The sequence below is a fragment of the Sparus aurata genome, chromosome 6, assembly GCF_900880675.1.
Source record: "Sparus aurata chromosome 6, fSpaAur1.1, whole genome shotgun sequence".
In the NCBI taxonomy this organism is placed as follows: Eukaryota; Metazoa; Chordata; class Actinopteri; order Spariformes; family Sparidae; genus Sparus; species Sparus aurata.
The window spans coordinates 34,371,525-34,443,613 of NC_044192.1; the positions used below are offsets into that span (position 1 = coordinate 34,371,525).

The 72,089-nt window shown below is 39.7% G+C and overlaps 1 protein-coding gene across 2 annotated transcripts; it reads left to right on the forward strand.

Annotated features, from left to right (window-relative positions):
• Positions 1 to 12,081: 12,081 nt before the first annotated feature.
• hdac11 (histone deacetylase 11) lies at positions 12,082 to 56,899 on the forward strand. Of its 2 annotated transcripts, XM_030421026.1 has the most exons (11): positions 12,085 to 12,339; positions 12,857 to 12,916; positions 13,035 to 13,186; positions 16,418 to 16,518; positions 18,031 to 18,147; positions 30,499 to 30,541; positions 34,256 to 34,332; positions 34,558 to 34,620; positions 49,244 to 49,340; positions 50,509 to 50,687; positions 52,917 to 56,899. In XM_030421026.1, the coding sequence occupies exons 2-11, from the start codon at positions 12,882 to 12,884 to the stop codon at positions 53,157 to 53,159; spliced, it is 1,107 nt and encodes a 368-aa protein (XP_030276886.1). In that variant the 5' UTR covers positions 12,085 to 12,339; positions 12,857 to 12,881; the 3' UTR covers positions 53,160 to 56,899. The 2 variants fall into 2 exon arrangements, with proteins under 2 accessions (XP_030276887.1, XP_030276886.1); XM_030421027.1 differs by lacking the exon at positions 13,035 to 13,186 and having other exon boundaries at positions 12,082 to 12,339.
• Positions 56,900 to 72,089: the final 15,190 nt, after the last annotated feature.

Sequence of the window (72,089 nt, forward strand, 5' to 3'; positions counted from 1 at the left end):
GTTCAACTAGGCAAGGCTGCCCAGTGTCTCCTCTGCTGTTCACCTTATCAATACCAACCCCCACAATTGCAGTGAGGACACATAGGAATATACTTGGCAGTAGAATTTCAAACACAGAACATGGTGACTTTAATTCAAAATTTGGTGAATTCTCTGGCTATAGAATTGACAGATCTTAGTCAGTATTATTATTTCTAAATTAAGATGAAAGGCTCATGTCCAAAAAAAACCATTTATGGCCACACAGGATGGATATTTGTAGCAGGGTGCTAAGAAAACCCCAAATCATATAGTGACATTGTTTCCTTATACTATGACCCTCAGGTGGACACAGTGACAGAGAGGTTTTTATATTCCTCATATATTAGGATGTTGAAAAAGCAAAGAATTAGTTTTGTAAAAAAACACTATCAGTATGGTATGCATTATTGTGTCAGTGAAACGATAACTGCATCAAAAATTACTCCAATTTTGGGAAATGGACAATTCAAATCTGTTAAATTTGGAGTTGGAGCTATTGAATTCCATGAACACATTTTTAGTTAAGTTATAAAACAATGACAGCCACATTCCTGCTATCAGTTATTGAGGAAATTATGCTAATGATTTGGATGGTAAGAAACCTAGATTTTATATATATATATATATATATATATATATATATATATATATATATATATATATATATATATATATATATACATACAGACTTATATATAAGTCTAAAATTGAATAAGGAAGGAACTTTGATTCATTGCTTATAGGAATGCCCTAAAATTAAAGTATTCTGGGAAAATGTAGTTAAATGTTTGTCATGGATGGTTAAAAGTAATATTTAATTCAAGCCAAAAATGTTTATACTTGGAATAGGGCTTTGTCAGAACAATGAAGCAAATGAAAATGATAGATAATGATAGTTGGGTACTGCATTCCAAAATCAATGTCCACGTGAAAATCACCAACGATAATTACTTCAAAACTTATTAGAGACGTAAACCAGCTGGTGGTGAACTGTCAGCCTTTATTGAGTACTGTGCCTCCTTCAGACAGTTACCAGCCTCCCTGGTTTCCCGACTGCCCTGGAGCTGCTGGGGGACAGCTAGGAGCTATACTAACCATCACCTCCAACACTGCAAATTCAGTACACTATCAATTTTACTTATGTGTGTGTGTGTGAGTGTAAATAATATGCTAAATTGCTGATTTAATCATAAACCAAACTAAACACATTAAGCACTTCAACAAAACCTCCCCTTCAAATAAGAGGCAGTGGTGCCATTTTTTTTTTTTTATTGTAATCTACTTTCATACACTCAAGTGTGTGACTGTTATGGTGACATGGGAGCAGCTGTCAGATCTGTGGTTTGATAGGAGAAGTTGGGTGCATGCTGTGACAACCCATTGATGTCCATACTGTAGGCCTACCAATCCCTACAATGGCCCCAAAGCATATTCTTTGTCAGGACCATAGTGCTGTGAGTGGCAGTGGTTGAGGCTCCCATAGGAGGCATGGTAGCTTGTCGCACACATAATTTAAACCCTAGGATTTTGACAATATGTGCAATTTTGTGAGTCTATGAAAGACATTTTCTTTAAATTAAGTCAAAACTCAAAGGCAGTTGATTGTACAGAACTATGCTAATAAGAACACTGGTGAGCCAAGAATGTGTGTACCATGTATTAAAAACTTAAACTATGATGAAAAACGTTCTCACACAAGGCTTTATATTTAGATTTTTGTTTTTTATTTTTAGATTCACTTACACTTAAAATATATTCATCATACTAAATGTACATACCATATTACAGCTGCATTAGTAGTTGTGGTCACAACTCTTTTCACAAAGATCAAAACACGTTGATGTCTGCTTTTGGCGAGGAGGGGGGTGGTGGGCTCTCTGCATCTGCCATGTGTTTGGCTTGCAAATGATATTTGAGGCTCGACGTACTTCAGTGGTAACTCATTTCATGTCAACAGTACGTGCAGATAACTTTTGTCCTATCGACCGAACTATCTGGCAGTGTTTTTAAAGTGAATTTGCCATTCATAAGTCCTTTCTCCATTTCCTTTCACTTTTGCTTTTGAGTCCACCATGTTTTTCCCGAATGCCAACCCTGCTTCTTCTTCTTCTGATTCCCCTTTTATTCTTCTGCCATCCTCTGGATCAAGACTACAGGTGCCACTGACGGCCAAAAATGAAACAATGCGCGTTCCTTTGTTTTTTTAATACCAAGTGTTAATCGCGCGTTAAAAAATTTAACAGCATTAAAAAATTTTACAGCGTTAAAAGGATGTCGCGTTAACGAGTTATTAACACGAGTGTCACTCCATCGTCGTTGTGTCTGACCTGTTGGGAGCTGGGGCTGATCATTTTGGCTAAAGGCAAAACTGCTATGTTGCTATTCTACTAGCATTCTCGTCCTACTAGTGATTCTTTATCCACATCCACAGAAAGTGTTAAGGTCATGCAGTTGTTACCATGGTTACATCTGCCTGTTTACTCTGATTAAAGACATCTACAGTGTAGAATACCTTGAAAACACCTAGATAGAAATATTTAAATACATTTTTTACATGTTTGTGATAAAGTGAATGAACCTGACCTGAACCCAGACATAATTTCAAACTGGATCAGACGGGACTCTTACACAATTTTTCCTCACACTCCACCTGCCATTTACAGACTGAAAATAGGGAGATTATTAAACGGGGCTCTGATCCACTGATGATCTGTATACTGCGTGTTGTTGGGTTTGGCACCTAAAAGCACTACAACAGAGGGCTGGCAGGATGGTAATGCTAACAAACACAAAGGCAGGTTTTAATGAGATCACTGCCTGGCTGTGGGAATCAGATGATGTTTAAATTAGGCTGAGCAGATGGAAAACTGAGAGGCATTGTTTAAGTGGAAAAAATTGTAGTCTGTCTCTCCTGAGTCCTCCAGCCAGCAGTCCAAAGAAATGGAGCGCCCACAGACTTACGGCTCCATTGCCAGTCAAAATAATGCAAGCAGTGCTATATGTATATCTGCTTTACAAAAGGCACAATAGCATCTTGTTCCAAATATCAAAACAAAGTATAGATCTAAATATAATACACACTGAGTAACCTTCAGTGTCTCTTCCTGATGTGTTTAATACTGTCCATTAAAATTCCCCCATACTTTAAACAACAAGTTGATGCTGAGGATGGTTTATGACTGGAAAGTAGTGGCAAGATTTGCCGGTTAGTGTTACTCTGTTACAGTAAGTCTACTTGGACTTCAGGTTTCAGGATTTGAGTTGACACTGACCGACTTTAGTCAACCCTGTATTATTTGAAATACATCTCTTTGAAGGATTTGTAGGCCAGAATTAGAAAACAAATACAAGAGGTTGAAGGTAGCATTGGTAAAAAAAAAAAGCTGAGTATTGTTGGGCCTCACCTTACACAAGGCCCGGTTAAGGAATGTTTAACAACAATAAAAGGGGGATTTAGGTTAAATTTGGCTATCAATAATAATTCATGATTATTTGGGATAATTATGAATTATGATAAATAATATGATCCAATTTGCATCAGATCACTTCAGGGCACCACCCTTGAAGAAGGGAAAAGATAGCAATTTTACTAAATCAGTCTCATAAAAATGTACTAAACTGTTTATAACTCTGGTTAATAATTAACTTAATAACTACAACCAAATTTACCATAACAGCTAGTAATGGTTGAAGGATTTTGGAGTTCTTGACAGTGTAGAGGCTGGCAACATTCACTCATGTACAATATTAAATAGACAGCAAGAAGGTTCAAGGTCTTTTATTTAACACAAAATGGAAACACACAATCTAACTAACATGTACTATATACAAGTGTGTGTGTGTGTGTGTGTGTGTGTGTGTGTGTGTGTGTGTGTGTGTGTGTGTGTGTGTGTGTGCGTGTAGGTGTGTGTGTGTGTGTGTGAGTGTGTGCGAGTGTGTGTGTGTGAGTGCCTGGCAGAACAAAGAAACGATGGCGGTAAATGATATCACATGTGGGTGTGATATGCTCTAGCCTCAAGGAATGTGTGTGTCTGTGAGTATGTATGTGGGTGTGACGTGGTGCCAGGTTATAGAGGATGGTTAGTTGCATGCAGAGACCCTGAGTCTGTGTGAAGCATAATTCGACTAATGTCGAATTAGCTGTCTAGGAAAGCAAACTACCAATAACTTGACTTGAGGTCACCATAACACCAAAACATTGAACAAACACATCAATTGAACACATTACATCAACCAGAGTTTAAAGTCCTGTGCTTAGCCGTGCTATGGTTTGCTATCTAAGCCCAGTTCAGCGTTACCAGTCTTTGAAGAGAAGGAGCTGGTGGTTGCAGGAGAAAGTTGGGTCTCCAATATTGAACAAGCTGCTCTTGCTGTGCAAGGTTTGATGAAAGTCGGCAGAGGAGGAAACTGGTCGCTCCTTTCCTTTGTAAGGATAGCAGCTCAGTGCTAACCTGCTTGGTGTTCCTCAGATCGGCAGGACCTTGTGTCGCTGCAGTGAGGAGAAGTTCTTTGGGCCTGCTGCCAATGCAGCTTGCAGCTCTCCACAGCTTATTGGGCCCAGAAGAAGGGACCTTGAAGGCAGGCAGCCCCATGGGGGGAGGTGGAGAAGAGCCCTTGAAGATCCGAAGTTGAAGGAGTAGAGGGCATTGAGTGAGAGAGAGAGAGAACAATGAAGGCGCTGGGGTTTTGACTACCTGATCAGCAGGGGGTCTGTCACCCTGACCAATAGTAGCTCAAACCTGAATTCTGCACCTAGGTGTGAAGAATGGGGAATTCTGGGACACTGAGTTCAGTTCAGAGTCCATTTTGGAATCCACAATGAATGACTTCATCTGTGGGTCCCAACAGTATCATTAAAGGAGCAATTTGTGAGGTATGACCAGAATTTAAGTTGGAAACATTCTAAAAATGAACATTATCAACAGAATTTGAAGAAACAGTGTTATCCGCTGCGCAGCACTGCATGATCTTGAACTCGCCTAATGTAGGCTGGTTGTTATAGCCAAAGATAGCTACAGCAAAGATAAAGTGAGCAGCAGTTGGGGGTTAAACTGCCTCCTATAGTTTTGGAGTTACCTTTGAATTCTTCATATTTCCTACAAATTACACCTTTCGGACTTTATGGCTTATTAGGAAAACCTTTTGATTTTTGATTTACCATGCAAATGGATGAGCTCAAAAGCATACAATAGCTTAAATGTTACCATGACTTATAACTGACCTTTCCTTATCTTTTCTGATATCTCTTTGTTTTGACACGTCATTATTGTACCACTGGCTGACAATAGGCTGATTTACTGGGAAAACCGGGTCTGATTTGGACAAACATCAGACATCAACATTCATCTAACATGTCTTGGAATGACCACGTTTATGGGGAAAAACCATGACAACCTAGAGTTGAGACCAGAAGGGAAAGATGCAGTCTGACAAGCTCCTCTGCACTTCTTTGAGAGCAGTTACCAACCCTAAACACTAGCCCTTTTTAGATAGAAAAGGCGGCACATTTGCTCCAAGGTAAGGACGGCAATGTGCTGGCCTGTCTTCCTAAAACGGAGGCATAATATTCCTCCTTTTCCAAAAGCCGCCTCTGAGGTAGGCAACATATGACATGACATGAAGCTCGAAGTTGGGCTGTGAACAATGGCAACGAATTTGTCTTCAAAATAAGAGCTTTATATTGCACCCCATTGGAGTTTAGAACTGGGTATTTAGCTGGGGGCTTTTAATTTGAAAGTAGATAAAATTATTTGGGACAAACAAAATATACAGTTGATGAGAAATTGCAAATGAACGACCACCAAACACAATATTAAGAAGATGTGAAGCACAGGTGAGGAACTCTTATCTACACCCCACCCCTAGCCTTGAATTCTTTTAACACTCAGCAGATATGACTTTATGGGCTTCTTTAATGATACAATGGTACTTTTCGAGACAAGATTAATCACCATCTGACATCAGATGGCACCAATTTAGCCTCTAATAAACTTAAGAACTGTTAAACCATATATATACACACATGAATGTTTTTTCTCTCATTGACCTTCATAAGATGATTTATAATTTCTTTATCTAATCCAGGGGTGCCCAATACCTCGATCACAATCTACCGGTAAATCACAAAGGTAGTGTGGGTCGATCGCGTGACATGGCAGGAAAATGAATGAGTGAATGAATCTCCGAAAAGCCAAGTTGGATCTATGCCACCTGATTGACGTACAGGATGGCCAGTCTGAGATCTCTTCTTGTATGTCACGAGTCAGGGGTCACCATGCATGCGCAAATGAGCTAGCTCCAAAACACAAGCGAGCTAAGTGACCTGGTTATTGGCCTTAATTGATATCAACAAGAAGGGATAGAAAAAAATAAGTTGGGAGGACTTTTTTTTTTACTATTTCTTTTTCAAAGTGCATTTGTCTGATTTGTCAAACTACCATCACTGTTCCGAAGTGGAATGTTGGAAGGCACTTTTGAACTGTAGGCCTACATAAAAAGTATGACACAGCCCAGTTGTGCATTTTTATTCAGATGGTGTTTACAGATATGACTGGAAAAGAGGAGCTATTAACATTACTGCCCATGAAAGAACGCACGCGGGGAGAGTTCATTTTTCAGTCATTCAAAAAACTTTATCAAGACAACCAGCTCCCGTTGTGTAAACTGTGTACAATATTGATGGCTGTTTGTCACCTGCATTACTGCTGTCAATTTTTTGTGCAATACCAAGGGTTACATTACTCTCTTAATATCATTTATGCATTGTGTTATATAAAGTATACTCAGAATATGTATTAATAAATAGATGTTTATTATTTTTATGTAGGTAGATCATTTTGACATGGTCATTTTAAAAGTAGCTCGCAAGATAAAAAAGTGTGGGCACCCCTGCTCTAATCCATCAACGTACCCGTTAGACCAAATCCAGTCCAACACTAAATTGCTTGATATCTCAAAGTTTACATGTATCCATTCCATTGTCACCTCGTTTATGTCTTTTGGGAACTAGTATGTCTGACAAGTGGAATAAACATCAAAGTAGGTATATACTGTAGATCTTGCTATGTTGGCAGCCAGGAAATGTATAACTTTAAAATGGAAAGAATCCGAACCCCTAGTAATAGTGCACTGGTGGAATGAACTTTCAAGCTACCTCACACTGGACAGTATATATTATAGGAGTAAAGGCAGATCCTCAGACTTTTTAAAAATCTGGCAATCTCATATAGAATTTGCCTTTATAAATGTTCTGGGTCAATATAAGGCATAGCAAAAAATGGTATGATCCGAATGTAATAATTTATGTTGTTGTTTTATTGTGGTAGTTTTGTTTATTGTGAGTGGGTCATTTCCCATTTTGTTTTAATTGTTTATTTTTGTTGTCAGTGTCTGTTGTGTTTTGAGGATATATGTTTGGGTATTATTTTGGTTCTTTGATTGTTGTATATAAAATCTATATCAAAAAAAAAAAAAAAAAAAGAAATCTGTCTAATGTTCTAACTCTGACAACCCCATAAAATGACACTAAGCATTTGTCTGACAAGACATTTGTGCTGTAACTTCAATGAGGCAAGCAATATCAAATGTCAGTATTCTCCTCCACCATCTTCTGAATTGCTGAAAATTGTGAATTTAGTTTTGTTGGGTTTAATATAATGCCACCTTTAGACTCAAAAACATCCATAGAGGATGCATTACATATGTATTACCTTATTCAAATTGAAATGAGTGACCATTTTAGAGGGTTCACACACAGGCCTCTGTTCGGGTAAATTCACAGTTGTTAATTATTATCATGTTAATTAAGTTATACAACTCCAATTTAAGTTACTTTTGGGTGCAATAACTTTTACATTGAATGTCAAGTCTGTGAAGAGCAAAAAAAAAGTGTATGTGTCCAAAAAATACTGAGTAGGCGTTACATGACAGGCTAAATCGTTTACATCTCTGGTACCCCAAACAAAGATAAAACCTTACAGTAATCTCACAAAATCTTATGTAATCATGCCAATGCAATCTAAACAAGTCCAATGGATTCATAGACCCAGAAAACATGGGGTTAGACACCAAGATTACATGGCTATAGGTCAAATAATGAAGGAGTTAGGATATTTTAAGGGCTTCCTGCCTATCTTGAATGCCATCTTGAAAATTACACCTTTCTAGTGGTCAAACTTTGGTAAACTTTTAGTATGTTATTAAGGACACCCAATACAAAAAACAGCTGAGAAACCTTTGTTAGAATTTTTTCAGGGTTAGGCGTTTTTTTTCCTCATATATGCAGCCGACTATGAGGAAGTTATACCTCATGTTAACACTACACTTCTAGACTTGATTCGTCAAATTAACAGGCTATGTGCCACAGTCCTTTAAAGTAGCTGTAATTAAACCTCGAAAAAGCGTCCACTCACTGGTTGCAGGCACTGCATTGCACGCACACCCGCTACACATCTCTCCGATCTGTTCACTAAGTAGTTAAAACACATCAAATGATCCTTAACGGTCTTAATAGCATGGTCAAGGGCACACACTTGTTTTGCTTTGTCTTGTAAACATATATTCACAAAAACATTTCTATCACTCAATATTTGATGAAATGCTGCATGATTATCTTGTCATCTCCCATTCATGATGAGTTTGACTGGCAAAACAGTCTTTTAGAGGGTCATGTGATCAGCATAAAAAATGTTATTATTTTTCATTGTGATTTTGCGGCCATGGGGCAAATGTTAAGACAGTGTGACAACTCACTTATGTGTGTAATCTTTCTAATTATGTATTTTCACCGTCTTATACTTGATTAGTTTTATAACAAACTTTGACCTGGATTTAATTGATAATAAACATATATGTAATTCTTGACACAATTCAAATGGGATCGGAAAGTTATTTGTCTCTTGCCCTTAACTGTACATTTTTTTTCTCAAATAAGGTCCCTTGGTGGTTCACCAGAAGGGGCGTTACTTTACCTATCTCTAGGAATATTGAACCTTGAGAAATGTAAATTTGCACTTTAAAGAAGAGTGGGTTGCAATATTGAAGTTTGGTACTTTATTGTGTGATTCTTGGCATTTTGTAGATATTTGTATATGTCCTTTTACTTATAATGTCAAATAAACTGAACTTAATAAAGCAATACTACACATGATTTAACATACAGTATCTCTACAATGCAAATCAAGCAACAGTTGTCTAAACGTAGCTGGTAGTGTGATATCACAGTGATTCGGTCTAAAGTCTTTTATGTGTTTTGTACTTAAGGTGTTGAAATTTACCTCTGCATCAAGAGATCCTGAAATCCCTCTTCCAACACAATAACAATGGCCCAAAACTGTCATGGCCATCTGTATTGTTCTGCTGATTCTGTGCTTTTGGCAATACACCACTTACAATGTTTTTTTAACTTCCTGCAGGATTGTCTTTAAAATCTTCTAATATCTTAAAATAATCTAAATGCTGAAAATATAAAGTTCATGATTCTAATTAATGTATTTTATTATTTTACAGATTATCATATAGGAACTCATGTCCCTTGAGTACTCAAAACTTGTTACTGTATCTTTTTGTTTTTCACTCTTGAAAGGATGTAATCAAATGTTTCCTATGAGTATAGAACATCACAGCAATAATCTATAAGCAGTATTCTTCACACAAAGTATAGGGAATGAACATGAACGGAACAGAAACCACAGGCCACAGTATGGTCACTGTGTATCACTGCATAACAGACAGGAAAAGATTTTCAGATTTCCTGCCCATGAGAGATCATGCCTCTCCTCACTTCAGACAGAGGCAGACCAGGCAGACTCATACTTACCATACAAAGGCCTCATCATCTATCTATAAATAAAAGGAATCTCTGCCTGTCTGTGTGTGTGTGTGTGTGTGTATGTGTCTGTTAGTCAAATATCTCTGCGGATCATGATCACACTGACCTGAGACTTTCAACATGGCTGCTGCGTGGTTCAGTGGTGTGCATCTAAGCATTTGCTTGGACTGCAATGATACCGTGAATAAATTATTTCATAAATGCTTTACAAATTCCGCTGAGCATTGTCCACCGGAACCACCACAGTCATGTGCGCACCAGAGCCAATCACTGCACACCGTGGCCACGTGCGCACCAGAGCCAATCACTGCAGAGCTCAAGCCCACGACATACCTGAAGAAACAAGCGGATTTACACCTGCAGCGGAGCGAGCTGGACTGGGATTTTGCCGGCGGTTCGGTCCTGTTCTGTTCTGTGCATCTAAACTGGCTGTTGTGGATTAATGAGATTAAACGAGTCCGGACCGAATCTGTTCGGGTCTGAGGAGATCTGGAGACGAGCGGACAACAAAGTGGAATCGGAATCTGTGGATGTTTCTGTGTAGCTAGCCGCTAGCTAGCCGCTAGCTGCTAGCGGCTAGCTACACGGCCCACCTCCCGAGGCAACGGACCGGCCGCATCGGCACGTCCAAAACCAGACCTAGAGTAAATAATGTCCGCCACGCTTTTTTCGCGAACATTGCCGTCACGTTTGCTTTGTGTCTGGTGCAGAAAGAAACGGGCTTTTGTCACGAAAGTGTCCAAGCAGCAAGTTTGGTTGTTGAGGAACAGAAAGTTGTGGGAGGGACCTAGGCGGATGATTGACAGGCAACGACGGTCGGACAGCGATATTGAGTGTTGAGAGATTTGTGACATTTAGCGTGTTTGGAGTGTGTAGTTAGTGTGTTATGTAGTGTTTGGTGTAGTGTGTTAAGTGTGTAGTGGAGTCGGTTTTTCGTTTAATGAGTCAGAACAATGAGATGATGCTGAATGTGGAGCAGGCAGTGCAGCTCTCAAGGAGCACAGGCAGACCTGAGCATTGCCTGCATTTAAATGTAAATAGTTACATATAACTTTGTACATTTTTTAAATGTATGCACAAATTTAGCAAGCAACAATTTATATTTGCATTATAAGTAAAAAAAAAAAAAATGGTTTGTTAAACATATTTGTGGTTTTCACAGTAAAAAAATCTAACTTTTTCTACTCGGATTTTATGGTTTTTTTTGTGACTTTAGGTCCATTGTGTTAATACAGTATGTCAAAATGGAAAAAGAACTGTACAGTCACACATGTGAGGTTGTGCTGAAAATAATGACACCAAGTAAATAGCTTTTAAGGTGAAATATAATGGCAAAATCAAAAATAGTCAAAAACAGCCAATTATACCCTGGAATATCGGATTTCACAACAAACCTAAATATCCCTGACGTCCCACCTTCAAACACAGCCTCATTTGGCCATCCATGAAAAAGCTGCTTAACCTCCCACTTTTTTTTATAGGAATACACTTTTCTTACGGGCACTGCACTAGTATCATCAATATGCAAGATCACTGAGAAATCCAATTCACAGAAATTATAGGTAACATTTACCCTTTCAGTGCCTTAGGTAACTTACAAATATTACTAGTGAGGTATCTGGATGGCAACACATTCTGATTTTTGAGTTTACTTAGGTTAGATTGAATGATGACTAATTGTTTCTCCTCATGCTAGTTAAGGAATGCTTATTTAATACCAATTAGCAGCTTAAGCTATTTGTACTTATTGTACTACAAATAGAACTATTTAAGAAGGCATGCATGGACTAGTAGAGCTCAAGTTAAACTTAACACAGTACTGCATACGGTTTGGTATATTAATAAACGTAACATTGGGTTAATGAAATGTATCTCTGACATACTTTAGTAACCAGTCGTACTTTAAAGTATTTACACGTTATCTGAGTCTTTTAGTAAATTGTTCCTTTGTACTTCGTTATGTATTTGGGAAAACAAATAAACTCAGTTCATATTTAGAAATTATACCCGTATTTGGAAAAGACAAGTGGCACTACCTTTCGCTCTCAGTATACAGGTGCCCCTTAGCGGAGTGAAACAAGTGTGATTAAATGACCTGAACAGAAGAAGACGCTAATACCGTATCTCTTGGTTTAACTCAGTATTTATTGCTGTTCAGATGAATGAACAAACGTAACATACTTGTACTCCATTACGTTTCATGCGGAAATACTGTACGTTTCTTTCACTTTAAATGTCGATGTGCAGCAGGAGCGTAGCAGTGCATACGGAGCTTGCGCACATTGTAAGTACAGTGCGTATTCTACGTAGAGGTGGAGCAGGGGGAGCAAGTATACTGTCAAAGAAAACTGTTAAGGCAATACGTTTTCCTTCTGTTAGCTAGCACTCCTCAATAACCCACGGTACCTCCAGTCAGGGCGGACACAGACTGTCAGTGACTGTCTCCAGCAGCTGTTCTGTGACCAGCGTCATTCCACATACTGTAGCAGGTGAGTCGCATCGGCTGTCGCTAGTTTTGTCCACAAAAAGAATTCCACATCGTTTCATACGGTAGCTGTGCTGGTGTTTTTGTCATACGCGCTAAAATGAGCGGGGCGGAATCATTTAAAGGCCACAAATTAATATTTTGAGCTAATGTGTTTCGGCGGACACATTTCCCTACGCCGTTGCGTCTTTGGAAAATATATACACAACACTGCGCATGCGCGAATCTCTTGCGCCATGTATTTCAGACAGCAGCGTGTTAAGATGAGTTTGTGGTCTGATTTTCTCATGTCTCAGTCAAATACTACTTATTCTTGCAGTTTACCATCCTCCATTCATACTTGTGCTATATTGACGTGGTTCAATTGTGATTTATTTACACACCAAGTTGCTAAATTATTTTTTTTATTTATTATTATTTTTAATCATAATTATTCATGTTCTGTGAGTGACTGTTAAAATTTACAAGCAGTTGCAAGTGAATGAATATCATTGTCTGTTGGTTTTCTTCACTCTTGTCAGATGAAAGAAGCAATGCCTGAAAAAAATGTCTCACAAAGGAGATAATGAAGGGAAAAAGAGGTGAGCGGCACAACCATGACAGTCCCATCAGTGCTTGTTAGGCCACTTGGGAAATCACTTCATGTAAATGTAATGCAGCAGTGTTGCATTGAAAAACTTTTTGACTTCCTTTGTTCAGCTCTCATCACACCGAATTGTATGCATCCTGCATTCCTGGAACATGTTTGCCCATTGTGTATCACCCAGACTACAACATCACCTTCATGGGCCTTGAAAAGCTCCATCCATTTGATGCAGGGAAGTGGGGGAAAGTCATTCACTTTTTGAAAGGTAAGCAATTGAGAAACAGAGTGGCAGACAGGGAGGACATCTCCTCAAGCCGATGTATACGGAATTGTTCAGAGAGACGACGAGAGGTAGAGAACAAAGAGGAATGAGTGGAGAGGTCAGGTGTAGTAGCAGGAGCGGAAAAAGACAGAGCAAAAGAGCACAGGTAATTAGAGAAAACTCCCTGCGGGACTGTGTGCAGGTAGAGTAGATGAGGCCAAGGAAAAACAGTCGCTAGCTAACTGGCTTGACTTCACACGACGTTGTTGTCAAGTTGCACCATTGGTTGTCTTCACTGAAGAATGTGCCGCACACAGCTTAATGTATTCACAAAAAAGTGGCAAGCCTCTGCTGACGGAGGAAAATTGTATCCTTGCAAGAATTGTATTCAAATTTGGATGATATTGCAGATTTAACCACTGTGTTAAAAAACTATACAAAGGAACTTGCATAATAGATTTTAATGAACCCTGCTTACAACATTCAAAGTCAGAGGCAATTTATTTAAGCATTAAATGTTACAACCTTTTTTAGTTTCAGTCCTCCGAGATCAAACAGTAAAGGTAGCAGCTAATGTTAGTCAAAAATATGGTAGATATAAGAGCCACAGTATAGTATTATAGGACTATTATGTGATGCTACAATTCTAAACTGTTCAAGGTGGAGCATGTGCAGTGTATGCTGACTTGTAACTGCATCTGGGAAAATTCAGGGATAACTTTGCCATTAAAGAGTTTGCATTTGGTAAAAAAAAAAAAAAAAAAAAAAAAAAGAAAAGGGTATACTTACCATGATTCCATTTATAAAAGCAATATATGTGGAAAACATCCAACGGGGCTTTTCATAGGCACTGTATGTCAAGTTTCTGAAATGAGTCAGTTTTAGTGTAGTTTAAATTCACCAAACTGACATCAAAGAACTAGCGGTGATGAAGGCAAAGTGCATTGCAAAGACAAGCTTGTATGTTTTGTGCCTGAGTGAGAGGAAAACTTTATAGCACCAGGTGGTGGTAGTCTATATTTGCCGTTAAAAATAGGGAAACAATAAGGACTGCAGATATACAAATCGTAGTTATTATAAAGCAGTGTTTTTTGGCTCCACTAATCGAGATATGTCAAATTAAAAAGTTGCAATGGCATGGGTGAAGAGGCGGTGGTGAAAAATAAAGGAAATCACACTAAATGGGCGAATTCATGGATACCACAGATATAAATATAGTTTTATAGGACTGTGATATTACCTTTAAATTCAGTGGTGGGCCTTAAGGTTGGAGAAGCGAGCTTGTGATTGGGGGGGTCACTGGTTCAAATCCCAGTGCGGAAACGAAAGGAAGCGCTTGTTCCCCCATCACCACCACTGTGGAGCTGCTCAGTAGCCAACAGGTCAGACTGTGGTGTGCTGGGCAGCTTTCAGGTGGGTAACTGTATGAATGTGATCAGAGCTTTCCTGTAAAAGTTAGCATTGTAGTGAACCGCCGATGAAAAAAAATAGGTTAGAAAATAATACACATATTTACTCTACGCATCTATCTATCTATCTATATATCTATATATCTATCTATCATGCTGCCCTGATTGCAGGCTTGATGTATGGTCAGTGCTTGCATGTGAATCATGGGAGGTGCTAGAGGTCAACTAGCTATGGTGATTTAGCTTTTTATGAGCTCTATTTACATTTATATGTGTTTATAGAGATTTGCATCGTCCAGGCACGCGGGAAGATGTTTTCAGTAGGAGGGGCTGCCAACTGAATGAATGAATGAGTGACGTCATTGTATTTTTTTCTGCTACTGTACCCTAGCGCATCGCACACTACTAGGCTGCTTATTGGCTCCCAAAAGCTACACGCAAATACAGCTGTTAGCAACTAACGTTGTTGCTGCTGCAGCTATTACTGTTATCCAAACTAAATTAAAGGAAGCAAAGATTGTTTAACCTATGATTACGCATTATGTTGCCTTCTTTCCACAGCAAATACATTATTTCCTCTTAACGAATGGTTCAGAGAAATGCCATCTAGTAAAGTTAAATATTTTCAAGATCATTTTAGTTATGAAACTTTAGTGCTCACATGATTTTCAAGGTGTGCGTACACACAAGCAGGATTTCACACATATAAAACGTGACTGGAATTAATAAACAAGCCGTTAATGCACAGTCAGAGTGTTATGAATAAAATCAGGTCTTACTTGATTTACATGGCACCAAACGTTTGAAATAGGCACAGTAACGTTACTTGTGAAAAAATCCAATATTCCTTTCTGTTTTACTCCACGTCCACGGTTGTCGCTCGCCATTGTTGTTCGACTATTCGTTTGAATATACTGAAGCGGCTTCCTGGTGAGGGAGTCTCCTCCACAAATATATTTTTTTTAAATTTATTTTCCCACACATTCCCACAACTCTATTTACACCCCATATAATTTATAGATATTACCGTATTGACCCGAATATAGGACGACCCTGATTATAAGACGACCCCTCTTTTCAAGACTAATCTTCAGAAAAAGACTCTGATAACCAAAATTTGTCTCTCAATAACAAACTCACATACCCTCCTGTCAATATCTTGGAAGCGGCCGCTTAGAGGACCACGATAAGCTTTTCTCTTACTGTTAGCGTTTTCAGACGGTCTTTTTGGACCTGCCATCTTTGGACGTTACACTCCATTACTCCATATTTCTTGGCTGGCTGACAGTTGTTTGGCTCTGCTGCATTGATCACCATTATCTTAAAATTAGCATCATAGCTCCGCCTCAGATGTCTGTTAACTTGCCCCACTATTTATTTATTTATTTTATTAATTAATTAATTAATTAATTAATTAATTAATTAATTAATTAATTAATTAATTAATTACATTTAGGTTTACAGTGATGTTACACCCTGCAGCCACCACCAGGGGGGGCAGCACCCCCCTTCCCGTGCTACTGGCATCGTCTCTCAAATCCAGCTCCCACTCTTGCTTCTCAAGATGCTAATTGGATTGTGAACAATATGGTTGGGAACTGTTCACATTTGAACTGATACCAGGTCCGATATCTGTACCTGGAATTTGATACTGCATGGTACCTTTTGTCAGTACTTTAATCACAGGTGTGTGTGTGTGTGTGTGTGTGTGTGTGTGTGTGTGTGTGTGTGTTTGTGTGAGTGTGTGTGTGTGTATCATTTATATTTTCAGTCCCAAGCCTGTTTGACTTAAATTATGACTAATGACACAATGCTTTTGTCTCAGAGGAGCAATTCATCACTGATGGGAACATAGTGGAAGCCTGTGAAGCTACTGAAGAGGATCTGTTGGTGGTTCACTCCAAACGCTACCTCAACAGATTAAAGGTAATTTTGATTTCACTGTCATTATGACAGCATGGCATGTTTTCTACGTTTCTTCAGCTTGTCACATGTTGTTGTATTCCTACATCCCCGTGTTTTACATGTATTGTTCAGTCGTACTGAGGAGCTGAGGGATCCATCAGGTTGTAAACTGATGTGTTTAAATCAGAATTTTTGTTTACTGGGATTTTCTCTGTTATTGTCAAAAAGCAGGGAGTCATCCCATAGGGTCCTCAGTCAAATCAGTCATGTCTAGCATAGTCAGAAGGTAGTGACTTTCAAGTTAATGAGGAATTTTGCACTTTTAATTCTTCTGTCCCAGGAGTTGATCAGGTTCCACATTAAATATTTCCTTGAGTGGAATTGGTAGGCTACAGTTGAGTTGTTTGTGGACACAGTCACTGATCTGGAGACACTGGGTATGGTTGTAAGCAGTGTGCGAAATACCCGTCAATATTTGGGGGGGTCCCCATCTCCTGATTGTTGTACATTACCAAGCTAAATTTTTTCAATATGCAGTAGGCTTATAACATTACAGTATTTCATGGATGCAAGCCAAGACAATCAGTCTATAGCCTGCATGACAAGATACACACACTTTTTGATGATCCGACATGCTAGTATTTGTAAAGCAACACTGACATAGGAGTTGCATTGGCTAAAGTTGTTTGGATGCATGTTGTTTTATAACAAGGAGAGGCAAAGTTGTGCATTACAATGCAGACACGACAATAATTGCCACCAATCTGGCGCACTTACAAGAGCAATCAACTGAATCGATGCCAGGTATAGCCTATCGGAGACTGGCACGCAATCAGTGCAATTGCAAATGAGAGCCCGCAGTATGACCGATCGTGTGACATTATTTAACCATCCATGTACAGTAAATACGATCAGACAGATGCATCATTGAATACATAATACATACACATTCTGTTTATCTATCTATCTATAGATATATATATAGAGAGATATCTCTCTCTCTCTCTCTCTTTATCTATCTATCTATCTATCTATAAATCTATATATATATATATATATATATATATATATATATATATATATATATATATATATATATATATAATGTATAGATAAAGATATAGATATATACATGTTCAAAGACTTATCTTTATGCTGTCTCCACTCTACTGCATATAGAGCTAAATCTTGGAGGCAGAGGTACCGCAGTACTCTGCTCTGTATCATTATGTTGCTGTTGCATTATTGTGTGCTGCCATGTTTTCATGTGAGGGTCGAGGCTCAAACCCTAACCCACTAGCAGCATCAGAGAATTGTGTATGTCACTGGTCAGCTTTTCTTCTCCTTTATATCCACAACCCAGTTGGTACACATTAAAACATAATGTGCTTTTTATTTCCTGTTTGGCATAATTTTCAGTTAGTCGAGGTCTTCTGTGGATTTGTTCAGCTTCATAAGTGATAAAGTTAAAGCACAAAAAAAAAGGTCTCAGTGAAGAGATATTGTGTCTAATTGTGTTATGTTTCACTTTAGTGGTCTCTGGTGGTGGCAACGATCACAGAAATCCCTCCTCTCATGTTCCTGCCTAATTTCCTCGTGCAGCGGAAGGTGTTGAGGCCTTTGCGGACACAGACTGGAGGAACAATAATGGTAGGTATCTAAGAGCCTCATTTCCTCTTTATCTGCATTTGTAGGTGATAATATTACTATATACCCCTCTGCAGGAGCATCACATATCAGACATATAGCACCCAGTCAGCATAAACAATTTCTAATTTAGGATCAAATACAGAATTTGAAAGCATTTTTAAAAAACATTTTTTTAATATATTAACATACCTATAGAACTATAACTGTTCTTCTCGTCCTACTCTTTAACTTTTGCTTTGAAATTCCATGTATTACTTTACTCTTTACTTTAAATGCAACAGATATATCAACAGAATTATAAAATTCATTATCATAGTGTGAAGGATTGTATTAATTATGACGTTGTAAATGTGATAAAGTGAAGTAGATTACCAGATATTTGACACATTGTTTTAGTGTCTGAATCTCTACTGTGCAGACTTAGCTAGGTGTGAATGACCAGGGCAGATCTGCATCAGTCCTTCACATAAACAGTACCTGTTCGGGTGGTGAAGTGTGCAGTGCCATAGAATGCACATTTGCTGGGCACATGCCCAGCTCTGTCTCTCTTCTTAGACAGGCACATTTCTTATTGTTTGCTTGTATTTTTAGATTAAATTCAGTTAAAAATAGGTTACAGGAGACATTCACCTTGTATAGAAAGTTTACATCACCTTCAAGATTTGTGTATTTAATGAGGCATTAACAAAGAGGTTATGTTTTATAGAATTTAATTTGATGCTTAATGCAAATGTTGCAAAGTAAATGGCAATGAATAGTTTTTCATGGCTTAATTGTTAAGTCATTGATGATAGAAGATTGCCTGAAGGGGAATAAGCAAAATGAAAAACTGTGATACGGGCCAGCACCTGCTAGGGGAAATGCTTTCTATGAAAAAGCTGTTCAAAAGAAAACATGTAAGTTTTATCTTTTTAAGGAGCTGCACCACCACATCTAGTGACAGTAACTAAACTGGTAGGATCAGGGCCATGTCACACTCCTGTCAAGGCTGGGTCAGTGTTTCCTGTAGATGTTACTTGATAAGGCCACCCAGGTAGATTTACTGCCGCCCAAGTATATTTTAGCATTTTTTACTTTTTCTTTTTTTTCCATCCAAGAGAACAGTGTCATCTGTGACTGATTAACTAGTTAACAATCTACCCTAACACTACCCCTCCCATCTACTGACTTTCGCACATGTTCTGCAAAAAAAACTGAGATAGAGGGAGCGAGAGCGAGAGAGCGAGAGAGAGAGAGCGAGAGAGAGAGACAGATAGAGCGAGAAAAAAAAAAGAGATGTTTGCTGGTATGACATCCCTACTGTAAACGCATATATTATAATATTTTATGTATCTTCTTATGCTGTTTTTTCATTAAAAGCTTGTAAGTGTAACCATTTATTTGTGCAACAGTTATTTATAAAACATACTGCTGCCAAAAAAAGTCAATAGAGCATCAGACACATAATGGGAGAGAGAAAAAGTTAAGACAAGGCAAGCTAGTCAGTGTGCATTTAAGGTGGACAATTAAAGGAACACTATGTAGGTGTTACACCCATAGAGTTGTAGCCAACTCAAGCGGTGATGTATTTTAACAAATTGATTATCCTGTAAAGATGAAGAGAAACAAGTTGTAAGTCTGCTGTTCTTCAGGGGCTTTACTCTTGATCTAACTGCCAACTAAACTGAGTTTGAAATAATAAAAATGATACTGCACAGTTATCAGAACAGTGAAAATTTACAACAATCTCTGTATTATGATAAAATCACAATATTTTAAAATAACTGTCTATTCAATAGACAACTACATGGAAAATGTTCAATAGGCACACTCTAAAAATCACATGTATCATATCAAAATGTCATAATTCAAAGTACAGTGTCAACCACATATCTACTAGATATTTACATTTACAATCAGAAGACTAATATAATCACACTAAGCATAAAATGTACTTTCTAACACTAGGTATGAAATGGACTACTGCTATATAAGGATACTGACAGTGTTATATAAAAAAATGATCTTCCCCCACTCTTATTTCCTTCCACCGTCACTTATATAACAATCGATCAAAACTTGAATCTCTCTCATTCATCCTCTTTGTTATGGCCTGGTTTCCATTGCAACGGTCAGCAACATTGCGTCTTGTCAGCTGTTTAGGCTCTGGCTTTAACTGCTACAGTTTAACTGTGTACATTTTGTTAGTCATTAGGAAAAAAACTGAATGACACCTTGATAGAACTTGTAAACTTATAAAAATAAAAGAAACAAAGAATTATAAACTACATAGAGTAACACTTTGAAATGAAATGACAGCTCAAGTGTCCCCAGCTGATCCCTATCCTTAAATACCTGAATCAGATATGCTTAGAAATTAAAGTGGGGTTAACAGTAACCATAACACATTTTAATAAGTGGGCAACCACATATGATTGTACAATGTGCCACAACTTTAAATGTAATTCTGCAGTATTCACTAATAAATAAATAAAAAGTAAGAGAGGAAGCAAGTAAAGGCAGTAAGAAAACATGCCTGGATCCATCCCTTTATCAGACCTTCACCAACAGTAACTGGGGTCTGTTCTGAGATCCATCCTCCATCCAAGTTTCATGGATATCTGCGCTCAGTAGTTTTTGTGTAATCCTGCTGACAAAGCAACCAACCAAAAAACAAACAAACAAACAAACTCTTTGGTAGAGGTAACAAAGAGGCCTAGCTAGTAACCCAGCAGTTGTGGTCAGCTTGATTGAGGTAGAGCTTGTAACCAGAGATGGGCCTGTTGTGCTTGCGGTCATGGTTGACACCTGATTCCTCAGGGTCCAGCAGGTTGTTCTGTAGATAAGAAAGCACAGATTATCCCAGAGAGGCACAGATTTTAAAACGTCTTTGTTTGGGTAAAGTCAAATTGTTGCTCCTGTGGATTTTATCCATGTAATTCTTTTAAATTCTAGCAATAAAAACAACAACACAACATAATAGCTGTAGTTTACAAGATTCCTCCCACTCAAACCACTGATTTATCTGGTCTTCTCTATGCAGCTCACAGTACTTTTTTTTAGTGGAGCATGATGAGAAACTCAGAGGTCTAGTTGTGCATCAGTGAATAATAAGGAATACAAAATAACTTGAAGCAAATGGGTGTAGACTTGAATGTGCATACAGTTAACTGATCAGGCACATTGCATGCAAAGAGATGCTTTCTAGGTGTGATGGTTGATGGAATTGTGCAGATGCAATTAGTGGGTTATAGCAAAATATGCCTGGTATTCTTGGGCTTGTTGTCTGCAGACAGAGTGGAGTGTTAAAGCCATGGCCAGAGTGTGTGCACACATGCTAATCTATGTTATTACTCATCCATCAAAAAGCCATATTGCCATTTACACACAATCCCCCCAGCTCATATATCTTACCCTCAGGTGTCCTACAAGCTTAGCTCCAGGAATATGCAGCAGAGGTACCTCCTTTATTATCTGAGGGAGAAAAAATCTTGACCTGGTGCCTCTGTGCATATAACAGCATTCCACTTAGGGAAAAAGGCATACGATATGGATCCTCCTTGAAATTTCCTTGAATATAGCTCAGGTGTCTCAACTATTGGTGATTTATCAGATTATGTGGCCATCAATCACTGAGAAAACCCTAGTGGGTTGTAGGTTTTCTAACTACATTCCGGAGAATGTCCTATATTTGTGAGGTGTGCAGTACTAGATAAGACCTCAGTGATTTCCTAAGAGGAAGAGCCAGTGGAGCGACCAGCCCTGAACAACTAGGGGTGGGAATCTCTTGCCACCTCACGATTCGATTCGATTCCGATTCCGATTCAGAGGACAACAATTTGATTCTAAACCGGCAACAGAGTGGTCGGATTCAATTAGCATATCCCTGGGAGGAAAACAAAACTAAACTAAAACATGGCTACTTTTGATCATTGAAAATAAAAAAATAAACAGATTTTTTTTTTCTCTATGTGTCATTAAAGAAAAAGCTGCTCTCAGTCAAAGATAAGAATAAGACTCCTGTTAGGGGTAATAGGGAGCATATCCCAATGCTATGCTACTTAATGTCACTTGCATTTCAACACATTGTGCAACAACTTTTTGCACAACGTGTTGAAATGCGGTGTGCAACAAAGCGCGACTGAATATGGACGCAAGTCCTTGGCAATCGAAGTTGCAATAGAGTTTTTTATTTGCTTCACTCTGAGTCGGTTGGAAAATTTGTATCGCTTGCTCGATGGTCCTCTGGTTGGAAGCACCTACAACGAACTGTTTTTCTTCCTCCTCTGTGTGGAAACGTTTAATGTGGTTTCTCATGCAGCATATCTGAAACCATAAACTGGAATTTTCTACATTTCTATTGATACAACAGCTAGTGAAATTGTACACTGCATGGCCAAAAAAGTCACTCACTGGATTTAACTTAGCAAATACGTAAGAACCTTCCATTGGGTAATTACTGCAGTGAATAATATGTTTCTGCTGGCAACAAAATATTGAACCCTCACTGATGCAGTGAGAAGCTTCTCATTTCTTAAACAACCATGTTAGAAGACATATCCTGTAGTTGTGGAAAAGATGTTACTATGTTTCAGAAGGGTCGAATTATTGGCCTGCATCGAGCAAAGAAAACAGCTAAGGAGATTCTGAAACTACTAAAATTAGGTTAAGAACGGTCTAACGCATTATTAAAACCTGAAAGGATAGTGGTGAACCATCATCTTTGAGGGAGAAATGTGGTCGGAAAAAAATATTGAATGATCGTGATCATCACTTGAAAGTATGGTGAAATCAGACTGAAAAAAACCACAGTAGAAGTCATGGGTATGTTTAATAGTGAAAGTATGAGCATTTCCACACACGCAATACAAAGGGAACTTAAGGGATTGTGACTGAACAGCTGTGTTGCCTTAAGAAAACCACTAATCAGTGAGGCTAATTGGAAAAAAAAGGCTTCAGTTTTCTAGAGAGCATAAAATTTGGGCTCTGGAGCAATGGAAGGTCATGTGGTCTGATGAGTCCAGATTTACCCTGTTCCAGAGTGATGGGTGCATCAGGGTAAGAAGAGAGGCAGATGAAGTGATGCACCCATCATCTCTAGTGCCTACTGTAAAAGGCCGTGGGGAGCAGTGCTATGATCTGGGGTGGCTTCAGTTGGTCAGGTCTAGGTTTAGCAATGTTATGTGCCAAAAAACCCTGAATATAATGAGCAGGTTTTCCATCAATCAATCAATCAATCAATCAATCAATCAATCATCTTCCCTGATTGCACGGGGACATATTCCCAGAAGAAGGTGCCACGATTCTGAGGGCTTGAATTGTGAAAGAATGGTTCAGAGAGCTTGAGACAACATTTTCACACATGGATTGGCAACCACAGAGTCCAGACCTTAAACCTTTTGACAATCTTTGGGATGTGCTAGGGAAGACTTTACGAGGGGCCCGACTCTTCCATTATCAATACAAGATCTTGCAACTGTGGATGGATGCCAGCTTATTAGAATGACGCCACTGCAAATGTGTGCCATAAGCATTGTTAAAGGCAGTCCAACGAAACATTGTGTTACTTTTTTTTCTTCAGGCAGTGTATCATTCTGATATAAGCATATTATAGTATCGTTTTACAAAATGTGTAAATTCACCAGTTGCTGACATCATCCATTACAATCACAACCAGACTGTCATTCTAGCAACATTGACATAATAAGCAATAGCATGGATTTTAGCATGGATGTTAGCAGGAATAGCAATAGCTTTCACTCAAACATGAGTTCTTGGGTATTGAGGAGCTGCAGAATTTATTAATGGTTAAACTGTGACCTTTACTATATTTACTGCCATAAGACAAATTCTAAGGGGGTTCTTTAATTTCCCTCAGCGCTGATCAACAAGATGACACATCAGTCCTGGATTCTACTATAATTATACGTCATTGTTTTTTATTTTAGCAATAGACCCTTTTCATGGCAACCATATTGACATGAAATAGAAGGTAAACATAGGTTTAATTACAGTTTTATTGATTGCTTTGATGCAGCAGTCAACTCAAACTCCACATTTTCAAAACAGTTAACACACAGGCCAAAACAGTGGCACTAATGGTCAAAATGACTCATTTTGTTTGCAAAAGGCTCTAACCGTGCCAAAACATTTAAAATATGCAACAAAAGCTAATTTTGCCTTCAATCAACACAACTTACAAACGAGTGTATGAGCTCTTCCAATCAACCATTACACAGTGGACAACAAAATACAAAATACAGCACTCAGTATGAATCGGTGCACCATTGCATGTCATTGTGGCCTATTACTCTACGTAGCTTTCATGCCAGTGCCATTTGTTGTCAAATTTGCCGTCTTGCAAAGAATTGAATCCAGAATCAGAAATGCTTTGATGCATTTTTTGATTCCATTGATTATTTTTTTCGAACTGTGGCTGAAAACTGAAATACTGTAAATATTACACAAAATACATGGAAACCAAAATAAAATCTATTAGAGTATGAGAAAATAAGAAAGCTGGTAGTCTCATAGTTCACAAAACATTTCTGCAGCTTCACAGCAAGCATTTTCCTGAACAACTGACCTGTTTTAAAACATAGAAAAGAAGATAAAGATATAAAATATTACAGTAAAGTATAACAATCTATTACTGTAGTGTATAAGAAATAGCCACTATTGATACTCAGTCTTCTCTGTCTTGACGATGGGGCCACATGGCCTCATCCATATCACTTTATTTATCCTCTCTTGCAATGAACCAAGGGAAAAATCTTCTTGCATGCCATCCAACCTTGACATTCCTCTGCACCTATTTCTCACTCTCATCTGCCTTAGACCTCTTCAATCCATGTTGGCAAAGAACAACACAGCCACTGCACTTTTTAAGGCCTGTAGACTGATTGCTCATTGAAGATTTGTGTTAAGGAGTGTCAAACAGGTGCTTTAGTGATTTCATACTGATGTAGGTAGTTTCTAATAGTTAAGAACAGATGGTTTCTGTTTGGTTACCATAGCTAAAACAATGGAGTTTGGACTGCTTGAATGACATCCGTGTTAACTGTTCTGCAAAAGGGTGGGGAAAATGTGTCAATTCAATGAGAAAGGGTTAACACATTTGCAAGAGGTGTCTTGTGCTCTGCCGAGACAGTGATGATGAAAACCAAGTGGATTCCAGTTTGTTTAAACAGGTCAAAGCAATCAATAAAAACTGTAATGACAATGAAGGTTCCATTCAGTTTAGTGTAGTGGAGATTTTCTATTGAGTCAACATTCACAGCAGCAGCACCTTGACTCTGTTTGACCTGGAGGGAACACAGTCTTAATCAGTATCCTTGTCCTGTGTTTACCCTACACTTTTTGTTAAAATGGCTGTGAAAAAGCTCTATAGCTTAACCTTAGGAGTTGACAATCACGCCGGCATGATCAAATCATGTGACTGATTTAAGATGACTAGTGCAGTGTATTCCTATAGAAAGGTGGGAGGTTAAGAAGCTTTTTCATGGATGGCCAAATGAGGCTGTGTTTGAAGGTGGGGCGTCAGGGATATTTAGGTTTGTTGTGAAATCCGATATTCCAGGGTATAATTGGCCGTTTTTGACTATTTTTGATTTTGCCATTATATTTCACCTTAAAAAACTATTTACTTGGTGTCATTATTTTCAGCACAACCTCACATGTGTGACTGTACAGTTATTTTTTTATTTTGACATACTGTATTAACACAATGGACCTAAAATCACAAAAAAAAAAAAAAACATAAAATCCGAGTAGAAAAAGTTAGATTTTTTTACTGTGAAAACCACAAATATGTTTAACAAACCATTTTTACTTGTAATGCAAATATAAATTGTTGTTTGCTAAATTTGTGCATACATTTTAAACATTTACGAAGTTATATGTAACTATTTACATTTAAATTCAGGCAATGCTCAGGTCTGCCTGAGCTCCTTCCAGCTGAATGAGGAGCTGCACTGCCTGCTCCACATTCAGCATCTTCTCATTGTTCTGACTCATTAAACAAAAAACCGACTCCACTACACACTAAACACACTACACCAAACACTACATAACACACTAACTACACACTCCAAACACGCTAAATGTCACAAATCTCTCAACTCTCAAAATCGCTGTCTATACACCGACCGTCGTTCGGCCTGTCAATCATCCGCCTAGGTCCCTCCCACAACTTCCTGTTCCTCAACAACCAAACTTGCTGCTTGGACACCTTCGTGACAAAAGCCCGTTTTTACCATTTCTTCCTGCACCAGACACAAAGCAAACGTGATGGCAATGTACGTGAAAAAGCGTGGCGGACATTATTTACCCTAAGTCCGGTTTTGGACGTGCCAATGCGTCCGGTCCGTCACCTCGGGATGTGGGCCGTGTAGCTAGCTGCTAGCTACACACGAACATCCACAGATTCCGATTCCACTGTGTTGTCCGCGCGTCTCCGGATCTCCTCAGACCCGAACAGACTCGGTCCGGACTCGTTTAATCTCATTAATCCACAACAGTCAGTTTAGATGCACAGAACAGAACAGAACGGGACCGAACCGCTGGCAAAATCCCGGTCCAGCTTGCGCCGCTGCAGGTATCAATCTGCTTGTTTCTTCAGGTATGTCGTGGGCTTGAGCTCTGCAGTGATTGGCTCTGGTGTGCACGTGGCCACGGTGTGCAGTGATTGGCTCTGGTGCGCACGTGACTGTGGTGGCTCCGGTGGACAATGCTCGGTGGAATTTGAAAAGCATTTATGAAATAATTTAGTCAAGGTATCATTGCAGTCCAAGCAAATGCTTAGATGCACACCACTGAACCACGCAGCATTCATGGTGAAAGTCTCAGGTCAGTGAGACACACACACACAGACAGACAGAGATTCCGTGCTTTTATAGAAAGATGTAGCAGTGAGACGGAGCCTCGGTGAGTCTTGGTTCCGACATATTGTGTTGGAGCAGCCTTCAAACTATATACCAGTTTTTAGATTGTGTTGATAAGCCAAGTAAAACCAGAGATATGATAAATAATGTCCGCCAGGTTTTTTCTGCTAACATTATCGTCACGTTTGCTGCGCGTTTGGTGCAGGAAGAGACGCTAAAAACTGGCTTTTCTCACAGAAGTGTCTGCAAGCAGTAAGTGTTTGCAAGCAAAAAACATGTTCCTATTGGTGGAAAAAGGCACCACACCAACCAAACACAAAATGATAAGGCACAACACGTGATTTGGTTGCTGAGGAACAGGCGGAAGTTGTGGGAGGAACGGCGGCGAAAGATTGACAGTGACGGTGATGAGACAGCAACAGAGACAGCGAGTTTTGAGAGTTGAGAGATTTGTGACATTTAGCGTGTTTGGAGTGTATAGTTAGTGTGATCTGTAGTGTTTAGTGTAGTGTGTTTAGTGTGAAGTGGAGTTGCTTTTTTGTTTTGTGAGTCAAAACAATGAGGAGACAGCTGAATGTGGAGCAGGCAGGAGAGCTGAGAGAGACCTGAGCCATTGTCCCTGCATTTGAATATAAATAGTTACATATAACTTTGTAAATTTCAAAAATGTATGTATATATGTATGTATGTATGTATGTATTTGTATTCTAAGTAATAAAATTTGTTCCTTAAACATATTTTTGTCATCACAGTGAAAAAATCCAACTTTTTCCTACTCAGATTTTATGTTTTTTGTGATTTTAGGTCCATTGTGTTAATACAGTGTGTCAACATGAAAAAATAAGTGTTCAATCACACATGTGAGGTTGTGCTTAAAATAATGACACCAAACAAGGCAAGGTAAATAGTTTTTAAGGTTAAATATAACAGTAAAATCAAAAGTAGTCAAAAACGGCCAAATATACCCCAGACTCCTAAGGGTTAAGTTATTTGTCAATAAATATTTGGCAAACAGTGTGCCTCATCACCATTGTCAGGAAAACATTAAAATAAATATTATATATAAATGTTGAAATACACTGCAATGTGTCTTTAAAGCTAGGGTTGGTAAGTTATTCTAAAAGCTTTTGTTGTAGTTGTAAAAAATATCCCAGAAATCAAATGCACTGACAACAGAAAGAACAAATTCCTGCAACTGTGGCTGTTTGAGCTGTCCAATAGGCCCACTCAATTGTCTCATTCAGCCTGTATGAAATGATTGGATGGGCAACCCATCTGTCCACTTAGCACCAGCCTGCATGCTCTCTGCTTATGCACTTATTGTGCATGAGAGGGCCAGACAGATATATTACTAAAGCTATTAGCTTGCTAGTTGGGCAAGAATCGAAGAACTAGACAATTCCCTGCCGGGAAATCGCGAGAGTGGGCTTTGCGCTTTGCCCCGTGGAGAAAAAGCAAACATTGTATCAGCAAAGTTTACTCACCATCAAGCAGGAAAGGCCTTGAGGAACACACACATCAAGTTTTGTGGTCCTAGTTTCAGAAATGTGGTAATAGGAGCGGGTTAAAAAAGGCCGCAGTTTTGCAAATCCTCTTCTCGATTTACATTGGAGTGAATGGAGCAGTTGAGAGCTACTCTTGTCGGTTAGAGGCAGATAAATCCAAAACCATAAATCCTACCGATAAAGTAGACAGATTGGGAGAAAGAAGACACGTGTGGCTACAACTTTCGGAAATATCACTGTTGTCGAGCCTTATTTGTGGCCAGGATCGTCACGGAAAGAGAACATTTCTGAGAGATTTTTTGAGTGTCTCACCGTTCAAAAACTACACATCATTGGAAAAAAGTTCAAATACAACTCAAATACACAGGACTTGTGCCTAATTTTTAAAGTTTGAATGGTGTTTCTAGGTGAATGTATGCCAGAGCAGGACATGTTTGAAAAACGTCGCAGATTTGTGACTTTTTTCAAAAGTCACAAAGCTCCGCACAGCCCACTAATAAGTGCAGCCAATATGTACCAATACTTCCGTACTTGCTTGAGAGCACTGAGTATAAAACTAGCCATGTCCATTGTTAACATTGATGATGTTAATATTAGGTGTTTTATACATGTCATCAAGACATGAGGAAGTACTTTAAGGATAGCGATGATAACGATGAGCCTGTTGTTCAAAACACTGCCCCTGAGCCAAACAGAGCCGCTGTGGCAGCAACAACCTACTTCAGCAGCTAACGCGGATTGCAAATTCAAAGCAACTCTAATTGAACAAAGCATACCTTAGTGATAAAAATGTAAGCTCAAGCTCCAAGTCACTTTCTATAAATGTTGAGCAGTGGCTGCTGAGTCATCTTCCTCTTCATAGCCTACAGTAAAGGCCCCCACACACCGCCCAGACAACTGCCTTTATCTGACCACTCCGTTGCCTCTCGTCTGACCTGTTCGGCAGAAAAGTTGCATTGAACACACCGCTTCAGCATGCTGCCTACTCCACAGTAGCGTGTACGCTCTGCACTTGTAAGACTTCAAAACGAAACTTAACTATTTTAGAAAAAAACAGCTGCATACTAAACATGCAGTGAGGCATTACCAAACGAACACAGATTAATTCGTCCTGAACGGACATAATAACAGCTGGTCTCATGCCAGTACTCCAAAACATGAAAACAGGGAATGACGGAACGGAGTGCATAGAAAACAAAGCGCACACAGTATTTTGCCCCTCCCACACACCGCGTTGATTAGCTAGCACACCGCCAATCAGAATGGTCATACAGCTGGCATAGAGCAAATCAGAGTATCCAATGGCTCAGCCGGCCGACAGCCAACCTTCTCAGACTTTGCATGTTGAATCGGTGCAGACAACATCCGTGCGTCCCTGAAAGCTTCCAACACAGCTGAACACACCGAACAGATGTGTTCCCGACCTCATCCGAGTCTCCCCAAACACTTCAGACGTCCAACGGTTGGGCTGGTGTGTTCCTGCCTTAAGCAGGATTGACTAAAAATAGGTCACCCCCAAGAGTCAACAAGGACATGAACACATGTAAAATAAAAATAAGTGATAACATTTAATTTTTAACTGAATAGCTGCTGAAAAGAAACACTCCCAGAAAAGACCCCCAGAAGGAAATATATAATGTTTTTGTTGTCTGTATGTAAATGTAATAGCTATGTGTGTGGCCACACATGGCTGGAGGTTAGGTTTTTTAATTGGAAAAACTAACAAAAGCTGTGGTGAGCACTTATTATTCTAGGTGTTTTACCCAGATCAGTGTGCAAGATATATCTCTAAGCCTTTCTTTTTTGTTTTCTTTTTGTCATTATTTAATAATCATGAATCAGTTATTGGTGAGCTACCTGGTGATTGATGCTAAATATTCTGATTAATCTGGTAAAGGACATTTTCTTTTACTCAGAATGGGTCATATTCATACATTTTTCTATGTTCATATTTAAAATTGGACTAATTATTTTGTCTTCCACAGGCAGGAAAACTGGCTGTTGACCGAGGATGGGCTATAAATGTTGGTAAGAGAGTTTCTAGTGCAGATACCCATAAACAGACAACCAATCCTGCTGCAGCTGGTAAACATGCAATTCCAGTATGTGAGATTGTCTCCTTCTCAGTCATTTTATTTAAAACAACATTTTGCATATGTATATATATATCTATATATATATATAGTTATAGTTATATATATATATAGTTATAGTTATATATATATATATATATATATATTATATATATATAGTCTATATGTCTCTGTCTATCTCTCTCTCTCTCATCTCTCTCTCTATATCTCTCTCTCTCTATCTCTCTATCGTCTCTGTCTCTGTCTCTCTGTCTATATGTCTATATCTTATCTTATATAATCATTTCTTTCTATCTCTCTTAATATCTATATATGTATATTATCTATTCTATGTTACTTGTATTCTATATATCTGTATTGTATGTATATATATGTATATATCTTATATATTCGGGGTGTGCCAAAATTATCGATACTACGATTATATATCGCGATATTTCGTCTTATCGATACACTGGTTGCAAATATCATATTTAAAATGTAATAAAAAAAAAAACCCACCCTCTTCGGAGGACAGCTTTATCTTTATTCAAACATAGGTATACAACCAAATAAAATTAAAAAAATGGTTTAGGTAGCTCTGAAAACCACACATATAGATATTTAATGATAGCTGTAGTCAGTGTGTGTGTTAAGAAGAGACACTGTGCAATATACTCTTTGTTTACTTGGCTGTCATTCATGTGAAATTGATTGACAATGTTTTGTAATTCCTGTGAAATGGATTCAGTGCAGTCAATAAATTCAGAATTTCTTCAGTGACACAGATATCATGATGTATCAGTGGATGAAATTTCTTGCAATATGTCGATTATCGCAGAATCGCTGTATCGTGATATTGGCCGCGTTTCCCAGATTCGTGAAGAAGCTCTTAAGTGCTAAGATCTTCTTAGGAGCGCTCTTAAGAACGCTGTGAAAGAAGGATGTGTTTCCCAGAGTCGCTCTTAGCTTAAGAGGATCTTTCACTAAGAAGGAAATGTAAGATCGAGCTGACCCACTCTTAACAGCCTTCTTAGCGACCAAATGCTCAGTGATCAAGCCGCGTCAGGGAAATTTATATCCTGCGGACCACTGGTGCAAGAAACAGGCTAATAGTAGAGAAGAAAAAAAAAACTTTTTATTGAATTACACGTTTAAGTTTTCCACACACATCTGCATATATGAGTTTATAGCACGACACATACAAAAAGCCAGACAGTTTACATAAATGCATACGTGCGTCAGCACTTCTCCCCACTGGACGTGCTGTCAGACCGAGCAACCTGCTGCAATTTTGCCCTCAGCCCGGAGGTGCAGCTCCTGGCTGTGCTGCGTTTTTACGCAGTGGGGAGCTTCCTGGAGGTGGTGGGCATCAGCAAGGCATCGGTGTCACGGAGTGTGGCAGCTGTGACACCGATTCTCCTGCGCCATGCCCGGACCCACATAAAGATGCCCTCCACACGGGACGAGGTCCGCTAGGTCCACCAAGGGTTCCACGCAGTGGCTGGGATCCCCCGGGTGTGGTGGATGGCACCCTCATTCCAATCCACAATCCCTCCCTGGTGGATCCGTGCTCGATCGGCAGAAAGCACCACGCGGCCATCAACACCCAGGTGGTGGTGGACCACAATGGCCTCATCACTGACATCATCGCCAGGTGGCCAGGAGGCACACACGACAGCTTCATGTGGGCCAACTCAGCTGTGGGGCAGAAGGCTGGCAGAGGAGAGTTTGGTAGGAGCAATGAAGGGACATTGATTAATGAAATTGAACGGGATACATTGCGTAATGCAGATAAAAAATAGAAATGCCCCGCACCTGAATCCTGGGGAAGGATGATTGGAACCGAGATGAAGGGACGGTTGAACTGCGCCTCGGCAAGCGCCAGCTGTCTCCGGTGCAGCTCTAACCTCTCCTGCTTATACACATATATATATATATATATATATATATATATATATATATATATATATATATATATATATATATATATATATATATATATATATATATATACACACATATAATTATATAATTATATTATATTATAATATATATGTGTGTAAGGAAATGTAATTGCTGCCTGGATTGAGTGCCAACATTCTGTGCTGTCTGACAACAAAAAAAGTCCAACCAATAAACCGATATATCTAATGGACTGGTTACAGCCCTGATACTCACATCAGGAATCTGCCTCATGTGACCAATTTACAAGTAAGTAGTGTCTTTTTGACTCTTTGTAAATTTATGGAAAGTAAAGCATTATCGGATGTTCAGTTGTTGAGGGAGTATCAGTATTTGGAGTGGTACTGATAGTGATACTCAGGAGTGAAGACTTTGGATCAGTGCATTTATACTGTCCACATTTACACTTAAGAGACTTTCATTAAAGCTTCCAACCCCTAGCTATATTCATGAGCTTGTAGTGACTGAAAGAGCAAGATTGCAGATACAAGCAGGCAAATTTAGGATTGTGGCTTGTCCCCTCCATTGTGATGGTGGATTCCAATTCATCATCTCACTCAGTTATCAGAGTCAGTTCTCAGTTTTTATCATATTTAGTCTTATCCTGTTTTTTATTTAGTAGTCAGGTTTTCTGTCAACTAAAATTCTGGGTATTTTTGTCTTTAGTCTTTGACGAAGTTATTTTATCTCAGTGCTTTGACTGACTCGCTATACCTGTCAGGAAATGCCCACTGAAAAGCACTGACCACATGCACACCACGCACATCATCAGGCTTAATACTGTTTAAATGTCCACTATATATGGCTATTTAAAAGATATGTCTGGTGTCAGTATCTATACTTTGGAACAAGAAAATTGAAACTGTTTTAAAAATTCAGTATCAATATTTTTGGATATTTTGATATTATTGACAGCACTGTTATTGAGTAATACTAACAGTAAAATGTTCTTCATATTTATGGTGATACCGTCATTTCTTGGGTGTTTTTGCACACAAATATTTGCTTTTCTTTGCTGACTCATTACTGTCAGTGTCTGGACCCCCCCCCCCCCCCCCCCCCCAAGCAGGGAACAAAAAAGCTGCATCAGACGTTTTACTTTGTACCTGCTGCTTACTAAGCTTCTTCACACACCCTGTCGATGAATCAGGGGGAAAGATTGTTCTGCATAAATAAACAGGATTTTAATAAAGATATAAATGCTATTCAAATTGGCCTGACATCTGCATATTGTGTATCTTGACACTATGCGGGCGTAGGCGCTTTATAAATGGCTGTTTTTGGGAGCCAGGAAATAAATGATAATCATATTTTACCCGTCGCCTTACTGGCCTTATTAATATTTTGGTCTACACTGTAGTTTAGTGAACATGAGCATAGTGGGGCAGAGGGGACTATAACTCTTAACCTGAATGAGTCGGTATCATCTCAATTAATATGAAGCTCTCCTCACAGTCTGTCCCTCCATCCTTGCACATTGCAGCTCTTCAGACATTGAAAGAGAAAATGGACAGTCCCATTCTGGTATCAATATACCCATTGTTGTACCACAGGGGAACAGCAGCCATCACAATAAAGTCAATAACAGCCTATTTTAAATGGCCAGTTATGCTCCTTTAGAATAATAGAATTCTCAGATGTGCAGTGACCTCCTGGATTTGTCTAATGGCCCTGACACTGAGCCAGTGGATTTTCTGTTTCCTAGGAGGAGGCTTCCACCACTGTTCCAGTGACAGGGGAGGGGGCTTTTGTGCCTACGCCGACATCACTCTGGCCATCAAAGTAAGTAGACGTTGTAGCTCTTTGGAAACATCCAAACACTGGCTATAGGCGAAAGTAGGGAGAAGCCTATTTTTCTATTCACTCAGAGTTCATATTTGATTAACGTAACGTTAAAGCAACATGATGTAGAAATTGGCATTTTGTGGGATTTGGCACCCCCACAGTTTTCGAGTGCAATCTGAACTGTGAATATGTCAAGCTAATATTTCTCCATTCATCTCTCAGTTTCTGTTTGAAAGAGTGGAAGGGATTTCCAGGGCCACCATCATCGATCTGGATGCTCATCAGGTGAGCCATTACCATTACCTCCGTTCAATGTGCATCACTGCTCAGGAGCTGACATTCATGACAAGACAGCCCCCTTTTCACCACCATTCTAATCTATGAGATACCCTGAAGGCCAAATTTGCCCTTGCTGTCATATTCAGTGGAATGTATCTACAAATATCTCCACTGGTTAACAGCTGTATATACCAGCTCTGAATAATAATTGACTATCACTGGGTTATCTTCTGTATGTCAGATGATTGGATGTTTGTGTTTGTTGACACTGTGTATGTGGTTGAGATGTCTTTGAATACATTATCACTAGTGACGCAGCAATTAACTGTTTAACTATTAACTGTGATCCCAGATTTGTTGCCATAAATGTTCAGCTGCACCAAGTGTTTCTGTCCTCTCTCTCGAAAAATGGGCATCATGGTACATTATTTTTCTTATGAACGCAAACCTGACATTTTGTTTAGTTATGATTTGTTTTTGTTGTTTTGTGCTGTATTTTTTCTTCTTTAAAAGGTAGCAGCTGTTGAACACAAAAGCCTACAAATTAATGTTGATGTGCTGCAAGGCTTGATATAAATTAATCTGATAGTGTTGAAATAAATTATTGCATTAAAATTTTGAAACCGTAAAACAATCTGATCAAAAAGTGTTTTGCTGAGACGATAACCGCACCAGCAAAATCTATAATCATTGCATCCTAAATTATCATTCTGTGCCTTGGAAAAACTAATAATTTCTCCAAAGCTATGAAGGGGCATCATTAACATGTTTTCTGTACAATTACTTGTTTATGGGGCCCTGTAGATTCTGATTTAAAAATAAGATTTATTGAACTTTATTGAACATTGACCGAGCAGCCACAAAATCATTCGGTGTGCAAGGGTTTATAGTCGTAATGAATAATATAACAACAACACAGTCTGACAGAGTCTGTCACTCTCTCCCATTAACAGTAAATTAAAAGAGTTCTTGCAAAATCCCCTAGTGATAAATCAGAAGAACATTTAAGATGACTTAAAATGTTTCAAAAAGGAGAAAATCCAGATCGGAAGAACTCTGAGATATGTTTGATTCTGTAGGAAAGTACAAGCAATTGTGTTTCATTGCTCTCAGTCAAGGATCTGAAACTGTCATTTCTGTCACTCTTTCTCAAATTAAGTTATTGTGGCTACTTTTCTGCATGTAGTGACAAAGAAAGCTCTCTACTTTTGACTTTCTTATCATCTCTGAATCAGGGAGTTTGCCCAACTGGTCTCCATGTGTTTTGTAGACTTGGAGAAGGCCTATGACAGTGTTACCTGGGAGAGTACTATGGGGGATACTGCAAGAGTATGGGTACTAGTCCATGTGTGAGACCTCTGTCAGTATACTTGGCACTAAGTCAAGCACATTTCCAGTGGGTGTTGATATCCGCTAGGGTTGTCCCTTGTCTCATTTACTGTTTGTGATACTCAAGGACAGGACCTCATGGTGCAGCGGGCAGGAGGAAGGTGTTCTGGTTCAGGCACCTCAGAATTGTGTCTCCGCTCTTTGAAGATTACATGGTTTTCTTGGCTTCCTCAGTCCGTGACCTCCAGCAGGCACTGGGGTGGTTTACAGCGAGTGTGTGTGACGGATGGATTGATTTATAGTAATTTAAGCAAATCATTAAAGGTCCATGCACTGGCATTTATATGTTATGTTGTGAATTGTCAGATTGCTGGCATTTGCTAAGTGGTGATAAAGAGAGATTCAGAAGGATGCATGAGGGATGCAGTAGCAAAGAGCAAAAAGCCCTTTCACACATGCACTGTAACTCAGGATTTATCCAGAGGATCTGTATGTCTGAACTCAAATGTCTACATTAATTGCTCCACAGTTTACCCTGCCAGCTCCCTAGTCCTAATTGCGACTGAGCCACATGTGTGAATACAGCAGACAATTGTCCGGACTGAATTGACAGCAATGAGTAGACGAAACTGCCTTTTTACACTAAGATATGTGAAAAAGGCATTTTAACTATTCATCGTCAAAGTTCTGCAAAACCTCTGCCCAGAATATTTCCCAACTCAGTCTCTGATGCTTCTTAATGGCCTGCTCAGACTGCTGCACAGATCCAAAATGTTGCAGCATTTTGCACTCTTTTGCTGACAATGCAAATTTGTCAACACACGTGATGTAAACAAAAAAACAGCGATCATTACGGAGCTGTCTGTAGCCTCCTAACCAGGTGCCCTCTGTGATTCTCTGGGTATTGTATGGAGTTCATGTGTGAAAGGCGCTTATTTTTGTCAGACCCATTCAGTGATGAGCTCAGCCAAGGCAGATGGACCGTGTCTGACACTGTTATCATAAAAAATAGACAAAGAGAAGGCTTTGATGATTCTGTCCAGACAAACAGTACAGATGAGATCAGTGTGATGATCATCTGACACCAGGCTTCAGTTTATCCCAATTTGAATTTACAGTCACATGAATAATCTTTCTGTCAGTTAAAGCAGGACACAGAAGTCATGTTTGCTATATCAGCTAATCATCAGTGGATCCAAACAGATTCCTGTAAAATTATCTCTTCAAAGTGGTATTGCTGATTTTGCTTTTGATTTAAATAATTAAATTTGCAAATGTTAATCTTGATGATTTTTTTTATTTAGAAGCAAAATCGTGACACACCAACTGCCTTTGAGATAGCATAAATTTGATCATACAGATTTAAGGAACAACCTTTAATACTAGAGACCATTTTACGATGGGATCACACCAGTTCTAACACCTGCCACTGTCTTCATTACTACATTATTACATAAGTACTCTGTACTTGGTGGTCTGAGTACATCCATCTTTAATCTCTGACTGTATCTTGCACATTTGTGACACTTTTGCTCTGCCAAAATCTTTCCACAGGCAGATAGACACTTGATAAAGTACTTAAAATTGCCTCTGTAGTAGTTACTGCTACAATATATGTCTCCAGGACCCCATTTTGTCATGATGATACATCATTTTGAAAAGGCCTGCTGTATAACTAGCTACTCAATGAAACATGTTTAGTACTTAAAATATGATGGCAGGGATGTCATCAGTCAGTAGCTCATCAATGTGCTAGCACAAAGTTGATGTTAACAGTCAACAAGGTGCATCGGCCAATAGCAATGTTCTGCAGATTGATTGGTGCATCCCTATTTTATATGGTACTGTATGTACTTCTTGTTTGCTACTTCTTATCCGGTCACCCACCCCCAGCTCCACCGAACATGACTCAACATTTTTGAAAGTCTGATTATCATATTTTGGTCTTACTTTGTGTTTTCAACATGATGACTTGTATCCACCACCAATTAACCCTGAAAACTGTGTAAACATTGATGATTTCTCAAGTTCCCAAGGTCCATGGCTATATTCTAGAAAAAAGGCACATAAATATTCAATTTGAGCTATGGCTCATAGGCAATGATGCACCTTTACTCAATGACACGAGCACGGGATCGATACAGATACTGAGTAAATAATTCATATAGGGGAACAAAAGAGCAAATCTACATAAAGGCATGGAGTGCCCCTCTCACCAGATAATTGGGCTGAGAGAAATATTGGGGGATAGGCAGTAAAATCCTAATTACAGCCCTGGAACAGGACACTTAAAGTGCTCTTGTCCTCACATAAATAGAGATTATGGCACAGACAGCTGTGTTGCTTATTCACCAAATCAACAGCAAACAATAATGATCCATTTTAGGTTCACTTTATAACAAGCTTGACGGAGCCCTGCCGTGGAGGCATAATGCTAGCTGTCTGTCATGAGCTGTTTGAGCAGTGCGAGCTGTGTTTGTGTGTGATAAGGCACCCGTGGATGATTGTATCAGTGAGTCAAATACAGATTTATAGACCATCCACCGGTAAAAGTAACACTTTTACGAGGTGAAGACGGACAGTGATAGTTGACCTGTACATCGACATTGTGTGAACAAAACAAACATAACTTATACGTATTGTTTGTGTAAAGAGCACCTCAGAGATGGTGCTGATGTATTACCCTGCATTATATCAGTGTTTCTAATATTTGTCAACTTAATTAACGTATGGATGAGTTAAAAATTAAAGAAAATGCTGAGTCACTGCTATTTTAAAGGCTCATTGAATAGTTTGATGAGTATTTGAATAATGTCGATCGTATTCTGTAGCACTCACACAGTACGTTCACATGCACAGCTTAGTCAGATTACAGCCATAGTTCGACTATGCTACTCAATCAGACAACTGCAATTGTCCGAGTATACATGCCTGTGAGAAAATCTAATTATTGGCCGGAGCATGTCATACCCATATATGAGTGTACATGATAATTACTAGAGATGCACCGATCAGGATTTTTGGGGCCGATCACCGATCACCGGTTACCGAAAGCAGTATCTGCCGATCCCGATATTGCCGATCACCGATCACAGCGTCAAATCCATAAATTCTTCTATATTGTTGTCTTGTGTAACTTTCATATATTTAATTAATGATTCTTCCTACACAACATTGACATTGTATTATTAAGTATAAAAATTAGGAGATGAGAAAGTATCATGAATTGACCACCGTTTTATTGCAGGCTGAGGCAATGTGCAATATTTCACATTTTAGAGACTCTCTTAGAGACCACTTGGACTCAGCTTACATAGAGTAACTGTAGCTTACTAGTGGGAATGCATGCAGTCAGGGTGGGAATTTTGTCATTTTAGGGGCAAGTCCATTTGGCCCTCAGTTTTTTTTTTCAGGGGCACCAAGGCCACATGACAGGGCACAAAGGCCACTGGGTAAAATGTGTTGATTTACCTTTCAGACTGATACCATAACATCCTAATTTATAATAAGACATGGATTGTGTATTAAAACATTTTTTTTATACCAAAATCAAGTTAAAGTTACATTAGAAAGTAGTTTTTGTTAAGTAGGGTTAGGGTGAGGTGATTTTTGTGACACCACACTGAATATTAGTGTTATTGAATATTTCTCCCAATAGAAATTCCCCAAAATTATGGCAAAGCACATTTTTTCCAAACAAAAAATTGTAGAATAACCAGCAGGAGACCACTGATGTGTGGAGTGATTTTGGTGACACTACACTCTGAATAATAATGAAGTTATTGACCGGCTGCGCTCGCTCGCTGTGCTGTAAGTTTCGTACTTCTGTTTTGAGACGCTGCTGCTGTTTGAGAGGCTTTCACGTGAGATCATCGTGATGATGAGACTCCACCTGCGCGAACCGCGGACTCACTGAAGTTACTGTGAGTGACTACTGTGCACTCAGGTGGCTGTAATTCAGGGCAAGCTCGCTAAGCTGACTGGGGCCGGGCCAGGGGCACAGAGGCCACTGTGGCCATACGATGAGTTTTTTTTTCACGGGGCATCAAGGCCAAAGTGCAGGGCAACGGCGGCCATGAAATTCCCTCCCCGCATGCAGTTAATGCACTGTCTTTATACTTAAACGTCATCTGATCGGCCTGATGTGATCTATTTTGAGAACTCTGATCAAAACCGATAGGGGCATTATCGGCCGATTGCGATCGGTTGCCGATCGATCGGTGCATCTCTAATAATTACAGAAACTAGATGCACAGTGGCGCTCTTGCTCGCGGTTATTTCGGAGGAAAGACGCTGCCGCCCCTGTCCTTGAAAATATCGAGTCTGCGCAGAACGCAAAATCCGATCCAATCTTCGAGAATGTATACATGCACAAGTAATGCTACTATCAATCAAATAATCTAGGTGTTTTAATCCAACTATGAGAAATCCGATCCGGTCTGATTTTAGTCAGACTAAGGTGTATACATTCATCTTAAAAATCCGATCATATTCGGAATAACCCAATAATTTGGTTTTCTCGGGTGTCATATAAACGCACTGACAGTCAGTGGACCTCTGAGCAACTTACCTTTGGGGGATTCTAATTTAAATTTGAAGGACACCAAAACACTGCAAAGCAGAGATCCTTTATCCCTGTTGTTGCCAGGTAACTAACTCAATTTCCCTGTTCATGCTACAAACTAATCTACCCAGGAAAAGAAATTAGGATTGTTTTTTATGCAGTGCTAATGTTTGTCTGAACACAGCACTCTTCAACACCAACATCAAAATGGACAACAAGGGAATGTCTTTTATAAGACTTCTACAGACATGAACATCTGCGTCAAAGAGCACTCAAGCTGTTTTGGAAGCTAACCACCTCCCCAAGACACTGACTTTTTACACACTGTGATGCGGTGTTGTGACTGTGTTTAGCTCTCACTTTCATGATCAAATCAAATCATATCAACTTTATTTATAGAGCACTTTTCATACATGGACATGTAGCACAATCTGCTTTACACAAGAAAGATAGAACAATAATAAAGAAAGCCCCTCCCTCCCACCTTCCATAATATATACACGCACACATACATACACACACACACACACACACACCTGCACACTAGGGCTGCACAAAAAATCTTTCAAAAATCGCGATCTCGATTCACACATACACGTGATCTCATTTCTACACACAGCAATTCTGATGCATTTTATATCTCGAGCTGAATCACAAACAAATGCTCCTATTTTCCTCCCGGATTATTTTTTAAGCGCCCCCAAATGCAGCACTGCCGCTGCCTCCTCCCTCAACCTGTGGTAAAGCGTCTTTACAACACGTGATTCAGTGGAGGAAGCCCGCCTGCAGTTGAGTGTTTGGAAGGAGTGAGTGAGAAGCCGTTTTTAGACGGGGCAGCAAGCCGCCAATCTGCCCGTCCTTTTGGCGGCTAGGTCGAGGTTTTAGACAGAGGGCGGCAAGTTGGGGGTCTGTTTTGGTCCGCCGATTTGTCGCCTCGGAGGGTACACTTATTTCCGCCTCGCCTGCTAGATGAGCAACTGGACAGCCACTGAAATCCGGGAGATGTTAGCGTCTCTCTAGCTGTATGGTTGTGTTAGCTTGTTGTTGTAGCGACAAGCTAGGAACGGTCGCTACTTTCAAATTAAAAGCCCCCCGCTAAGAACCCAGTTCTAAACTCCAATGGGGTGCAATGTAAAGCTCTTATTTTGAAGACAAATTCGTCGTCAACTGTTCACAGCCCAACTTCGAGCTTCACGTCACGTCACATGTTTACGCCTTCCTCTGAGGTGGCTTTTGGAAAAGGAGGAGTATTATGCCTCCGTTTTAGAAAGCCGATCACAGCAGCTATCACATATCACCTAGCCAAAGATACAGCCCCTGTACAACATGAGGTATTAAAGGATGCCCTAATTTTTTTTTTTTTACATTTGTAAAAATCATTTCTCATCCAATGATAGAACTTACAACGTACAAAACAAAAAAAACATTGCTTTGGCAGAGGCATAGTAGTATGCCTCTGCCAAAGCAAAGTTTTGTTCAAGTTCATCAGTACAATAAACATTTTGTGTAAACAAATCGTGCCAGAGAATCGTGATCTCAATTCTAAACAAAAAAATAGTGATTCACATTTTTTCCAGGATCGTGCAGCCCTACTGCACACTCTTACTACTGGCAATAAGGAGACATGGCAAGGCACTGAGGATTGAGGAAACGCCACCTTTGGGGCCGTCCACACTGGGAGGAGTCACAGGCTGTGCCACAGGGGGCCCCGACAGACAACAGCTGGCCGGGCCGAAGGGACCCAAGGACAGCACCCCCAGCAGCAACCCGGACATAGCTCCCAGTGTGGAGGACCCCCCTGAGGAAACTCTGGAGTTAAACCTTAAAAACTAAAGACATAAGATAAGATAAAAACCCCGACAAAAGATAAGTAAATGGAGTGAACAGTTAAAAGGATATAAATACGTAAGATAATAAAAAAAAACAAAAAAAATAGTACCGAAGATATATAAAAATAAAGTTATTTAAGAATAAAATCTTTTTTTTTAAAAAAAACAAGATAAAAGCAACAACATAAAATATGATAGAACCACATAAGAATGGAATAAGAATTTAAAATATTAGTTAAAAGCCTGATTAAAAAGGTGTGTCTTTAACCTTCCCTTAAAAATATCAACAGTCTCTTCAGACCTGAGGTTCTCCGGCAGGTTGTTCCACAAGCAGGGGCCATAGTGGCTAAATGCCGCCTCACCGTGGGTTTTAGTTCTTGGTTTTGGTATGGTTAAAAGGCCAGTGCCAGAGGACCTCAGGGTCCGCAAGGGTTGATATGGTAAAAGCAGGTCAGATAAGTAGGAGGGCGCAAGGCCGTTTAGACATTTAAAAACCAGTAAAAGAACCTTAAAATCGATCCTTAAGCGGACAGGGAGCCAATGCAGTGACTCTAAAACTGGTGTAATGTGCTCCCGCCCTCTGGTCCTCGTCAGCACGCGTGCGGCTGAATTTTGTAATAATTGGAGATTTAGAGTACTCTTTTTGGGAAGACCAGAAAGTAGGGCATTACAATAATCTAAGCGACAAGAGATAAAAGCATGCATTAGCACCTCCGTACTGGCCTGGGAGAGAAACGGGTGGACTCTGGCTATGTTCTTAAGATGATAAAAACCTATTTTTGTCATATTCCTGATTTGTGGAATAAAATTCAGCTCAGAATCAAAAATCACGCCCAGATTTTTTACTGATTGTGTTGGTTTAAGATCTTGTAGTTTTGGAAAAAGTTTCTCTCTCTGGCCTTCAGGACCGATAACTAAAACCTCAGTTTTGTCCTGGTTGAGCTGTAGGAAATTCACTGCCATCCATGACTTGATGTCTACAATGCAGTTAAAAAGGGCATCAATTTGCTCTGTGTCATCAGGAGACACGGCAATGTACAGTTGTGTATCATCAGCGTAACTATGGAAGATGATGCTGTGCCTCCTGATGACATCCCCAAGAGGAAGCATGTAAAGATTAAAAAGAAGTGGACCTAAAATTGACCATTGGGGAACCCCACATCCACTTTCATGATGTGCTGACAGCTAGTGAATCCTGTAGAGTGTTTTCCTCAGAGGAAACGTACCTCTGTTTGTGAAAGATCCTACAGTCGCCATGTACTCTGTGCATAATATTGATCAATTTTATTTGTTATCACAATTATCCATAAAGTTACCATCTGCAGTTCGATGCCACCATGGTTATAACAAATAAGATAAAAGCAAAATTTAGAATTTCATCTATTTCTGTAATGATTTTCGAAATAGTTCAATTAGATCTGACTGTTACACATGTAAGGGATGATGTCCTCTGAGATTTCCTTTATTAAACAACATGGAGTCCATTAAATCCTGATTATGAGCAGCTTAATGGGAACTATCCCATAGTCCATGTCAGAGAAAAATAATTTAAACACCACTTGTTTATTTTTTATGGATTACTTGCTCAAAATCTAAGGTGTTTTTCACAAGCGATTACTCAGATATTTCGGCTGGACCTGTAGCTAATCAAAGCAACATGTCTGTTCATATTGCAATTTAAAATGTAGAGCTGAAGATGTGCTGTGTTAATGTAAAATGGTAGTGACAGGCATTACTCAAAGCAGAGGAACCCACACCTGCTGCCTTCAGGTAGCTGTAAAGAGAGTACCAACTGCCGTTGATTGTAGAGATGCTTACTGTTATAAATCTTTGTTCTGCTTGGCTGGCATTGATGCCATGAGCAAAATAGAATGTACTTTTCCTGTATGACCACATTTCAGGTCATGGTGGTGGTGGCTGGACACAAAATGAAAGTGGAAACAGAGCAAAACCTGAATGAAGTGATTTTAAATGAGTTTTTTATGAATAGAAAAATATCAGAGTGCAGAAATTTAAAAAAATGATCTAACATCTGTCTGTGTGTAAATCATGTAGTTAGCTAATGAACCGTTACATACATCAGTCATGTCAATAAATTAATATTAATAGATAATGCAAAATGCAAAATGTTGTATATGTGTAGCATTTTGAAGGAACCTTGTTGATCACTTCCTTCTTACCAGTGGACAAACAACATTCCTTTTATATAAAAAAAGACAGTCTTCTGTTATTGTAAGCTGGAGTTGTTCTGTCTGTTTAATTTTTTTGTTAAATTGTGATAGATGGTTCTAATATTTAATACAGATGTTTGAACTCGGTAAGGGTGGATATCTGTTTTTAAAAACTGAAGGAAGCCAGCAGTGAAGGCTTTTGGCTGACACTTACAAATGGCAGTGAAACAGCAATATTTTCTTGTACAGTGTGCGGGGGAGAGGATAAGACTAATAAGACTGCAGGCAGCAGGAGCTCAAGCAGCATATGAGCTGATTTATCGTCCCAGGCTGTCTGCTAGAGGCAGGGCAGAGCATTCACGAACATGCTGAATTAGTCATTGTCTCAAGTAAGCCTGAATGAGCCCTGAGATCAATGTAAGTTTTTTGGTTTAGCTATAGAGTACAGTTAAAAACTGATACTAAATAGTGATCTATACACTTTATATTGACTAGAGATGTACTGGCAATGATCTTGAAATTCAGTCAGTGCCCAATAAAATGTGTTATTTATATATAAAAAAACAATAATGTACTAGAATTGTGTTTAATGTTAAATGGTTATATGTGCAATGAAATATGGCGCATAATAATAATATTATTCGCGCAAATAAGGAAAACGAATGAAATCCTATTTCTCTATAAAAGCAAGTAATCTCTGTCTGTCTGTGTGTGTGTATCTGTGCCTCAAATATCTCTGCGGATCAGGATCAGACTGACATGAGACTTTCAACATGGCTGCTGCGTTGTTCAAGGGTGTGCAACATCGCATTTGTTTGGACTGCAATGATACCGTTAATAAATTATTTCATAAATGCTTTACAAATTCCGCGAGCATTGTGCACCAGAGCCACCACAGTCATGTGCGCACCAGAGCCAATCACTGCACACCGTAGCCATGTGCGCACCAGAGCCAATCACTGCAGAGCTCTAGCCCACGACATACCTTAAGAAACAAGCAGATTTATACCTGCAGCGGTGCAAGCAAGACCGGGATTTTGCTGGCGGTTTGGTCCCGCTCTGTTCTATGCATCTAAACTGACTGTTGTGGTTTAATGAGACTAAACAAGTCCGGACCGAGTCTGTTCGGGTCTGAGGAGATCCAGAGATGCGCGGACAACAAAGTGGAATCAGAATCTGTGGATGTTCGTGTGTAGCTAGCTGCTAGCCGCTAGCCCACCCACACGGCCCATCTCCCGAGTCGACGAACCGGAAGCACCGGCACGTCCAAAACCGGACTTGGGGTAAATAATGTCTGCCACGCTTTTTCGCGAACATTGCCATCACGTTTGCTTTGTGTGTGGTGCAGGAAGAAATGGTAAAAACAGGCTTTTGTCATGAAAGTGTCCAAGCAGCAAGTTTGGTTGTTGAGGAACGGGAAGTTGTGTGAGGGATGGAGGCGGATGAATGACAGGCAACAACGGTCGGTGTAGAGACAGCGATAGAGACAGTGATATTGAGAGTTGAGATTTGTTACATTTAGCGTGTTTGGAGTGTATAGTTAGTGTGTTATGTAGTGTGTTAAGTGTGTAGGGGAGTAGTTTTTTTGTTTAATGAGTCAAAACAATGAGGAGACTGCTGAATGTTGAGCAGGCAGTGCAGCTCTTCATTCAGCTGGAAGGAGCTCAGGCAGACCTGAGCATTGCCTGTATTTCAATGTAAATAGTTACATAAAGCTTTGTAAATTTTAAAAATGTATGCACATATTTAGCAAACAACAATTTATATTTGCATTATAAGTAATAAAATTGGTTTGTTAAACTTCTTACTCAAAAATCTTACTTTTTCAAATCGGATTTTATGTTTTTTTTGTGATTTTAGGTCCATTGTGTTAATACAGTATGTCAAAATAAAAAAATAACTGTACAGTCACACATGTGAGGTTGTGTTGAAAATAATGACACCAAGTAAATAGTTTTTAAAGTGAAATATAATGGCAAAATCAAAAATAGTCAAAAACGGCCAATTATACCCTGGGATATCGGATTTCACAACAAACCTAACATGACGTCCCACCTTCAAACAAAGGCTCATTCGGCCATCCATGAAAAAGCTACTTAACCTCCCACTTTTCTATAGGAATACATATTTCCTACGGGCACTGCACTAGTTTCTGAAAACAAACACAGAAGTTGATGAGTCATAGACTGAACTGTGTGTATGAACTTCTGATGTATAGACATGTGTAACTTAAATCAACATGAAATACTAACAGATCCTGTCAATGAATCAGGAGTTTTGAAAAGTCAGTGAAGATTATGGGTTATAGGTGATGTTCCTAATGCGCAAATGTGTAAGTGGCTTTCTTAATGTAGAGCATCACTGCTGCTGGTGATGTCACTGAAGGTGATGTCATTAATATTCCCTCATTAATTACATATTCTACCCACCTGCGTCCCCTTAGCTATTAATCAAATAATAATTTTTATGACCTGTCCCGCCTGATCTGCTCATCACTTTTACACACAGAGGGGTGCGCAGCAGCTCTCATCATCCTCCTGCTCCTTCTCAGTTAAATATCAGTGTATTTCCTGATATGCAGTTAAACAGAGTTGTTGATGGGACAGATGATTGTGGTCGGCCAGAGGGCCCAGCAGCAGAGGACCACCTCCCTGTCCATCAGCGAAGACCAGTGTTTAATATATTACAGGTGCGTCTAATTTTGTGCCAAGATTATTTGCTGTTTAACTAGTTAAAGGCATTTTGACGCACCCAAAACATATGGAGCCAGGTCAAGGCCAAAAGGTCTGTTGATATCAATAAAAAAAAGAAAAAGAAATGTTTAACTGAGTTTTAACTGAAAAAAAGATAAACTGAAACCAAAAAAAATACTTTTCAATGCAAAAAATAAGACTTGAATCTGAAAATGTAAAATCTGCAACTCAAAAAAATTCAACTTCAAATATAAAATTATACATAGATAAAATGTATTAAAAAGAACTTAATTAAAATTATTAAATCAAATTATATTTAGAATAAAATTAACATTTTCCTACATTTTTATTTATTTTGAAAAAGTTTTGGATTTTTTTATAATTCAAGATCAAAACTTGAACTTTCAGTTTAGAATTTTATTTTTTTCAATCAAACGTGTTTTTCACATAAAACTGCATAAACATGGCCTTGATCTGGCTCCATATACTGTACCCAATCAAGTGGCCAATGAATGTATATTTAACTCACAATCATCTGATCTTCATATACGGAATTTACATGCTCAATGTTCTGACAATTCAAAGACAAACTTGTAAATTGTTCAGCTGTTATGAAGTTCTAAAAATGTAAAACAAAGCAAGTTGTTACGATTATGAAAGTTTTGTAAACCTTTACATATTAAATGCGGCATTTAAACCACTTAAATCTGTTGCTACACATCATGTCAAGTGTTTCTAATGTATTTCTTCTCTATGCATGTATTAAACTGAAAGCCTTTGTTAAGGGATGCATTAAGCCAAGTCTTTTAGGCTATTTTACAACTATTAACACACAAAAAAATTAATGTGAACATGTACAAAAATTTGATGGGTGAATTGAATATAAGAGCAAAGACACTGAGCTGCAATTAACTGTGCCCTTTATCCCGCCCTCTCCACTTCTACATTTAACCTTTAATGGTCAATGCAAAGTGCCTTATAAATGTTAATGCATGGAAATGAGCTACTGATCAGTACAGTACATCATGGTCACAACTGAGAGGAAGATAAAGACCATGTTCGGGGCTTTTTTTACACAGAAAACTTGGTGTTTATTGGTGAGGTGGTGATTATGAAACACTTATTCATTATTACATTCAAGTTGTCCTCCAGCAGTGTGATCGCTTTGCCAAAAAAACAACAACAACAACCAAAATAAGTGGAGTTCTCAAAATGTAGATTCTTACTATCTGAGCTAAGCATCATATTACATGGTCTTTACTTCAAATGTGTGATTTTACAATCAGTTGGGCATGATGTTCAGCTGACACTAAACTGTTCTGTTATTCCCAAACATCCTCCTTTTCATTCAGTTATACTAGACTTGACACACTGCCCAATCTCCTCCTGACAGCAGCAAGACACTTAGGGTGACAAATGGAGGACAGGAAAAGAAAAGCGATGGAGTAGCCATTACTTTCTTAGTATTTTTTAAATTGAATACCTACAGATGACAAGCCTATTTACCCCTGATGTGGTGCTGTCAGTCAGTGCGGTGTGTCTCTGGTAAACGAATGGGTGACACCTTTGTGGATCTTGGCACAGTCATGGGATGTAGTGGAGTGTCAAACTGCTGTGAGTCACTGCCTGCTATGTATTATGCATATATACACACATATTACTCATGCATGAGACATCATCAAAGGTGAAAAAACAATTACTTCATTCAGCTCAGCCAGGAACACTTTCAACATATGTTTAACTATTTATTGCAACAAATGGAAATAGTTATGCTTGGCGCTGGTGGCAGCATTGAGTCGTAGGGATATGATTGAGGACATAACCATATTTTAATGGACCACCTTGTGGTAAAAATGTCTGTGATTGGTGTGTGACTTATTGGTAACAATGATCCATTCTACAGGCTGTCAGTTGATTACAGCTGAGGAGTTTTACTTCTGTGTCCTGCATGATGCAAAGCTTCATTTAGTTGATGTTGGAAAGTAGCTGAGACAACGTCAATATCTTTTGGTATTTCTTTCGACTAAACCCACTTTGTTACAGGGAAATGGACATGAGCGTGACTTTTTGGACGATAAGCGAGTGTTCATCATGGATATGTATAATCGCTACATCTATCCTGGTGACGGATATGCTAAAAGTGAGTGAAAGCACCAACACTTTTCTTCTTGAATGTTTTATTTTAGGGCTGTCTATATAAGGGTTTCATTTTAATTAAATTAATTACAGAAAAATAATGCGTTAATCATGGTTCGGTGACCAGGAGCACCATTTTGTGTAATTTATGTAACAGGAAATTTTCGTACCATCAAAGTAAATACATTTTGCATCAAGATTTTTAAATACTTAAAGCAAATATTGGTATGTGCAATTAATTTTGATTAATTAATCACAAAGCTTGTAATCAATTAGATACATGTTTTTAATCACTTGAAAGCCCTACTTTCTTTTACCTTTGAATTCTGAAATATGTTATTTCAATATCTTTAGACCTGTTCTTGCTGTTCTATTATTGTCATTTATTTGAATGTGAAGCATTCTGGTGACAAAATCAGCTCAACTCTGCTCCTGACGTGTGGCTGGAGGTTGTCCTCCAGCTGACTTCTTCTACTTTGCAATTAATTGAATTTAGGACATTTTATAATTATCTCTCCCCTTAAGAAAGTGAAGTAAAAGCACATTCTGGCTTGTTTAAGATAAAAACCATACAGTCTCCTTCTGCTTCATATTTTCCCTCCAAGACACATTTATTTCCTTGTGCCTTTAAAGACCAAAGCTGACAATTTTTGGACACTTTTTTTCTGTCAAGTGTTCTGGAAAAACTTGAAAAACACCAAGAACCCTGTTCTACATGCTACTGCGTTGTTCATCCTTGCTTTTGCAGCTTAATTCTGTTTGAATTTTCCAACATAAAGGTCTCCTAATTAACCTTTTTCATCATTTGTATTAGCTTTTGGACATGTGCATACTAATTGATTAAGGTGCCGGTGCACATTTACATATATTGGTATTATATAGTTAGAGAAGCACCATTTTCTACTGTACCTGAACATTCCATTTGAATCCAGTTATCAGAAAGTCATTTTGTAAGCCTTTGTTAAGAGACTTCCTGTTGTGTCAAATTCTGCAGCAATTACTAGCTTATGACTGTATATATGAGGCCTATGGATTCAGCTCACCAAAACTGCTGCTATTTTATACTGGTTGGTTAGTTCGTTGATGGCAGCTATGTTCTGTGGCTGTGGGAAGATGATCAGTGTGTTATCCATAATGCACCCTTTAAGTCTCCGTGTCTCTGTATCTCCTAGGAGCCATAAAGCGGAAGGTGGAGCTGGATTGGGGCACGGAAGACTCAGAGTACCTTCAGAAGGTGGAGCTCCACTCTGAAGGAGCGCTGAATGAGGTCCGACCTGACATCATCGTCTACAACGCAGGGACAGACATCTTGGACGGGGACCCGCTAGGAGGACTCTCCATATCACCACAGGTGCTGTAGCTGCTTGGTCACACACTCAATGTAAATGTGTTTCAGAAGTGAGTATTGATCAGCATGTAGTGACATGATTTCTATCAAATACACCTGTCCTGACAATATCACCAGTGTTGCAATTGGAAATAAAACATCTAATCACCCTGAATCCTCAAGTTATGTTTCATCAGGTTTCTACAAAGTTACATAATATTTAGCTTCTTCTAGCTGTTACACATGCAAGATATTGCTAAGGTCAGTAATGAGATGTTTGTCACCAAAACCCTTTCCGAGAGTGCTAGTTAATTTCTGCCATGTCTTTTTATGTACACCAGCTTGTACTTTTTTTCAAACACAGTGTGTCATGTTTTGTACTGAGAACAAGAATAGCTTATGTCTAAAATGTTCTCAAATAGTGCTTCACTTACCAACAACTTTTATAATCTAAAGAAAGTATGAATATTTTACAACTTGGTAACAAACTCAGGTACGTTATCTTTCAGCCTCCTGAGTTATAGTTTCAACTTTTGTTGCATGATCTCTCTTAGCCTCCTTGCATCTTTTCTATGTCAACTAAAAGCTATAACAACTCCTACTATGGCAGTTATCTGGCAGCTCATGGGCCACATCCAGCCCACTAAAGTGTCCCATCTGGCCTACAGAAAATTCATGAATTCAGAAAATGAGTGATTGCTGTTACTGTCCATTCACACTGATATAGACAAATAAAAACAACATTGTAAGAAGGAGAACATGTCAAACAACAACAATCTAACTAGGCCTGGATTTTATTTTTATTTCTTAATTGATAATCTGCCCTTAACAATGTTATAAAACTCTGATCTCAGGACAAATTTGCATGTGAACAGAAGGGAAAATAATTAAGTTTTGAACAATACACAAACCATAGGGCCGAGCTACAGAGATTCGGGTTTAACATCATCTAGGCAAAAACATGGCAAATTGCCATTGGATTTTTGTTTATTTACAATTTGGCAGTAGGTACAGTGATAAAAGTGACACCAATCTGGAACAACTGTCGAGAAGGGGCAGGCTCAGCTGGCTCAGGTCACGTGAGCAATTTGTCAGGAAATTTGAAAGTAAACAGAGTTGATCCACATAAGCCGAATTTGGATTTATTGCTTCCTGTGTGCAGAGATTTTCCAAACACCAGAAAAAAATTGGAACAGGTAAGGTAAATCTGCTGAATGTGTTAACGGGGATGATACAGTGGTGTGTGTTGCAGAGCAAATCGTTCCATACAAAAGCTCTTGGTAAGTGCAACTTAAAGTGAAACTCTCGCCAAAAAGCAACCGAGGCTTTATTTGTTATTTAATATGAATCAAACCTTTGTGTAAATGCATAATTACGACAAAAGAAGCATTTTAAGATTTACCGTAGTTTTGTTTTTGGGCAAGCTAATTTTCAATAGAGTGCATGGGGCACTGGCACGCTAGCATCAAAATCGCTATTTTTAAAACATTAAAAAGGCTCGACACAATATGAAACTTTGCTTGTAGTATCGCCAGGGTCTCTACACATGAACACGAGCATTGAGAACATTGTTTGTGTACGCAGAGTTTACTAAAAGGCAGAAAAAAGGTTGTTCCCCGAGTGCGACCTAACAGGCAGGAGAGTAATGGTGGACCTCCTACCTGTTAGGTTGCATTGGGGATTGACACTTTTTGTCTGCCATGACGGCGACGCGCTGGAGATCCAGCTCCTATGGTGAGTAGTTCAAAAACCCTCTTTTTAGTAAACTCTGCGTACACAAACAATGTTCACACAATGCACTCCATTGAAAATTAGCTTGCCCGAAAATGAAACTACAGTAAATCTTAAAAGTGCCTCTTTCGTTGTAATTATGCATTTACACAAAGGTTTGTCTCATATTCAATCACAAATAAAGCCTTGGTTGCTTTTTGGCGAGAGTTTCACTTTAATAATGATAATTATAATAATGATGTTCTGCTTGATCATGTGTTTATGTCATGTCTAATAATGTTTAAACAGACAGAGATATGTGTTTCTTTCCTCCCATATGTTCGTGTCACCCCAAGAGGTTTGGCGCTCCTCAGTGGAGAAGTAAGATATGGGAAACTGTTCCAGCCTCACTTCTTTTCTCAGTGGAAGAAAGAGGGGCAGATAGAGCTATATGCCAGCAGCCTGACAAAATTTTGAGTCATGACTAATACTATCTTCAGCCGTGTGTGGACTGACAGCTTTTCTCTTGTCTTTCTCTTGCAGGGAATCGTGAAAAGAGATGAGATTGTTTTCAGGGCTGCCCGCCGACGGGGCATCCCCATACTCATGGTGACATCCGGGGGATACCAGAAGAAAACAGCCCGCATCATTGCTGACTCCATCCTCAACTTGCACCAGCAGGGTCTGATTGGAGCAGAGGTACTAGAAGGGGAGGGATCATCATCACTGGTGACCAACATGATGTGCAGCTCTGGATCTGTTGGATCAAAATTCACTGCTGTCTGAGACACATTTATCCTAACAGGTGTGTCTCAGACAGCTGTGACACTGAAAGGCGCTCAAGTAACTTTATATTATGTGGCAGCAGTGAGATATTGTTATTGCTGTCAGAAAGAAAATGTGTTCAATGAAAACTTATGAAGGTTGTGCAATGCTTATTTGCACATATATGACAACAAAAGGAATTTGGTAACATGTTTACCTTTTGTATGCTAAGGCTGGCAGTTACCCAAAGGGAATAATTACTCAGAGAGCAAAATGGTACTGAAACAATTGTGCTATCCTGACAACAGCTGACTTCATAAGCTCTCATGTGCCACAGAAAGAGTTGTTTAATTTTTCATCAGTTGGAGAATAATGGGTTTTATGTTTAATGTATGTCTGGGCAGAAGAACATATTCTCTTATCTCAGGAAATGTAATAATGTAATTTGTGAAAGATATAATATATTAATTGTTCATGAAATGATGAAGGGGTTTGATGTTCTTACAGATACTTGGGAAATGTTTTAATTATCCTCCATCTGAGTTCAGGGTGATGGGGATGAGACATGACTGTAACTATCAAACATTAATGTTGAGGTTTAACCTTTAGTGTCTTGAGTTTTTTATTAGATATATATTGTAATAATAAAATAGTTGATTATGTTTTTGTGTTAATGCTTTTGACCATTTAACATGTGCAGTTAATGTTTACAGGGAGCCCATTATGTTTGTATTTTGAATACTAAATTGTATTGTCTCTAACAAATTTGAAACACTAAAACCTTTGACTGTGAGCACTATAACCATGTATGGTGAAATACAGTTCAGAAACATTACCATATTACTGAAAGTCAATGTTCTAGTTGCAGTGTGTGTCTGTGGTCTACAGATCAAAGTCCTAAAACTGCAAAGTGTTCAGTCATTAGTGAGCAGGCCTGTACAGTGGAGCCTTTAGTTTTACTTCTGATTGGTTTCCTGCAGACAGATAAACTGCTCTAATGATGTTTACACATGCAGTATTTGTGTAAAAGGAGTCAGAATGAATATTTAAATAAATTGGATCAGTATGAATAATGCAGAAACATACAGACACTAAAATATACAGATACACTAAAGACTGCATCAAACACAGAAAGAATACTGAGTGTGTCTTTGTGTAATGTTAACTAAGCATTTTAATTTCTGCTGCTGCTTTTCTAAAAACAGTCTAAAACAAAACTAGCTGAAGATTTATTTCTTCACTCATACATGAAATAATCATGCTGCTGCAGCAGTATGAAATAATCATACTGCTGCATCATACTAAAAGGTCACTTAACATGTTGGTGGTTTCAAATCAGAATGAAAAATTTACTGTCTGAAAATTCCCATTAAAGAATTGTTCTGGTCTCATAATGATATTATACTTGGAACATGGTGGAAGTCCAACTGGAGAGAAGAGACAAGTGGTCAGATGATCAGTCTGTTAAAGGAGCTCTGTTGAACTTGTGTTTGAAGCGGGCTGTTGGTTAACATTAGCAGAGTCCATTTCTAGAATAACATTAGCTACTGTTTCTCTCTGTTAGCGGAGCAGAGCATGGCACTGAGACAAGTTACTGGAGAATATTCATAAAATCACATCCTTTGCACTGTTAAGGAAAATCTGACCTGAGCCATTCACAAGAAATCAATAGTCCAGCTGCATTAAACAACTTCAATAAAATGGTACATAGGCAACACGGAGTGACAGGAAGGCCTTACTTGTCATGCCGCGTTACAATCGTGATTACAATGTGATTAATACGAGTAAATTATTACAAATTGTTACATAGAGGCCTACATTTCTGATGTGATCATTGATTTACATATAGGTCTACTATGGTGTCTATCAACAATGAATTCAGCCTTGTTGAGGAAACCATTAACTAGTGATAGGACAATACAGGATTCTACTTAGAATAACAATAAGAAAACCCATCCAAACATTAGTGACTTATAAAAGCCATCTTAGTTGATGAACCACAGTCCTATGTTTATTTCCTGATTTATTTTGAACTGACACAGTTGGGAGTCTACATCTCTCCAGTAATTACAAAATGTTGTGTAGTAATTGTAGAAGTACTTTGGATACCACTATCACCTCCATGACCAACATCCAGCTTTGTTCACTGAGCAGTTTTCATGAAGGCGGATGTTTAAAAAAAAGAAGCGTCATCTCTGTGATACAATGATAATATTTGTTTCTTACCAAGATGGAAGGTAAAGTGATTCCAATATGTGTTGGTGCAATTTTAATAGTTTTAAGTATATTTTGACATGAGCTACAGTCATTTTGGCCAGGGTACACATTATGACATTTTTATATTATTCAATTCAGTACCCACCATTAAACTATCAATCGAAAGCTTTAGAATCAGGATAATGGCAACAAACGTAGCTGAGATGGTACTGCTCTGCTGAGTGAAGTCAGCTCAAAGAAATAACTGTTAAATCTGTGGAACGTCACTCTTGGTTATTGCAACACCATGTTTGGCTGAATGAATTAAGTAAAAAGAAACAAAAAATTGAGACTGATTATCAGGCTAAAACAAAGAGTAAGCCAAAGTTGAGGGTGAACCAGAACAAATGGTTTCCCACAGTATGCATTGCAAGCATCCATCATAGTGTGCAATCCAACTGTTAACTGGTATTTTAGATGTTGTGAAGGCACCTTAAATATCACTTGACTAAGGTTGTATCTCCAAAGACAATGTAAAGCTGTTTGTATACTATATTGTACACATGTGCAGTAATCATAAGTAAAATAATCAAGTCAAAGCTATTGACCAAAAAATGAAAAGATGATGATGTTACTCTAAATGTGGACAAGGGGCATTTGATGTGTTGTGCAGTTGAATTGACCTAAAGTAACAGTTCTCAGGTGCTGCTGTAATGATTTTATGATGGTTTTTTTTCCCTTGGCCTTGCTCTACTGTTCAAGAAAGGTTGCAAAAGTAAGGGCAGGAGTACAGACTAATGATAATTTAAAGGATAACAGGCCTTTGTTTGAACAGCATGTAAAGCTGGGTTTGGGTGCTTTTCTGGGAAAGGCGCACTATATTACTGATGTCAGTGCTAATTAGCTAAAGCCTCTGATTTGGTGTGCTGCTTTTGAATGTGGTTGAAAGGCTAATTGCAGTCTACCTTTTGATTAGGACTCAGAATACATTACTAACTGTTTACAGGCCTGTCCTTAATACAAGATGCGTTCACAGATTCCAAATAATCAGCTTCTTTCTGAATCGTGTTTCTGTACGAGCTGGCTGAATGTTGTGTGCCAAAAATATTTACAAGCTGTACTGTATGTTTTTGGGTGTGTTTGTTCTTTGGGCTGACATTGAAAACTAGCACTACATTCATCATAAATAACTAGACAACAAACAAAAGTTCTGTTTTGCATTCCATTTTTGTTTCAGTTTCTGTCTAGACTGCATATGATGAAAGTAAAGTAAGTTTTGAAAACCCAGATTTTAATGCAGTCACTTGTAGTTCAAAATTTTCCCTGAGTTTCCCCATTGAGTACTGCTTGTCCCATATGGGCCCCACATGATATAATGAATATCCCACCGGTGGTGACTCAGTAAGAAAACATCAAAATAAATCCCCTTATGTCATTCATTTTTTCTTGATGTCTGCTCTTTTTGGTTTCAGCTCATTTTCTTTGCCTGTCAGTAGCACATTGGATCAGTCCAAATATTACAAATGTAATATGTAAGAATTCTGCATTAAAATTTCTAAGAAGTAGAACTTGGTGATTTAATTTGTTGTGGTGTTTACTCACATTATCCCAAATGTTTCCAACAATGTTAAAATCCAGAGAAATCCACGTTAAACGCTAAGCGTTTTCATTTCCGCTACTGCACTTACTGTCTGAACATTTCCATTAAAGTATTGTTCTGGTTTCACAATGATATTATACTGTTGAGATCTTGGAACATGGTGACATGACTAAAGAAGTCCAACAGGAGAGAAAAGACAAGTGGTCAGATGATCAATCCACACGTTAAATCAAACTTTTTATTAGGTCGCAACACTTCCAGGAGAGGGAAGTCATGAACAATAAATACAACTTTAAAACCATTACCTCATCTGTGAACGTTTGTGTCTGGGTCACAAGGATTTTCATCAGCAGTAGTTGTACGAAAGGGTTGTTTGGTCCTCCAGGTGGACCAGTCGCTATCAGAACTAGACTGGGTTGGACATTACAGGGCCCGGCACGGATAGTGGAGCAACAACTACGGCCGCAGCAGTGCCTCTTAACGTCCACCGTTCCTACTAACATGGAACTCCTCCGAAATGTCGAGAAGTTGTGGCAGCTTGCCATACAGGAAGGACAAAGAAGTGACCCGGTCAAGACAGGACCAGGAAGCTGTCACTCTACGTCAGGGGTACTCAAATACAAATCTTAAAGGGCCACAAAGATTTTTTTCAATGACTCAAAGGTCCATGTGTTGAGGTCGGTCAGGCCACATGCAATAATACTGTAATATTCAAAACAAAATGTCCTTTTCATTCTGAACAACAAAATACGGACTAAAATAAAATGTAATTGAATAGTTGAATTGAACTAGTTGAATATTTACTCTTTTTGTTTGCCTTCAAACATTGTGTCCATCACTTCTGTCATGCATTATTTTATTTCATTGTGACATAGATGTGACGAGCATCCTGCTTGCAGCTTCATATGACGATTTCAGTGCATTTATTTGTGTTGTGCTCATTTCTGAATTTTGAGGAAATGTCTCTTCAAAATTCCTATGCTTCGTCTCATAATGCCATTTCAAATTGGAAATCTTCATCACAGCCTCTCCTGGCATATTGTAACGCCCCTTGTGGACTGTGGCGCAATGACTCTTGGGTATTCTGTTGGTGTTGGTGTAATTATGGTTCATGAATGTGTTTGTGAATAAGATGATATGTAAGATGGTTGTGGGTTAATTCACGTCATTTGTTCTGTGATTAAATGGTGTTGAGTTTTAACAAGGATGATAAAAATTTTGGCACCATGAGTAAAAGGGTGTTTGCCGGGAGAAACTCCCCGTCCGTTACACTTGTATTGAAAATACATGATGAGACTTGCTAATATAATACCTGTTAAACAACGTAAGTGTGTGTTATTGCAGCACCGTCAGATCCGTGGATTTTGTTCTGGTTGGAGGATGAATGAATGCAAAGTTCCTACTTCTATGAGTGGCTGATTCTCATTGTCCACTTTGTTATAGCAGTACTTGGAAAACGCCATTTCAATCTCTTACCACCGGCGAAATGTGAATACGCGAACTGCTCCGAAAACGAAAGTGAAAGTTAAAAGTTGCGATCGCAGCGGTGAGTGACCCAGCTGTATGTGTATCGTTGGCATGGAGACAAGTCCCGGTGTACACGTGCTGACCCAACCAAAACACATGATGAAGGAATAACAGTTCGGGGGCCACAAACAGGAGGCCGGCGGGCCGGATGTGCCCCGGGGGCCGCCTATTGAGGACCGCTGCTCTACGTGATAAGAAGACTACACGGGTGGATGTGAAAGGAGTACTATGCCACACCACTCCTCCGCAAGAAGGACATGTCACACTTCCATGCCCCTAAGGAGGCCGTAATGCCAAGCCTTCGAAGCACTGAGAGGCGGTTGGCCAAGGATCCTGAGAAAGTCACGGCATACAAAGCTGAGATAAAGAAGTTGATCGATGCAGGCTCCATCCTCAAACTACAGCCTAGTGAACTGACACAAGATGGAGAATCGTGGTACATCCCGCACCACATGGTGAGCCACAATGGAAAAAACCGCATTGTGTTTAACTGCTCATACCAGTTTAAAGGCCTGAACCTCAACGAAGCCCTCCTGCCTGGACCAACACTAAGTGCATCACTCCTGGGGGTGCTGCTTCGTTTCAGAGAGCATCCTGTGGCCATCAGTGGAGACATCAAGGGGCTGTTCCACCAGGTCCGCCTCTTACCTGAAGACAAGCCTCTACTGCGGTTTTTGTGGCGAGATTTGAGAAGAGAAGATCCTCCTGATGTCTTTGAGTGGCAGGTATTACCATTTGGCACTACTTGTAGCCCATGTTCTGCTACCTATGCCTTGCAAAGGCATGTTTGGGACCACAGTGAGCCAGGAGACAGTGTCAGATTCTCAGTGGATCGATGTTTTTACGTCGACAACTGCCTCCAGAGCCTTCCAACCCCAGTGGAGGCCAGGGAGCTTGTGGACAGGCTAAGGGCCCTCCTAGCCTCTGGTGGATTCTAGCTGTGTCAGTGGGCCAGCAATGACCCCAATGTCATTGGTCACCTTCCAAAGGAGGCCCGATCAGATAGCCTGGAGCTCTGGCTCACCCAAGAGAAAGCAGATGTCCCTGAATCAGCCCTTGGGCTCAGTTGGCACTTCCAGTCAGATACCCTGGGGTACAAACAGCGGCCAGTGGAGTGTGGAGTGCCAACCATGCGGAATGTGTACAAGGTGCTGGCAAGCCAGTACGACCCTCTCGGATACATCTTGCCTGATACAACCAGAGCCAAGGTTCTTGTCCAGCGTCTCTGGGACAAAAACAGAGAATGGGACGACCCCCTCCTCCCACAAGAGCTTCTAGATGCCTGGAATGAATGGGAAGGGGAACTACAGGTCCTACCATCCATCAGCTTGCCAAGGTGCTACACCCCCAAAGAAGTGGACAGTGCCAGCAGCTTTCGTGACGTTCACATATTCTGTGACGCCTCCGAGAAGGCATACGGGGCTGTAGCATATTTACGAACAGAAGACAGTCAGGGCAAGACCTACTTATCATTTCTCCTGGCAAGATCTAGAGTAGCACCCAAACGTCTCCTGTCTATGCCAAGGCTTGAGCTGTGTGCAGCGGTGGTAGGAGCACAGATCGCCACTGTGATTCAACAGGAGTTCACCTTGAAGATCAGAGGGATCACTTTGTGGACCGATTCCACAACAGTGTTGATGTGGCTACAATCTGATTCCTGCCGTTTTAAAGTCTTCATGGGGACAAGGGTGGCTGAGATCCAGGAGCTCACCGACCGCCAGGCATGGCTCTACGTGGATTCAGCAAGCAACCCTGCAGACGATATTACAAGGGGAAAGACCCTGAAAGATCTTGCAGAGCCCAACAGGTGGAGTCAGGGCCCACCATTCCTCTTTCAAGCTCAGGACAAGTGGACAGGAAACCCTCCCCCTCTTGCCAAGGAGGAGGTATCAGAACTTCGGAAGACGACCTTCTGCGGAGTCGAATCAACAGTGATGGAGCCCCAAATTCAAGATGCAGAAAAGTGTAACACATAGAAAGAGCTCGTAGAGATTACTGCAGAGGCGCTTCGCGGGGCGGCGGGTCAGCCCAGCAGTCCTACGGCCGCAGACTACCTGAAAGCGGAGACCCTCATCTTCCAGCGAGGCCAACAGGACAGCTTTCCAGATGAGTTGCGTCTCCTGAGAGCTGGTAGACCTGTTCTAGCTAATAGCCGCCTACTTACCTTGTCCCCAGAGTTTGATGAATCAGACGGAGTAATACGAGTTGGTGGAAGACTACGGAGATCTGAGGAGCTAGAGTATGCCACCCTGCATCCGATCGTTCTAGATCCCAGTCACCCTGCTGTCAAGCTCCTGATACAAGATTATGACAGCCGTTTGTGTCACCCTGGCCCTGAGCGGGTGTTTGCGGAAATACGGCGTACCTTGTGGATCCTCCGGGGACGTGAGGCTATCCGTCGACACCAACGCACCTGTACAGAGTGCCATCGGTGGAAGTCCAGACCTGTGGTCCCCAAGATGGCCGACCTACCAGCTGCTCGCCTTCGCCTCTTTAAGCCAGTTTTCCACTCCACGGGTATGGACTGTTTTGGGCCGTTCCAGGTGAAGGTGGGGCGTCGACTGGAAAAGAGATGGGGGATAATCTTTAAGTGTCTAACCACGCATGCAGTGCATGTAGACCTCCTCACAAACACCGATGCCGACTCCTTTCTAATGGCCCTGAGGAGGTTCATTGCCCGCCGAGGGACCCCAGCCGAGTTTTTCTCAGATCAAGGGACTAATTTCAGAGGAGGAGAGAAGGAGCTACGAGAGGCATTTACTGCACTGTCTCCAGAGCTAAAACAGAGCCTTGCCAAGGAGAAGATAGCCTTTCACTTCAACCCACCTGCAGCTCCTCACTTTGGAGGAGTCTGGGAGAGGGAGATCCGCTCAGGCACTGAGTGCACAGGCACTCTATACAACTGTTGGGGCTCAGGCACAAGCTGAAGAGGTTCTTAGGACGGTGTTAATCGAAGTGGAGGGCCTTTTGAACTCAAAGCCTTTGGGTTACGTATCATCCAGTGTTGCCGACCCTGACCCTGTGACCCCAAATCTTTTATTGATAGGGCGGCGAGATGGGTCTCTTCCTCAGGTAGTGTATCCGGCTACTGAACTCCTCAGCCGGCGCAGGTGGAGACACTCTCAGATCTTGACAGATCATTTCTGGTCAAGTTTCATCAGATACTATCTCCCTGGCATGCAAGCTCGCCAGAAGTGGCACGCCATCCAAGTCAACCCCACAGAGGACAAGGTTGTTATGCTGGTAGACCCCCAGCTACCAAGGGCACTCTGGCCTATTGGACGGGTGATTAAGGTGCACACAAGTGTGGATGGTCATGTGAGGTCTGCTGATGTGAAAATAAAGGATAAGATCTACACCAGGCCTGTCGCCCGCCTGGTCATCCTCCCAGCCATACCCGATGATGAAGATCAACTTGCGCCCCCTCAGGACGAGTAGCCTTTCGTAGGTACAAACAGCTACCGCTATTTGGGGGCAGCTGTACGAAAGGGTTGTTAATTGATGCTGATTAAGCGGGGCGAGTGACGGAGATGAGAAGTGGACACGCGCATCGGGAGCGAGCGCATGCGAGACAGCTGTGAGAGCAGAGTGGAGAAGCAGGGGTGGAGACGCGCATCGGGATCGAGCGCATGTGAGACAGCAGAGAGCGCTGAGTGGAGAGATAGAGAGCGAGTGCTGCCAGAGACTCACTTATTCCCCATGATTGTGTGCGTGCGTCCGTGAGACCTGTAAGTCATATTGTTTATGTTGGCACCTAGCTTGTTCTTGCTAGCTAAAATGCACGTGATTGTTAATTGATTAGCTGGTGCTAGTTGTCCATGTGTATTTGTATTTAAGTTAATGAGTGCATTGTTTATGTTAATTGATCACCCTGCTTATATTGTAAAGAGATGTGTATATATAGCATAGATTTAAGTACGTAAGAGTGCATGTATCTATATGTATGCATATGCCATGAGGGCTACATAATGTTTTTATTTCTTTGTTGACAGAACCACATACACACACAAGTTTGCCCATGTTCTGTACTGTTGCTCAACAACATTAAAGCAGTCAAACTAAAGGAGAGTTGTCAGGATCCGTGTTTTGATAGACACACCTGGGCGAAGCTGGAAATCAGGATCAGCATAAAGAGTTTAATACAGTCCTTTATCGAAGCCCTCACTAACAGTAGTGGTTTATTAATGGTGTATACATCAACAGTGAAGTGAATTTGATGGCAAAAACATTAGTGTTTACTAATGCAGTGTTTAACTGCCCTGAGCAGCCAGTTACTGTACTGTTCACTAGCCGTAAGCTCATGTTGATAAGCAAAGGCATTGTTATGGTTCAGTGTCTTTTTGTTATGTTTTCTGTTTTATTTTGACTCCATGCCATTTTGTGTCTCTTCTGTCTTTTCAAAAACAGAGGAGACTTTTTTTCCCTCTGTGCTTCCTTACGTTACCTGTCCTCTTCCCTCCTCACTCTCCTCATCTTTTCCTAATCCCTTCGTTAGTGTGTCAGTGTATTAGGTCTTTGTTCTCCCTGCACTCCTTGTCAGTTCGTTTTGTGATGTCCTCCGTATTGTACCCTCTTTCATCCGTCAGCCTCTGTTGATCTCATGTCCTGCTCTACTGTCCTTCAAGTTTCTCCTTGTGACTCCACTGTGTTAGGTTTATTATTTTGGCTTCGTTTTTTCTCTGTTTTGTAATTTGCTTTTGTTGCTACTTTGCTTTTTGTCCTTTTGACTAGTTTTTGTGTCTAGCTCCTGTTGTTTTTTGTACTTGTTCAGCTTTTGTAAAATGAAAGCTCTTCTTTTGTTCCCCCCTATCCTGCCTCCGGTGTATGGTTTGCATTTGGGTCCTAAATTATAACCTCACCATAACAGGCATAAAGGGAAATGTCATAAATCCATGTTGTTAAATTCAGGAAAACTCTGTGAATTCAACAGCTATCAATACCTTTGTTTCTCTCTTGTGTTCCCCTCTCCTGCCTGTACTGTTTATGAAGAAAAGCACATTTGCCCTCCAGCTCTACTTGGCGGGCAACATTACCGTACATAAACACCCAAAAATGGAAATCAGCTTTGCTAATCACTGCTGCAGTCAGGTTGATTACAGGAGTAAAGATCTGTTTACTTTTTAATCCAAAAAGTTCAAAGTAATCTCTTGGCTCTCCTCCCGTCAGTAAACAGTTCTAAATCAGAGCAGAATCCAAAGTGCCTCCAGGTGTTAATCCTCCTGAGGGTCTGGCCTCATCAAGACTCTATCTGGCTCTTAACTGGATGCCTGTGTGCTGCATGGCGATTGTGTTGCTGAGCTGCTGCTGCTCGCTCACATGTTTCTGTTCACATAGTCTGTGCTGTTGCTGCACCACGGCTCCTGCGTGCCCTATAAATCTCCATTGAGTTTGACTTTGATAATTATCAATGAATATGATGACACAGTTTTCCTTTGCCTCCTAGCTCCATTCACCCTCCAGCTCAGCTTGATGATATTAGCTTGATATTAATATTAATTAATATTAATGAAAAATTTTGCAGTTGATCCCCAAAGGGAGAACTTGATCCTCTCTAGGTCCAAGAAAGACATTACATCACGTAACCAAGAAGTACTAGTGTTCCCGATTTGCCACAGCTCGGCGTAGAGATGGTGAGAGGACTTGTCCATTATAGCTTGCAGCTTTCCACTCATCCTCCTCTCTGTCACCACCTCCACACTGTCCAGTATCATCCCCATGATGGAGCTGGCTTTCCTCACCAGTTTGTTCAGCTTGATGGCACCACCGGTCCCGTTGCCACCTCCCCAGCACACTACTGCACAGAATATGACACTGGCTCCCACAGACTGGTAGAACAAGTTGAAAAACTTCTCAACATCCTCTGCAGTGTGGAATCGGAGCTTCCTCTGCTGGCAAGTGAAGCAAAGGAGAGCGGAATGCCGAAGGGAAACCTTCATGCCTCTCTGAAAGATCCTTGACTTGACCGGATTGAAAGAGCTCCTCTTATTAGCAAGAGCATTGCTCAGATCAGGAAAGACAAATATCCTATGCCCCTGGTAAATGAGTTGGCCTTCCTTCCTTGTGATCATCAGTACAAGCTTTCTCTGTTGAAAGTGAATGATGATTGGTGAAGGTCTCTCTCCATCGGTTGGCCTGGCCCTCAGCGTACGGTGCGCTCTGTCCAGCTCAGGCAAAGTAAATGGCTGTGCAAGTCTTCTCCAACCTGGACTGAAGTGCAGAGATAAACAAGACCTCAGTCTCGGCGGCAGGTTCATCCACACTGTTAGCTAGCATGATAGCTCCGGTCTTAGTATTACCTTTTTGAGAGGTTGTTTTGTTAGTGGCTGAATGCTAACATTGGATTATGGGTTATCTAATATGTTTTTTTCCCTTAAAATATTGGCTGACGTCCCTCCTGTATTTCAACTTTCATTTCACTGGCTGATCAAGAAAGTAGTGAATTGATAAAACTTTGTCAGATTCCTCTTACGATGAATGGGTGTTAGCTGCAACCAGAACGGAATAATTTTAAAGGTATTTATTCAATAATTGTAGAGCAGTGTAGAGCAGTGTAGAGTTGGCAGCTGCCGGTGTGGGTTGTGGATCACAGTTGGAGATCACAGTTGGTGCGAACACTTGAGGGAAAGACACAGGTATAGATGTAGGCTAGGGGTCAGCCGGTGTGGTAGCAAGGCTCACCGCAACATCAGCTGTGATAGGAGAGGAGCAATTGTGCAGTGAGACGCTGAGGCCCTTGTTGTCGTCAAGGCTGATGACAGAGGTGTTAGAAGCTGGACGGCAGCGTGGTTTAATGAGGCTTTGAGGCAATCAACACTAGAGATGTTGAGGAGAAACATGGTTAGGTTAGCAGGAGAGCAAAAAACACCACTTTAAGCTGGAGCTGCTGATTAGATGTGTTATCGGTGTGTGAGACAGGAACTCTAGCTCCCAGGGAAACCATGCTGGAACACAGGCAGAAAAAACCTGTACAGCAAATCAAAATCATCAGGTCCCTACTTTTAAATGACTTGCAACCTGGAGCACTTGATATCAAAGGAAAATGGCCACTGCGTATGGTCTATAGGCCTGAAAAAACAGTGTACTCAATTTGCAAGCCGTTCTACATAATAAGCGATTAAACCTTTCATACTATAACAATACTGTGCTCAAAATATTCATTTTCTTTTCTATGTAACAGAGTGTAAGATGTAACATCTTAGTGCTCTTTGATAAGACACTATCTTTTAAGTTCCATTTTGGACTGCTTTGAGTCTGTTATAATGTATAATTACTGTGACTATACTTTTAAACAAGACAACATGGAAAATGCTCTGCATCTGTGGCATTTTGAATAGTGCACAATTATGAACACATCTAACAGCAGAGCCAGTGAGACCTACATTAACCACAGTTTGTACAAGCCCACACAATCCTGAGAAAAGGTCCACAATAATCAAGCAGAAGGGAAACACCTGCGGAGGTGGAGTGTGAAGCCTTTTACTTATCTGAGTGTGTATGTTGTTCAGTAAACAGAGCAGTTCAGCTTTTGATTGAAAAGAGTTATTTTTCTTCTTCTTGCAACGTGATGAACAGCTCTGCTTTTTTGTGTCAGTTCAACAAAATTAATGTTTAAACAAAAGTCACTTTACAGTCGTGATATATGGCATGGAACAAATTATACTATGAACTCATTAATAACACTAGTCACTGTAATAATTTGTGCATATTCAAGCAACATTATACTTGTCGTCATATAATACATGGCTGATATTAATATGAACTCACGAGGTTATTAAATGGAAACTCTAAAATTTGATCAGGGTGTGTCTGTGGCAGCAGTGTTAAGCTGTAATCTTGTATTGTTATGGAGTTAGACATTCCCACAATGTGTCCACCAACAGACCTGCAGACTAACAGACATCATGAGAGCATAATTTCATGCAGATCATGTACTGTGGTGGTGGGACAAAGAGACCTTGCAGTAAGCTTCATTAAACATGATTCCCGGGATGTTTGGCTGGCTCCTGGATGCTGTCAACTATCTACCTCAGTTGAACTGCTCCATGGTTCAGCCAGATGGAGGCTGGGACTGTTGAACTGTTGATTGGGATGTTTTCACCTCTCGAGGCGAACCAACGGACGTGTGGTGTAAACAGTCCACAATCAGCAGCCCTGAATCAAGCAGGTGTGGAAACAATAGCACCACATGGTAATGAAAGCTCTCCTGAATAGGTTTTACTTTGACAGAAGACCACGATAATGAGAATTTTATGATGTTTGACTGGTTGAAGGGGGCACTCTGTCCATTTTACACAATAAGTTCAGTTTGAGTCATAAGGAGTAAGGCTGTAAAAACTGTTGTGTAATGTTGTGTATACGGAACTTTCCGTGTTTTTCTCGCAAAAGAAAAATTAACCTCCAGCCACATTGTGGTATAGCTCTTGGCACTCAGTGATACATTGTTAACAGGAGGGATGGCACACTCCCTTAGAGAGCGAGACCTTCATCGTATTAGGTACGCACACTGCATTATCTTTGGTGATACAAATCCACAGACAGCACAGTTATGCTACTGATATTTCAGAGCCACGGTCTGAGGTGAAGATTTAAACTAAATGTCCATAGCAATGTACTAATAATATCTGTAAATATAGTTCAGAACAGGGTAGATAATTCTTTCAGGTAGGAGATGTCTTTCAGTATGGACAGCAACCTCCTATAAATGTTTTTTTTTTTTTTCATAACACTTTATTGACAATTGAAGAACATTACAATCATGAGGTCAGACAAAAAGAGATTTCATGAACCAGAGAAATGTCATGAAGCAAAGAACAATCAGAAGAAATAAAAATGATTAAAAACACTAATAAAAATAAAAAAAAGGTACATACATTGGTCACGCAGAGTATATAAATTACATAAATTCTGTGCATCCACTGATAAGGAAAACACTTCATATAGTTTGTAGGAGCCTAAATGCAGTTTTTATGTTGATGGAGTAATTTAAGTTCATAAAGAGGAATAAGGATAAAAATATTGACATTGTTTACAATTCATACATATGTAATAAGTACATGTTTGGGTAATTTCAGTGTTTGTTGAGAGTTAAAATTATCCTTTAACGTGTATTTGTGGTACTTTATGGTGGCAGGATGTATTTTTGAACTGCACCTTTAATTTGGCACTCTCGCGTGTTTTTTGGGTAGATGACGTTAATTTTCTGGTCAGTCAGGACAAGCGGGGAGTGGAGCCAGATAGTTTTTTGACCTCTTTCCAACTCTTTTTTACACTCTTGCTCTCACAATTATCACGCGTATAGGACGCAATTTGTATTAATTTTTGACAATTAAATTTTTGTATTTTTCCTGCATTTTGAAAGTAAATGCTTCAAGTTTACTGACTGGTCTCTGTGGAATTTTTGGATGTGGACACGAGGGAGATGGTCAAGAGCGTCAGACTTAGGCTTCACCACCTACATAGTTATTAGATAGATATTAAAGTTATGCATTCATCAGGCTGTCATAATATTGAAGAAATAGTTCATTTTTTTTGTCTTTAACAATTCTGAGAGACTTAAGAAGATAGTTGAATTTGAGTAGAAACACCTTAAACTTCGGCTTAACTTTGGAAAATCTGTTTTTGTGTATAAAGAACTTACATGAGAGAATGAAGAAATTGGTTATAAATTCAACAGATTTGTTACAAAGAGTAAAATAACAAAGAACATCTTTCTTGGTGAATAGGTAAGAGACACTAAGAAAGTTAGATAAATGGTTTCTCAAGTCTATCCAAAAATCATGCACAACATTACATTCACAAAATGCATGAGCAATAGAGTCCTCCATATCACAGAAGAAACATTTACTATCCATATCCATAAACCTAGATAGCATTGCATTGCAAGGGTAGATTTTATGTAAAATTTTAAAGTGTATTTCTTTAATCTTATTAGAGATGCAACATTTACAAGGCAGTAACAATGCTTTTTTACAGTCAATGTCATCAATTATTACACGGCTCTTCTTAATGCTGTAGAATGCTCCATTCATTTGAATGGGCCTTCCCAATGTTCGGGGGTCAATTATTTTTGTATAACTGACCGCTGCTAAGCATATCTGACCGTTGTCAAGGAAAGTGGCGTTTTTGCCTCTGATTCACTTATTTCATAACACTCCAAGCTCTAAAATCTTTGCTCCGCAAGTAGTCCGGTCACTTATCATCCCTGTGTCTTCGGTGGCTAACCGACATCAGCTGATCTGTATACTAGTTAATATCGGGGAAAACTACTCCTAGGCCACTAGTATGGATGAGTTTCACATTAACTTTAATATTCTTGGAAAATACGGTGCCACTTTGGAGAGAACGTTAATTCTGATTTGTCTTATGTCCTCCCCATTTTCCTCCTTCAGTCCATGTATTTTTAGATTCCACAGTCTACCATGACGCTGCATATCAGTCAGTTTTATCTTCACTTGAAGGTTTTCTTTTAGCAGCTTCTCTGTCTCTAAGTCAGTTTTCTTGTATTCTCTCGCTGTGGGTGGTTACCGGATTTAGCAGAGACTGCACTGTAGCCGTGAGAGCTTCCATCGCTCTGGTAGTAGCTTGAGACGACTCTTCAATGGATGAGAGCTTTTCCAGGATGATGCGAGTTGCCGAGTCGCCGTTGTCAATTGCTCTTAATTTGGAAGGAGGACTTTTGCTAGCGTTTAAAGGAAAAGCTTCAGTTGAGGAGTCATCATCTATGAATACAGCCATGTCGTCTGCGGCTAGCTCTGTCGCGTTTCTTCTTTTTCGTGCTTTTTTTCCCATTAAAGAGAGAGGAAATAGTACCTGTAGAACACCTTTTGTATAAACTAAACAAAACGGGTCTCGGGAATCGTCGGTTTCATCAAGTTTTAAGTAATATAGTCACATACAGCGATATCTTTGGAGGACGACATTCGAAAACTCTCGCTCACGACGCCATCTTGGCATACAGGGACTGTGAGGTCACTCAGGTCACCTCACTTGGTGAGGTTTAAGAAAATAAATAAAATCCTTTTATGATCTTAGATATGAAAGGATAATTTACATGCAAATGTTTCCAGTCAATTTGCTAGTCACTAAGCTGTGACATTACAAAACACAACGGGTCACTTTAAGTGATGGCTGTGGAGCAACATTAATTATGATGTTCCAAAAACAGCACCAACATGACAATATCAGATCACCTGTAGACTCATTATCTGGTCTTTGTCTTCCTCTTTTGAGTCCTCTAACATGGACGCTGTAGTGGAAATTTCCTTTGCGAGGTAGAGATTTGCTAATTCTCAGAATTTTAGACTCAGTGTGATGAATCAGATCTCTTCAATACATGCTGCATGGAGACAAGATCCAGAGTGTTCTCTGCAGTCTTCCAAATGTTACTGACTTAAATACAACAGAGTGGGTGTCACATACTTTTACAACAGTTGATAACTACTCCCTCACAAAACAATGACCCCCTGAGGTTTGGGTCGATCATGCCTTTGCCAGGACAGTGACTCCCTGATGTGTTATCAGGACAGCACCTTCCTGTAACACCTCAGGCAGAGAGAATTGCCCCACATATGACTTTCTCACCCCCACCCCAAAAGGGGATTCTCCCTTCCTCCTCTCACATCCTGATATGACCTTTACAGGACATTAATACTGAATGGGAAAACGATGTAATTTCTCGCAACGTGAAACACCACATTTCTGGAGTGCCCTCGAAAGATTAGGCAGGGTGCAAAAATGGTTTGTGTGTATGCACTTTCATGCCATATAAGACGAATCAAAAACAGATGTTTTTTTGATATAGATCTGTAATTTAAACTCCAGAATGATCCCCATAGGTTACTTGTAATCTCAGTGCAATTAGTATTTGTGAAATCTGAGGAATCTCTCTCCAAAAAAACATAACTAGCAACATCATTAAGACCATTACCGAGCAGTGTGTGACACTGTGGGCTCCTGGCTGCACTGTCCGAGTAAATTGGCCAAACCTGGCGAACAACGGAGGTGATGTAATGTACCCACTGCGCAGAGAGACGTCTTTTCCAAATCATTTTTGCACGTCTAATTTTGGTCACCTCAAGGTGCAGACTGTTACTCCAGACGACGTCTTTTTTTCGACATAAACTTAACGTCCATTTATGACAGCCACAGTACCTCCGCACACGAGCTATTTCTAGTCCAAATATGGTCTTTGTGGACGTCATTTCAACGTCAAATTAGAACTCATATTAGACATTGTTTTTATACTGTACTGCTTCTAGTTTCTATGCATGAATGTAGTCCCATTTTAGAAGGTGGTATGCTGTTAAAAATAATAAATCACAATCCAATCTCCAGGATTCAGTTGAGAAATACTAGTTACTAGGCTACTACTTCTTAACAGCAAGCAGCATAACCCTCAATTAAGTTTGAAAAAAACAAAGTGGTAAAATACAATAAATAAAATTACACCTCTTTGGTCTGTACTACAAAAATAGGGTTAGTCCTGAGTGACTATGTACAAACACAAGAACAATTAAAATATAAAACAATTAAACACATATACATATATATATTTTTATTTATTTATTTATTAATTTTTTAAGTGTGAACACTGGGGTAAAAATCAAACTGAACACAGGAAAATTAAAGGGCTTACCAGATTCATCTTGTGAAAATAAACAAAATCTGGCTTTTTTTTCCACACATAAATGGTTAATTTTCAAACACACATTCCCTTTGTCTGTAGCCCACTGTCTCAGGTCATCTTCAAGGCTGCTGATCACTTCGGCTTCATCATCATTTGGTTCATATTCAGAGTCAGTGGACAAACAGTCCACATCAGTGTCAAAATCAAAACCATGTGATGTCTCAGGAACACTGTCACTTGTTAAACTGCGTGGGGTCCCAGGCACACTGCTACAACTACACTGCTACAACTCCCAGCCACAACATCGATATTAATGTCAATGCTCTGGGCCCGTATTCACAAAGACTTTTATCTTAACGTTAGGAGTACTCCTAAATCGGGCTAAAAGTTTTTATGTGGGAGTTGTTTCTTAAAAGTATTTCACAAAGCCGCTGAGACCTACTTTTAGTTATGAAAACAGTGAACTCCTAAACTAGAAGTAACTCTCTGTTGCTATGGATGACGTCATTTTATTAGGACGCACTTAGAAGCGGTGACAATGGTGATTGGCTGTTGAGTGACAGGGCAGCCCATTGAAAAGTCATTTAGGCTACGCAATGCATGAAGTGAAAATAAGGAAGTTGCCTACAAGCCCATGACAAAGCCTATGAAAAGATAGGCCAAACAAAATTGCTTCGGACAAAAATGACAAATTAGAAGATTGCGATGAAAAACGTGAATTGTCCATAAAAGCGGCATTTGCTCGAAAAGCTGCGTCAAACCACTCTCCATTAAAATTCGGGAATCGTGTGTTGATCCGGGCCATTTCGCAACAATGTCCAGTATATTGTAACGTGTGTCAAAGACAATTTGTGTATTGATAGAATGCAACTTTTTCCGATTGACAAAAGCTTTATTCGCATGGGACTAGTATAACGTGGGGACCTTGTAATAATTGCAGAGGTCGTCTGTGATCTTAATCCCGTGCAAATCTGCCACGTTTGTAATTTGTAAAGTAAAAATT

What these genes read in the sequence shown, in the direction of transcription:
- hdac11 (XM_030421026.1), top strand. Translation starts at nt 12,882, where the DNA reads ATGTCTCACAAAGGAGATAATGAAGGGAAAAAGAG. An exon ending in AGTCATTCACTTTTTGAAAG is followed by an intron (nt 13,187 to 16,417) that starts GTAAGCAATTGA and finishes CTTTTGTCTCAG; the next exon opens with AGGAGCAATTCATCACTGAT. An exon ending in TGGTGACGGATATGCTAAAA is followed by an intron (nt 49,341 to 50,508) that starts GTGAGTGAAAGC and finishes TGTATCTCCTAG; the next exon opens with GAGCCATAAAGCGGAAGGTG.